The sequence below is a fragment of the Magallana gigas genome, chromosome 9 (genome assembly GCF_963853765.1).
Source record: "Magallana gigas chromosome 9, xbMagGiga1.1, whole genome shotgun sequence".
Classification (NCBI taxonomy): domain Eukaryota; kingdom Metazoa; phylum Mollusca; class Bivalvia; order Ostreida; family Ostreidae; genus Magallana; species Magallana gigas.
The window spans coordinates 19,387,433-19,452,952 of NC_088861.1; the positions used below are offsets into that span (position 1 = coordinate 19,387,433).

General features: G+C 33.7%; 3 protein-coding genes across 4 annotated transcripts; 2 read left to right on the top strand and 1 right to left on the bottom strand.

The window, feature by feature from the left end:
* The first annotated feature begins 1,106 nt into the window (after positions 1–1,106).
* LOC117691743 (methylosome protein WDR77) lies at positions 1,107–11,759 on the top strand. Of its 2 annotated transcripts, none has more exons than XM_034478399.2 (9): positions 1,107–1,421; positions 6,002–6,187; positions 8,725–8,866; positions 9,106–9,155; positions 9,321–9,391; positions 9,631–9,724; positions 10,131–10,311; positions 10,637–10,714; positions 11,135–11,759. In XM_034478399.2, the coding sequence occupies exons 1-9, from the start codon at positions 1,364–1,366 to the stop codon at positions 11,379–11,381; spliced, it is 1,107 nt and encodes a 368-aa protein (XP_034334290.2). In that variant the 5' UTR covers positions 1,107–1,363; the 3' UTR covers positions 11,382–11,759. The 2 variants fall into 2 exon arrangements, with proteins under 2 accessions (XP_034334290.2, XP_034334291.2); XM_034478400.2 differs by having other exon boundaries at positions 9,631–9,685.
* A 452-nt stretch (positions 11,760–12,211) lies between these two features.
* On the bottom strand, positions 12,212–15,641 carry LOC105336909 (transmembrane protein 216). The gene is made up of 6 exons (XM_034478402.2): positions 15,510–15,641; positions 15,236–15,252; positions 14,437–14,530; positions 14,045–14,137; positions 12,879–13,080; positions 12,212–12,521 (listed from the first exon to the last, which is right to left on the bottom strand). The coding sequence occupies exons 1-6, from the start codon at positions 15,544–15,546 to the stop codon at positions 12,506–12,508; spliced, it is 459 nt and encodes a 152-aa protein (XP_034334293.1). The 5' UTR covers positions 15,547–15,641; the 3' UTR covers positions 12,212–12,505.
* Positions 15,642–25,425: 9,784 nt separating this feature from the next.
* LOC117691950 (uncharacterized) lies at positions 25,426–25,964 on the top strand (the record flags this gene model as incomplete). Its single annotated transcript, XM_034478888.2, has 2 exons — positions 25,426–25,463; positions 25,559–25,964. Coding segments are annotated over exons 1-2 (411 nt in total), but the record flags the coding sequence as incomplete, so codon positions are not given.
* Between the last annotated feature and the right edge of the window lie 39,556 nt (positions 25,965–65,520).

Here is a 65,520-nt window from a genome sequence, read left to right on the forward strand (position 1 = left end):
GATGTGTGACTGAATTAATAAATTCGAATTTTCCGTGGGAGGGGGGGAGGGTTGTTTGAACGGAATTTTGTACACGTCTAATTTTACAATCGGTACCAAGGTTTTTAAGATTTTCCAATTTGTATTTATTCTAGAAAAAAAAATACATAAACGATATGAAAATAGATAATTGACGAATTCCTTTGCGATCACAAGATTTGGCGAAAAAATAACGAGAGAGGTGTCCTAGAATTTAATTTGAATGTAATTTTTTATGAAGTTTTATCATATTTTAATTTATATACATTAAATAGATTATATATCATTTTGATTCATTATCCAAATAGGCCTATATAATTTTACGGAAAATAATTCAGTAGACATACAGTGTATTGTATTATTTTTCGTTTTCATAGTTCATTATAATGGTTTTTGTCACAACTGACAATATCAATATTCAAAATTTAAAAAGTTTGCTGTTATATCGCAAAAGTTTTGCATTTAAAAGCGACAGTCGTGCGCTTATTCGCGAAATTTATATGTTTATAGTCCAATCCACACTTTGCAAAAGTTGTTCCCCTTTGCAGGGTCAACACAAAGGTCAAAAGGGAAAAAACAACTTTTCCCTTCTTTATGCAACCAAATATGTGGGCGTCCTGTGAAATAATCTTTTGGAATTTAATTTATTCCTTCGATGTGTGGGTTGCCCCAACTTAGGGCAATCAAAATTCACAGAGGAAACCGATTTTAAATGTCAAATGACGAAGTTACAACCCTCTAAACTACAAAGGCTACTGTGAGAAATATATGGGTTTTTCCCTAAAGATGGCGGCCAAGGGACATAACTTTTGTAAAGTGTGGATTGGTCTATTGGTTTTGTTTTGTTTTGCTTTTTTTTTGTGGCCTACGAAAATAAGCTAATTTGTTTATGTAGGAAAATAATTATATCACCTGATAAGAGAAATTTAGAACAAAATTGTACAATTTTCAAACATTATTTTGTCAACTGTGTTAAAGAGTACAGAGAGAGAGAGAGAGAGAGAGAGAGAGAGAGAGAGAGAGAGAGAGAGAGAGAGAGAGAGAGAGAGAGAGATGTGAAAAGGGGGGTAACTCCGATAACCTACAACATTCGGCAAGTCGTAAAACAAGTTTATCTTTCCTAATACAACTATAAAGCTTAATATTTCACCGTTTAAGAATATAAAGATATAACAAACAGTTTTATTTTTCGTGTTTTTACAAAAACAATAATCATATTGATTGAAAATTACAGCCCGATTTTGCTTTTTATTTCTTTGTCTTCGCGCGCATTTCCGGTAAGTCTTGCACATGGTTGACAGCCAAGTTTCTTTGCTAAGTACACACTGGTTTCGGTTGAGCAGTGATGGATCAAATCCCGGCCGCCATGGATCGGCACTTGGACGTGATTCAGTGTCATAAAGGTAAACTCTTCTTGTTTTTGTATGAAACCAACAGAATCTTGCACATTTTTCGTAAAATAAAAATCAAACTGAATTTACTCTGTCGCCCAGTCGATCATTCGTGATTGTCATCGATTAAATGCCAATGTGAAAACTGGATTTTAATTGCGGGTTTTAATTTGTTGTTTATTAAAATTTACCCACGTGGTTTTAAGAGACATGATGTGCCCTTGATTTGTTTGTTAGAGTATTTGAGTAATGAAGACCATTTTCTTGTGGGGTCATTTTTGTGGTGGATCTTAAATAAAAAAGAGTGGTGTAACAAATAACATATTTATGTATCTATATGATTGGAACTTTTAAGGTATGAGGATAAATTCTCTAATTTTATTTGCAGTTCATCATCATGTTGCTAATTGGTTTTAGGACTCTGATGAATTGCTGTAAACATAATCAAAATATCTTCATTAAAAATTAGGAAAAATTGGAAAAAAATTAAAAGCAAATGCCATATTTCTATACTCCTAAAAGTCAGGACCAGGGCTAGAAAAGTGTTGAGGATTACGATATTCTTAGTGTTTCTGAACTATTTATCGAAGAGAAATTGCACTCAACATGCTCAACAGCTTGAGTTACTGTAGGAGTTGAGATATCATTATTTACTATATACAAACCCTTTTGTATAATGTAGTTAATAGACCTATAGATAAGATATATGTAAAGGATGATAAAGAAAATTGTTGCACAAACAGGTCAGGATTCTGTATTTGATATTGTGGTTTGGTGAACTGAATTATAAGATATACAGATACATTTGCTGTCCTGTGTTGGTTTTATAGAAATTGAACTAGTCTTTAATATTAACATGCGATCTGTGAAGGCTAAGTCCCAATGCATTAGGCAAGGATTGTTTCAAAATATATTTGGAGGATTAATGGCAAAATACTTGATTTTTAAAAATTTACTCAAAGAACAAAACTTGAAGTTGTTTGAAAAATGAGTTTATTACCTAGGCCGATGGCAAGATTGATGAAAAATGTACCTTGCAAGAAAAGTTAATTTATATATATATTCAGAGAAGAGCTGTGAAAGAATAAGAAAGGAGGGGCTGCGTATATATGAAGTCTTATGTAATATGTATGCGTACATTTTATAATGCAAGAATGGCAAATAATGACATATGCAGGGTAATATATCTTCTGTGGTATGTGTCAATAATGATCCTTCCACAGAACATAAAAAAAATGTTTTAGATGTTTATTAAATTCATCTTTTGAATTGTTTGACCCAGATAGAATTTAAATAGCGCAAACATCTTTAAAAGACAAGATTTTTATCACTCATGAGAAAAAAAGCACCTCGAATCCCTTCATCTTTTTAAATAACCTCTCCTAACAATGTGAAGTTTAGTCTTTCAATATGGGTCGTGTTTGGCATGCCTTTGATTTTTCTAGATCGGTAGCGAGCAACAATTTACAATTAAAACGTTCTGAGTTCAACAACTCGATCAACCGATGTATCAGTTTGCGGAACAATTAAGTGCAGTATAAGAATATACGCCTATGGAATTTATGACCACACAGAGGATTAGAGGCCCAACAATGTACCAGTGTTGTTGTTCAAGCTACATGTACATGGTTTACTTAACCTTTGTGGAAAAAAAATTGTGTGCTTTGCTCAAGTGATTCTGGGGTGCAAAACGGACATACATTGAAATTGAGCAAATGACTCTGGTTATATACAATAAATGTTTGCAGAATGTTGTAAGTTTCATTATACTGACAACTTGTGCATGAATTGCAATCAACCATTTCTTTATAACATTATCCGGGAAATGACATTTTTCAATATTTCATTAAAATCAGATCAATATTTATTGCCCACTGAAAATATTTATATGGCTGTCTATAGGTAGATGGGTATGTGGGTTTAATAGTATTAAATGTGTGATTCATATGTATGGTAAATTTTAAGTCACATGACTAATCATAGCATCAATGAAATTCAATTATATTCATATTCAAAAGGGGGAAAATAATCATGAAATCACTAAAGAAAATTTACACCACCTGTAAAGAGGAGAGGAAACGGTAAAAGTTTGAGATTTTGATGGAAGGTTGGGGGGTGGGGGGGGGGGATGGTCCAACAGATTCTCAACATGGCCATTTTGGAGAATGTCTACCTCTTTTGGCACCAGAGGACAGGCTTTGTATCTGCCCACTGTTTGTGTCAATAAGTGATTAGCTTTGTGGCTGGATTTAGTCCATCACTTTCATGTGTTATCAGCCGTCCATTAAGAGGGAGAGAGGGGCTTTCTTATCACTGCTATTCAAACATGCTCACTTTCTTCTAGAGATTAATCAGAATTCACAGCAATGGTAAATTGAAACAGTACAGTCTTAATTTGTTTTCTGATTAAAAATACTCTCAGAGAAGTCTCATTAGATCGGAATTGAATGCTAAATATATACTTTGTACACTTGCTTTTGTCTTCACAGATGTGATAGTTTAAGATAATGGATTATATTCTTAGAATTCGTATTCTTAGAATCTTCTTTTACCGGCAACAATGTTGGTTTTTTATATCATGTTCAGAAAAATTGTATTCAAATCTTTTTTTGGATGGCCAGGTACATGTACATGTAAATTAATTCCAAATTACATGCATAATTCATGTCCTTTTATCATTATAATGCAATCGACTGAGTCGCAAATATTAATTTGGAGGCATACGTTTGATAACTGATTTGCAAGCCCTAATTATCAATTAATTCCAATCAGGTTGTTATGAAATAAGGGTTTTATTGAGGAAAGGGGGTGTGTTAATTTTTTTAAATTTCATTCTCTCTAACTGTGAGCATCAGTCTGCTACAGAAAGTCACAGGATGCATCAATCAGACTACTGTCTGGTTTTTTTCTTTCCAGTACTTCCCTCTCAATTTCTTTGGAATCTGTTTGCAATTTTGCAGTAAAAAAAGCATATCCTAAAAAAAAAAAATATAATGTGTGCAGGGAAACAATGTGTAAACACAGTTGGAGGAGGTTTTGCTCTCAGAGAAAATTGTCTCATTCATTCAGACTGCATAGAAGGCTTTCATTTCATTGCAAATTCAGTGCTTCGTTTAAGATATGAACTGCAGTGTTAAAAAGTTCCAAGAGGATATAAACTTGGTTGGTCATATATATGATCAAATCCTGTGAAGCCCAAAGGGCTTCTCAGGTGGTCTGAAGAGGGGAGATAATTTTTTGAAGGTTGCCTCATCTGCAAATTTATGTGTAGTTTGAATACTTTAAAACTATGATAGCCAGCCATATTGCTAGCTCCTGTAAGACACCAATTTTTGAGCTATTTACACTATGTCTTTAGCATTTACGAGTTCCAGAGCCCCAATTTTCAATTTCTTTGTACAGAGGCTAGTGCATATTTTTTATGGAAAAATAAAATAAAAAGAGAGACTTAACATTTTTCAAAATTATCTTCTATTTATAATTTGTTATTAATTTTTATTTCCAATGTGTGCTTTATCTGTTTATTCACCAGTACTTAAAAAAAAACAAAACAGGGTGATTTTGAAGTCGGTCTTGATATGATGCAGGAAGATTAAGTTGGTTATAACCTTTGTTCATTTGTTTCATATTGCACGCCCGCATGTGTCTTTTTTAAAAATATCTTTAAAATTCACATTCCTTTAGTTATTATTGATGTGAAATTCCTTGCGGACCTCAATTTGGCTGTTTAGATCGTACTAGAAAGGAAGCCTGAGGGCTGTATGTGTGTATTTCATAGTCTAGCTATTTCATATGTAGTGATTGAATGGCTACAGATTTCAAATGGAGACACACTGTGCTCTCCTTGTCAATTAAAAAAAAAAGGTTTAAATAAGAATTTTATCATAGTTGTACAATATTAAAGGTTCTTACACACAAAAAACTATCTCTTTTACTATGAAGTTTAAAGAAATCAAAGGTATTTCAATAAGTGAAAAAAGATCCGAGTAACTCAAACAGCAACAGTAAAGGACTTCAATTTTACTGTGGTACTGTACATGAAAACAAAACAAGGCAAAAGGACTGAGCAGAACATAGAGTTTTTTTTGTTTTTGACTATGGTGATCGAGCCCTTGATGCTGTTATCATGTCAAAAGCCTGGTATAAACTTGAAGAATAAAATTTTGTTACAGTAATGCTCATTCATGATGTACAAGATGTGATTGTGCTAATTTTGATAATTAACTTAAAAAAATAAAATCAAACATTGTTACTGACTGTACATGTAGTACAAGAAGTATATTTTTTAATAAAGCTTTAACCATGTCAACCTTATACTGTATCCAGGGTTATTTTCGCCCTTCTTCACTTGCAAGTGGTTTCGCCCCTTGTTGAATTCGCCCAGACATAGGTTTGGGAGATAATTTAAGACCTTGGAATTTGCTCAGTCTTAAATTTGCCCTCTGACAACGAGGGCGAAAGGAGCAAAAATAAAACAGAGGCGAATATTTCCCTGTATACAGTAATGTTTACAGTTTGGTGACGTTAGATGGAAATTTGTTTTTGTTTTTTTTAATCAGACATTTGACCTTTGATTTAACTGTTTCTTGTAGATGGTGGGATTCTACTTGGAGCCTCCGGACTGACTGGGAGATACTGGCTGGGATCCTTGTGGTACTATGCCAATCCGGATGCTGCTCCAGATGTAGAAAAGTGTACGGCTGGAGTACAGCTGGAGGCTGGATTTCAGGAGGCAGTGTGGCTTGACGACACAAAGGTCCTGGTGGGATTAGACACAGGTAATGCTCCGAACCGATACGGAAATATGTCTGGTAATGCTCCAAACCGATACAGATATATATCTCTGTAATCCGGATCTCTCTCAAGGCCATAAAGTACTACTCTCTGTGTTTTCATTGTAATAAAAACTTTACATTTGATTGTCAGACTTTAAGTATAGTAGACATTGCCACCAATACCCATGTCTTTATAAGCTTATCAGTGTTGTTTGAGGTAATGTGTGGTCAATTTAAAGCACTATGTAATACTTTTGCCTGTCAGTAGCTGTAACTTTTTAATTGTTACTGTATAAAATTATTGGCAAAGGTGTTGTTTGTGTAAGGTATGTGTGTATTTTAAGTATATCTTATGAGAGTTTCTTACGGAAGGAATGTGCTGTAAGTAGGGCTATGATATTCTTCAAGAGGACCACTTAACATTTTAGATTTCCACCATTGCCAAATCTGTTATCTGGACACTTAGCCGCAGAAGAAGTTCTGACTTCTGACATATCACAGTTTACCATGAGATACCCTATAGATAGTACTTGTATCTGTACAATTGTGTTTTAATCCCTTTACATCTGTTTACCAAATTTAATAATATCCCCTGTTTTTAGTTTCTACTCCTAATTGCTTTCCTCAGCATTTGGTACATGTACAGAATATATGGATTTAAAAAGGGTCCACAGACCTTTAATCTAATACTCTCTGGGCAACCAAAGGGAGTTAAAATCATGTACATGTTTGTTTAATGATTTTGTCTTGTTTATTGTCAGGAGTAAGTTAGACCACTGCAAATACTGCTGAGTGACTCTGTTCAGACAGTGAATTGTCCCCTGTAAAGTATATGTATATAGTTCTAAGGCCCCTCTACTGAGATCCTGAGGTAGATTGTACAAAAAGAGTTTTTTTTCTTTCTTTCTTTTTTTTAAATGTTGCGAAAAAAAACCCAAGCACAAACACAATTACAAAAGCAAGTTTAGGGGGAAAAAATCAGATTAGGTCCATTTAAAATTGAAAGGGAGGAGTTGTATTGAGAGCAACCAAAATACCTAGATTTAGTGTATTTGTATGGGGCTGCAGGTATAATAGGTGTGAAACAGGTTACAGTTGTTTAGTACAGTGACAGTTCTGGGTGGGTGCCAGTGGCCTTAATGAATGGGCCGGCACACTGAGAGAAACAGAGAAAGTGAGGGAGAGGGAAGGAAAATGCATGTGGCCAGGTGTCCCTGTTTTAATAGTAGGCATTATTAATTATAGCTGTTGGACATAGCTGGATCCTTGCTATTTTTGATGTATTCCAGCCAGAGAGATATATGCCAGTAAATTTATAAGCTCTAGATTAGATTCAGACAGATGATTCTGGCTATAAAGGTAGACTGGAGGTACCTTTAATCTGAGGATCAAGGATTTCTCACATCTGATTGTGTCCTATATTCCCAGGGGTGTAATTTTGTCCTGTGCTGTGATATATCTCAACTCTCAAGACACTGTGAAAAAAGCCCAAGACCTTTAAAATTTTTATTTTAATAAACAGACAGTACCGGTAGTTAATATATTCTTGTATGATATAATTATCCAAGTGAAATTTAGAGGGAGGAAGTTGAACCACATAATCTTAAGGGGACATTATGCAGATCTCAAATTTTACCTTTGATGTTTGGGTCAAAGGTAATGTTTTGGGCCATTATGCTAGTTAATATTATGCAAAGAAAAGGAAGAGTTACATTTTCCTCTCTTCATTGACCTAGAAAAATTAATATTTGCAGCTATAGTAATGTGCATTCCCATCTAAATCAATTAATTGATAATTAATGCATGTGTAATGAATTTAACCTACATTGTATAATTTGCATAGTATATCAACAATTAAAATGTATTTCTTACTGAGTGAAGTTCTGAATTATTAATATGACATACATATAAACAAGTAAAGAATAGTTATTTTATTTAACTTCAGACAATCATTCACAAAAACCAAAAAAAATTGAAGCTGAAATGCAACACAGTATGCGTATCAGGAAGTTGAATTCAATTTGAGGAGACTGTCTCTCTGCTTAATCAAAAAATATTTCAAAATAAAATTTTGAACTTGGGAAGAAGATTACCGGTACATAAACTGTGCATTCAATGCGACAAGAAGGAAATGGCACCGAGCCCTAACATTACGAAACCTTGCACATAAAAGCACAGCTTATTAAATAGAGGAATGTTGTCAGACAAAACAAAGAGAGAGTTTGATCTGTGTGTTATTCCTGGATGTCACTTTATCTCTTGGCTGATCCCAATCTCTGCTCAGTGTAATTCATTAGACATAACAAACACTAGCAGCATCTCGCACATGCTCTTTTTTCTTCTTCTTCAGGTTTTTGTTTTTCTTCTAAAACTTATCATAAAATTGTACAGGTGCATATCAGAAATTTCGAGTAAGTCACTGAGTAGAAATTGCACAGGTTTATGAGCCATATTGCCTGCCCCTCCCCCCCCCCCCCCCCAAAAAAAAATTTAAGAAAATGATTATTTTTAATTGTTGATGAATATTCATGTTTTAATAGGTGGCATAGCGTTATGGGACTTGGTGGATAATTTCCACACCTTTGTCCATGTGAGTGGGGTCGTGGAGCATGATGACCTTGTGACATCAGTGGGCGTGGTCAGTGGAGGAAAGTCAGCTGTCTCGTGTGGAGCCGACCGCTGGTAAGTGAGAGCCCAAGGCTTGGAAAAACATCTAAATTAGGGGTCAAGAAATGAAAAAAAATAAATAAGATAAAATTAGGGCCAAGAAATGCAACCCAAAAAAAAGGGGGGGGGGGGGTGGCAAGAAATGCGGAAAAAGAAAATAAACTAAATAAGTACCATAAAATTTTAAAAGAACTTTTCATTGTTTTTGAGTATTCAAAACAATTTTTCCTAAGTATATATTGAAAATATTTCAGTGTCAAAGTGTGGGATTTGGAAAATATGCATTCAACAAATACATATAGAGGTAAGAAATGTAACACTTTCTTGATATAAAATGGAATAAAGATGAAGAAATACATCATCATTGTTTAGTCCTTTCAATGATTTCTAATGAAATTTAACATCCTTGGTTAACTATTGAAGTTTTATAAATTTCTATATCCCCGGTTTGCTTTGGATTGTGTTTCAGCCCATCACGATGTCGTGGAGTGTATCAGCTGTCATCCAACAGAGCCAGCCTTATTTTTGTCTTGTTCAGCAGTTAGTAGAAGTTTTTTAAGTGTATTTATAATATTTCAAAATAATTTGAAAAAAAAAGAAGCACAATTACCTGTTACAAATAAAAAGAAAATGTTGATTTCTCTGACTCAAATTATGCTCAGGTATTTAATAACAGTTGATGATACAGTATCTGCCTAAATTTTTAATTTCATGTAAACTTGCTTGATATTCTCTGATTAAGAACTACTTTATATGGCGCATGAATTATTGTTTAACAGGATGGTAGAGTTTTCCTGTGGGACACACGGAAGTCTCGTCCGGTGACCGTTCTAGGTGGGTTTCCTCCCCCCATTGTCCCCATAGTCACAGTAGGTGGGTAGGAACTAGTGTTAAAGGATTTGACTGCAAGCCTTAATCCACTAGCAAGCACATTTTGTTGGATTTTTTACACTATTTTTGAAAACGTGACTCGATTTTGATTCAAAATGGTTTTTGAAAGCCGCAGCATTTTTTTTTTTAATTCTTAAGTTAGCACTTGTTTTATTAACCAGGTATTTTGTTTTTGTACACTACCCAACATTTTTTGAAATCTTATGTTGTCTTTTATGCAAACTTTCTATTCATGGTTTGTTAATATATTACATTTTTTTTCAACAACTAACTCAGTTTTTGGACAAAAATCATGACTTTACACTGTACTGATTTGCAGTCCCTTTGCTTAATGTTTATACTTCTGTATATACATGTCCAAGTCTATACTTGTAATTTCATTTTTCAGACACATCCCCTCTTCTACATTCCCCAAAACAAGTTGTGTGGCAACCAGGAACACACAATTTTGCTGTCGGAGGAGAGTGTGGACAGGTCGTCGTCAAGGATACCAGGAAGGCTGTAGGAGCTACATTGTCTTTCAGCTGCCATTCCCGGGCAGTCACAAAGTTATCATTTTGTCAAGAAAAGTAAGAAAGATATAAGGCTATGGAGGGGAACTAATCCATTTAACAAACTTAACTTTTCTTCTTTCCCTCTGAGACAAATGTTGATTTATTTAAAATGTATGTACATTCATGATTGAAAAGAGAATTGTAGGTCATTATTAAACATGAGGACTGAGGAATTGATATCTTTGTAAAATTGTTTAGTTAGAAGCGTACCTAGTAAATTTTAAAATCTCCTAATAATTATTCAGTTGTGCACTTTTAGAAATTATGATGAAAATATGTGGAATTAACCACTTGCTCTGTCTTCCATTTTTTATCTAGGTTCTTTGTCTTTCTGTTGTAGTCCCTGCCTGTTGGCCTCTGCGTCCGAGGACGGTACAGCTGTTGTCGTGTCTGTGGACAAGGAGGCAGGCCGCCAGATGTAAGTACACATGTACTCCGAGAGTAAAGTTGGGTAATTTGTGTTTTTCACAAACTTATATGTACCGGTATATCATGAGATGGACTTCACTCAATAGTAGGGCAATGATGGTAAGGTATCATTTTTTTGGTAGTGCTGAGGCATTTTGAGTTTATTTTAATGTTTAATCAGGTGCTTCAGATGTTAGAAATTATTTTGGCTCATAGTTTAATTTACCTGGAATATTTAGTCGTTAAATAGTCTTCTGAGTCTATTGTAAAAAAAATTATTTTTTTAAGAATTCCAAATTGATATAATTCCCTAATTTAAAATTTAAAGAATTATAAATATAGTTCATCAATCTCCTTATTTTCAGTTTGCTGACCAATGAATAACTTTATGAAAGTATGTTTTAATTTTTTTAAAATCTTTATTTTTCAGCTTCAAAGACACTTCCCATACAGACTTTGTTAGCAGTCTAAGTTGGCAAGGAAACGATAATCTCTTCACCTGTGGTTGGGACTCGAAAGTGAAAAATCACTGTGTATCAAAAAGTGAACAAACTTGTGAAGACTGTGTGACGGTTCAGATGGAAACAGACTGTATAGACAAGGAGACTGTTAAGAAGAAGATCGCCAACATTTCACTGGTCTGCAATGGGAACGGTGCTGGGTTGGAATCCACCTGATGTGCATCTACCTCGATTAGATACATACCTGATGTCCCTGTGTTCTGTGGCAGTTTATTGATTGTGTACAACTCCTCTCCTAGCCAAAATAAAGATCTCCAGTGGCCATCTGTAAAACTCAAAAAAGACCACTCTTGTTGTTGGTACTTTTTGTTGTTTTCAGACATTTTTTTTGCAAGAGTTGTGTCACCTTTGATTTTTTACTGTAGAGGGCATTTGCTAATAACAGAGATTGAAAGTAAAGGTTGTCGAGTCTTTACAATTTATTTAGTTTTTCATATTTCTTAAGATCACTTAAGAAGAAAGATCACCATGTTCGAACTTATAGTTGAAAAAAAAAATCATACAATCGTAAAAATAAATCATTTGGAAGTTGAACTTCTTTTGTTTTGTTTTATTGTTGAAATTCATTCTAAGGTAAATAATAAATTAAGAACTAAAAAATCTATTCTCTCTCTTTTAATCTGTAAAATTATACAAAATATTTCTCATTACGAATATCTTAATGGAAATAATTCACAACCACTGGCACTTTTTGCATGAAAGCATGCACATTCACACTACTGTGGAATCATTCCCTATTTGTGGGGGCTCAAATTTCATGGATTAAGTGGTACCCATTACCCAAGTATTAATGTCCCCCATGTAAAGACAAAACAGTCTTTGTTTATGATATACACAAGTGGATCTATGAATTTACATCAGACACCAGAAAACCTCTTATGAAAAATTGAAAATCCAGGAAAAGTTGGCCCAACTGATTTTAAATGATATTTTACAGTATACTTTACACAACTACAAAGAGGGTAAATTGGCTTTTTTAACTAAAATTGCATGCATGTGCGACCCCATGGGTAGTAAACCACAATCAATACCACTAAACAAGTAAAGATACAGGTAAAAAGACAGGTTTTGCCACACTAAGCCATGCATTGTTGGCAGTACAGTTTACTTAAATACATGTATATCAGTAATTTTAAAAATTTGCCATTTTAATTGGCTATCACAAAAAGCAGATAAGGTACAAGTTAACTTCAAATAAATTTGTTAGAATGTCTTGTCATTCTTTTAGCTAGAAACCCTGAAGAGGAAAGACCCACTTTCTAAGACAGCACTGATATCAATTAGTATGGCGTGGCTCTGAAAAAAAAAAAATTAAAAATAAATTCATACATAGCTTAATAATAAAAGTAGTTATACATCATATACAGCCTTTTCTTTAAAAAAGAAAACAAACATTGATATTTAAATAATTAAAGAAAATATGAATCCACAGAAATTTTTTTAAATTTATTTATTTTAAATATATTTTACACAAAATAGACAATATTTGACTTTTCAACCTTCAATCTTTAATGTTTCTAAGTTAGTTCATCCCTTAAAATTAGTAAGATTAAACTCCAATTAATCTCTTAAGTAATTTTTTTTAATACAGCAACATAATGATATATTAAGGAACAAATAACACTTGGTATATACCAAATAAAAGGTTTTTACCTTGCAAAATTGATCATGCTGACAATTCCAAAAACAAGTTCCAGTCCTATGAAAGCTGCCTGTATGGCAGCAAGAATGACATCCACTCGTAACACATAGGTCTGCCACAAGATGAGATAAAGGGCCCCTAGGACCGCAGGAATACTCAGCAATATCGATATCACTACCCCCACTATCCGCTCCGTCAGGTTCCCCTTTTGTGCTGAAAAAGAAAGCATACAGTTATGTAAGAAGATGATTTTTAATACATGAAATCTAACTGAAATGAGATGTTCAATATCTGAACCCACTGCTACCTCTCACGAATTCAGATCTTTTCGTTTTACTAAATTAGACTTACAGTAATCATGATGTGTACGTATATGATAGATTATATTATATAATATTTATTTTCAAGATTTTCCATTTTTTTATTCTACGTAAATATGGTATATTTATTAAGAGGGTATAAGAACTGCCTAAAAAAAAAAAGACCAGTTTATTTAAGCATTGAATGATTATTTATTGGTGTCGTCAGTCCTATGACACACCAAGCGGTGCGGACAAATTGAATACCATGCTAATGCGCGGTATGATAATTTGTCTGCACCGCTTGGTGTGTCATTGGACCAGCGACGTCCAAAAATAAGCATTCAATGCTTATACATGTATTTATATTTTCATACTGATGTCTGCTTGTATGAAATATTATGTATCGCCCCTATAAAGCCAATTATTTCCGCTCTTAGTCAGGGATATGAAATATACATGGAACAGCCATTTTAAAATGTTATTTAGATAGCTTCCCCGACAAATAAAGTGCCAGAAACTTTGTGGAGAAAAATCTTTTTTATTAAGGAGTAGATATAAATTAATGATTGTTTTTCAAAAGTACATATCAAATTGGTTATGTAAGATTCAAAGTTTCATTTAATCTTACAAAAATAAATATACTCAAAACATGTGGAGACGTTTATATTTGTACTCATGGCGCATGAATTAGTAAAGTGTATTCATAGAAAGTTGAATGTCGCAGATTTACAATGCAAGCATAAGGGGAAATATACACTGAATGTAAATATAAAACTTTATGAATTCTCATACATTTTTCAAGTGCATTTAACATTTTTTAAGATACATTTCAAACAAACCAACCTTTTCTGCATTTCTACCTTTAATGTACTTACCGAAAAATAATCGTAAAGCTTCTATGCCTGCTAAAATGAACACCAGTATGACTTCTGCTGGGAGAACGTTGTCAGCATAGGGAAGGGTTTCATCTACAAGTTCATCAATAAATTTAGAAGTAACACCAGACTTGGGGAAATTATTCTATTTTACTGAATTTGTAATTCATTTTTTATTTCACATTTATTCAAAGCTCATGATTAATACACATTTTCTTTTATTTATTGTTAATTGTCATTTATTACATTACTTCCACAACATATACATGTACTACTTAAAAAAATTATTTTCCACTGAATTTTTTTTCACTCAAAAATTAAAAAAAAAAATCTTAACTTTTCGGGATTTACTTGTAACAATATAGGAATGTAAAATTAGAAGACATACTCACTTTTGTACACATAGATGAGAATTTCACACAAGAAAAAGAATGCAAAGTACCACCCATTAAGGTAGAGGAGGACTTGATATGGCAAAGAGGATCTCTATCATTTAATTAAGGAAATATCTTTTGTTAAAAAGTAAACTGATTCCCTTTGAACTTGCATCATAAAATCATGACAATACATGAATCAGTATTGAAACTCAAAAAAAAAAAAAAAAAAAAAATTAAAATAAAGATTTTGACAAGTGGAAAATTTCCAGACCTTAATAATGACTGGCAATGTTACTCAGTTTAATGTATTATCAACAGTTCGTTATTGTTAATAGTAAATAATAGCACTGTATTAATAAAAACACATGTGCCTGACTTATGGTCTTAACATATTTATATAAATTAAATGCGTTGCTGACTTGTTGCACTTCTCAACAGTAATTTTTTTTTTTTCGTTTATTGCATGCCTGGAGGTCATCACTTTATTGACTACCCATGATGAATGAAATAATCAGTTCTTACCGGTAGTTAACATGGTTTATAAAACATGAAAAATCAAAACAGTGCTGTCTTGATACTAAACTTAAATGCTGTGATCGTCATAACAGTTGCATCACTTACAATGATGTATAAAATGTCAGTTAAAATAATTTTTAAACAATGAGTCTTCAAATTCATGCTCTCTTTATGTTTTTTCTTTGTTTGTTTTTTTTTTTAATAATTAGCCCCCCCCCCCCCCCCCCCCCCACTACTTTCAGCAGTGGTGTTTTCTTCACTAGAAGCACGGTATGCACAGATAAACTAAAAAGGATACCACAACTTGTACTCTGCCTGAAAAATAAATCAACATGAATAATAAAAACAAATAAAGAATTCAAATTTCATACTGAAATCAGTTACAGGGTGTAATGTTTTTACCTGCATTCAAGTTTTTACATGAAAGTGAAGCAATGCCAGTAAATTTACGTTATATCAACTATATTTCCTTAATAAACAAGTTTGAATATTTAAATTTACATTATTTCTTTCATAATTATAGAGAAAAAATCTTATATTAATTGATAATCATTAAGATATCCGAATTTTACCTTTGTTTTGGCGCTGTGGTTGACCCGTCGTCGCCATATTGAAACAACTTTGTTTTCATGTAGCTACTTCCGGCTTCAAATTGCTTTGACCGGATTTAAACGGATTGTACAGTGGACTACACATCGATTTCCCTTAAAAATAAAAACAAAAAAAGGGGGCTAGAGCGTCCAACGTTTGACAAACTTTATTCATTTGAAAGTATGCACCAGTACATGTAACGCTATGATATAGAACTTCATTCTCCGACACATCGACAAATATATATTCATTTTATACTTAATTAGAATTACCCGGTATATAGTTATCTTCTTTGTTTATTAGTTTATTTTCTAAACATACTGACATGATTTCAAATCCGTGCTAGCGCTATTTTTATGTGACATTATGTGTACATAACATGCACATGAAGACAATCCTTAAAAGAATTATAAATAAATAAAAAATAAAATAAGTAACTAAAAAAAAGAAAATCAACTTAAGAAAAAAAAATATAAAAATAAAACGCCGACTTCTGAAAAACATATTTAAAGTTAAACCCTGTCAGATAACGACAAAAATTCGAAATATTCTACATGTAATTATTAAGAAAAAAACTTTCCCTATTGAATAGTAAATGTAACGTTTCTGGGTTCAGGTATTCGGCTGCTCTGCCTGAGCAATTTAAGAAATATGTAAAGAAACTATAAATTTCTCAATCAAATATTTTTTAAAATCAATAATATTTACAATATCCCACTCTATTATGGAGCGCGCGCGCTTTCTATTAACCCTAACAGCTATCACAAGCTAATATAATAACAACTCAAGTCTCGAAAGCCTTATTCAGGCACATAAGACTTATCCTAATACCAAGGGTTTGTCCTCACCTATTACGAAGTGAACACCTTCAGCTTCGGACTGCAACTGCCTTACAACCTCCGTTGTAGCCGCTTATATACTATCACAACCCACGTGATCAACGAGGATCGAAAGGGAGTGATAAACCGGAAGCGCTTATTACTCAGCTCCAGTAAACAGAATGGGAAAAATGATCTCGATTCCGACATTTGTTTCAGTAAAGAAAAGAAATACATTATCCCATCATATGTTTTTGGTCCTTTTTTGCAACAATCGCTTCCTTTATAAACCACTAAAGAGAGAGCATTATAAAAAATTTTGTTACCTTACAATTTTCATGCAATTTTTTTAAAAGTACTAAATAATTAGAACCATTTTAACAAGACCTTGGACTTTCGGTTGGACGTAGCTTTCTATTTCTTGCGTCATTTTGAAACAAGTTAAAAATGACGCGGTTTCAAGCGCAATATTGCGTAGTCTTAAAAAAAGTAGCTCAAAAGTCAGACAAATGTTGTTGACTTCAAAGAGCCATGGTTGAGTGGCCAGGAATGAAAGAGAAGGTTATATAGACGGAACAGCCAAAACAAATCCGCGTTGTTTTTCTATCCGATCAAATCATTTAAGCTAAAAGTACATTTGTACTATTTGCGCACCCTTTTTCCACGTGTTATGTATTCACATGTTGATATAATACAGTCTGTATCTCCTTGTGGCCACACAGAGCGACACGTGCAAATTAAAATTTTAATCACCGAAAAGTCAAAGCCTGCTTTTACAATTGTAATTAATGTCAAAACAATGTAAATCTAAATATCAATTCTGAAAAAAAATTAACAATACTATTTGTTAATACTTGTAACAAGGTATTCATTTATATATACTTTAATAAGATAAAAGTGACTGAGAATGTTTAATGAAAAGTAATAATTTGCTCCTTATGGAGAGCTTTTAATATTTCCTATACACGTGCCTGTATTGAGATAATAAGTATAATCTAAAAAATGTTCAATCTAAAGAGAGAAAAGATGCCTGATAATTTTTCTCCAAACTGACAGCTTACACGAACCTGTATATTAGTACAAGTAGAGGAGTTGGTAGCATATGACCGAAAGATGACCGAAAGCTGCACATATTATAATGGCCAAGAATGAGAGCGCAGCATTCATGATTGTAATGATACTCCGGTCTAAGCTATATCTCAATTTATATTTTATGTTGGGTGCATTATTTTTTCTTATGTCCACTCCCCTACTGAACATTGCAAATTTGTATTTTAATCAATAATATTTACAATATCCCACTCTATTATGGAGCGCGCGCGCTTTCTATTAACCCTAACAGCTATCACAAGCTAATATAATAACAACTCAAGTCTCGAAAGCCTTATTCAGGCACATAAGACTTATCCTAATACCAAGGGTTTGTCCTCACCTATTACGAAGTGAACACCTTCAGCTTCGGACCGCAACTGCCTTACAACCTCCGTTGTAGCCGCTTATATACTATCACAACCCACGTGATCAACGAGGATCGAAAGGGAGTGATAAACCGGAAGCGCTTATTACTCAGCTCCAGTAAACAGAATGGGATAAATGATCTCGATTCCGACATTTGTTTCATTACCCACGCCTCCAGGAAATGCGTCTCGCATTTAAATCATTAACCTGGTCTAACTTTCACGCTAGGGACATGAAAACAATAGTAATGACAACAACAAAAGACTAAATTTACGACTTTCAATTATTCTGATAAATCAACAAATGATTAATAGAGTATGAACAAATAAAATCAGCAAAAAGAGTCATTGTCGTAAAAAGAATCCATCATAATACAAATCAGCCGATGATTTATGAATGGCGCAAGCGCCGCTGTTTTATGATCACAAAAAAAATTGTTATGATTTCAAAAGATTTCAGTCAACAATTGCCAAAACGCTTTCTTTAAAACCAATTCTCGTCCTCGTGAATTTCAACAACTGTTTTTCCGTCTCTTTGATACGTCTCCTGCACTCGATCCAGTTTCCGCCGTTTGTGTCCTTCAGTCTGGGTACCCACATCTTCGAACTGCCCATCGGTCTTAGTACTGGCATCGAGAAGTTGACGCTGTGTCTGTGTATTTGCATCACGAGACGACAATACAGGCACTGGAGATAAATCTGCATCAATGGATGAGCGTTTTATTGGAGTGGTCATCGGGTGTCGAAACGGGGAAGTAGCGCGTGGCGTCAGAAGATCCTTAGAAACCTTCGACTTTGTTGTTGGCGCGCAAACAGGAGTCGGTCTTGTCGGCTTTTTTGGACAACTTCTTCAACCAGGGGCTGCTGTGGTGTACTCCCAACTACATCCGACATATTCCCTGGGTCCAGTTGCTCCCAATCATCCGTGCCGCTATCAGCCGTAACTGAAACAGTTTCATTATGTCGAGTGCGGCGATGTCTCCCCATGTCACTTTTCTTGTTCGTGGCATAGTCACAATCGGCGCATTCAAATTTCTTCTGCCTGCGCTTTCTTCCACATTCCACTACATGCTTTTCCCACTCGGGCACCGTTTCACTGCCTTTAACCAATGTCCTTCCTACGAAAGCACGCCCCTTCTCAAGAAATCTCTCTTCTGGCTCGACAATATAATCTGAGGCTCCAAATGTATTCTGTCCTGGGATTTTAGCCTCTACAATCATTTCACTCCTAGGAGGGATACAAATATCGTCGGCCGCAACAACACGAAAACAACCCAGGGTCCCCTCACAAGAAATGCGATATTCCTCATTGTTAAGTCGTATTGTATTAGAGTTGAGATCTATAATACCCTTGCCTTACTTCAGAAAATCTAGACCAAGGATTCCATCGACCGTAACATCTGTAACCATTGCTGGGATATATGCTTCAGTCTTCCCAATTTTGATATGATATTCTGCTTTTTCATACAGAAAAAGTGGGTTTCCACTTGCGTTCAAAACTTTCTGTCCACTCTCCTCTAGTGCTGGGCGTTTTTCTGCTGAAATTATATCATGCACCCTTTTTGAGATCAACGTCAATGATGCACCTGTATCAATCAACATTTTTGACCGTATTCCATTTATATCAGCTTCTACAAAAATACCAGATTCGTTAATCATGGTGCTTCCACCAACATGTCCATACGCACTGCGCTGCTTCCTCCTGCGCTCAGAACGAATCCGCAGCGCATTGCCACCTTTCTTCGCTGATGCATTACTGTTTCTATTTGTTTCATTATCTTTAAGTTTCGGACAATATTTACGAATGTGTCCCTTTTCCTTGCAATAATAGCAAGTCACCCCATTATCTGTGTTTCTGACTGGCAACTGAAAGGTTCGTCCCCTCACGTTCCTTACCCTCAATCATCCGCAAATCACCTCGCCTTTCTGTTCTATAGTATGCATCTAGTTCTACAGCGAGTCGGATCGCATCATTTAAGTTTTCAGGCCTATCTGTTTAATGCGCAAGCGCATATCCGAATTTACTAGTGCATCAATGAATGCGTCCTTACCAAGCGTCTCCCTTAATTCCGCTGTCGCCGTAGGATAAGCAAGGCACGTTAATCTACGGATGGCCTGTCCTAGTTCGGACAGGGTCTCAAACGCTCTTTGTTTTCTCTCCTTTAACTGCGCCCGGTAAAGTTCGGTCTGATTGGGTGGCGCAAATCGTTCTTCAAGAGCTTTTACCAACAAGTCATAATGCTGCCCTGTTTCTTTCGAAACATTTCCCAGTACGCCCTGAGCCGTCCCTCTTAGTGATACAGCTAAATACAGGCCTTTCTCTTTTTCCGACCAATTGTTTATAGTAGCGCATGCATCAAAATGGGACTTGTAGTCAAGCCAAGAATTACTTCCATCAAATGTCGCTGGTTTGATGTTACACCTTGAACCTTTATTACCGTGGTCAAATTCCTCTCGTAGTCGATTTTCATTTATCAAATTTCTGGTTCCAGCTCCCAGGCTATGCGTCTGTACGCTGTTATGAAAATCTCTTTGTCTATCATTTGGCGCATTCGCTAATAAAGTAGAAGCATTCACAATCGACGGCGCTCGCGCTCTCCGCTGTGCGCTCACCATAACTGGATGTTCATCATTCCTTAAGCTGTAATTATACAAGGCATCCGCAAGTTCTGTTTCACTTCTGCCATTTCTGTTTTGCGCTCTCGCTGGTCGCAATGTAACATGTTCATTGGATACTCCTTCAACAATGTTTCCACTCTGCTCATTTCCCTGCAGTACCACTGTATCATCAGTTGCATGACTCTGGTCCCCGATCGCACCAACCAAAGTCGCTATGCCCGAATCGCGCGCTTGCGCTCGTCTATCTAACGGTCTTGAGTATCTCTCTATCTCCTTGCGCAATCGCTCGCAACTACTCTCCAAAAATGAGATTTCTTCATCTACTATTTCCTCCATTGTAATTATTGATTTAAAATTATTAATATAAATTATATCTCTTGCCGATTCCCGACGCGGCCACCAAATTTATGTAACGTTTCTGGGTTCAGGTATTCGGCTGCTCTGCCTGAGCAATTTAAGAAATATGTAAAGAAACTATAAATTTCTCAATCAAATATTTTAATCAATAATATTTACAATATCCCACTCTATTATGGAGCGCGCGCGCTTTCTATTAACCCTAACAGCTATCACAAGCTAATATAATAACAACTCAAGTCTCAAAAGCCTTATTCAGGCACATAAGACTTATCCTAATACCAAGGGTTTGTCCTCACCTATTACGAAGTGAACACCTTCAGCTGCGGACTGCAACTGCCTTACAACCTCCGTTGTAGCCGCTTATATACTATCACAACCCACGTGATCAACGAGGATCGAAAGGGAGTGATAAACCGGAAGCGCTTATTACTCAGCTCCAGTAAACAGAATGGGATAAATGATCTCGATTCCGACATTTGTTTCAGTAAAGAAAAGAAATACATTATCCCATCATATGTTTTTGGTCCTTTTTTGCAACAATCGCTTCCTTTATAAACCACTAAAGAGAGAACATTATAAAAATGTTTGTTACCTTACAATTTTCATGCAATTTTTTAAAAGTACTAAATAATTAGAACCATTTTAACAAGACCTTGGACTTTCGGTTGGACGTAGCTTTCTATTTCTTGCGTCATTTTGAAACAAGTTAAAAATGACGCGGTTTCAAGCGCAATATTGCGTAGTCTTAAAAAAAGTAGCTCAAAAGTCAGACAAATGTTGTTGACTTCAAAGAGCCATGGTTGAGTGGCCAGGAATGAAAGAGAAGGTTATATAGACGGAACAGCCAAAACAAATCCGCGTTGTTTTTCTATCCCATCAAATCATTTAAGCTAAAAGTACATTTGTACTATTTGCGCACCCTTTTTCCACGTGTTATGTATTCACATGTTGATATAATACAGTCTGTATCTCCTTGTGGCCACACAGAGCGACACGTGCAAATTAAAATTTTAATCACCGAAAAGTCAAAGCCTGCTTTTGTAATTGTAATTAATGTCAAAACAATGTAAATCTAAATATCAATTCTGAAAAAAAATTAACAATACTATTTGTTAATACTTGTAACAAGGTATTCATTTATATATACTTTAATAAGATAAAAGTGACTGAGAATGTTTAATGAAAAGTAATAATTTGCTCCTTATGGAGAGCTTTTAATATTTCCTATACACGTGCCTGTATTGAGATAATAAGTATAATCTAAAAAATGTTCAATCTAAAGAGAGAAAAGATGCCTGATAATTTTTCTCCAAACTGACAGCTTACACGAACCTGTATATTAGTACAAGTAGAGGAGTTGGTAGCATATGACCGAAAGATGACCGAAAGCTGCACATATTATAATGGCCAAGAATGAGAGCGCAGCATTCATGATTGTAATGATACTCCGGTCTAAGCTATATCTCAATTTATATTTTATGTTGGGTGCATTATTTTTTCTTATGTCCACTCCCCTACTGAACATTGCAAATCTGTATACAATGTTTGTAATTTTATATGTATTATACTTTGCATTCTGATGAGTTGTAAAGGTTAAGGACAATAAATTGAATTGAATTGTGTGACAGTTATATATACGCATGCTGTAATAGTGTGTAAGTTTGCCATTAAAGATTGCCCCCCCCCCCCCAAAAAAAAAAGAAAGAAAAAAAAAGAAAGGCGTTCAATGTTTAAGAATTTAATTTGTTTGGTATAAGTATTTAATAAACTGTTTTGAAAAAAGTAATTAAAACATGGAAGGTTGTTTTTGTTGTTGTTGTTTTTTTTGGGGGGGGGGGGGGCGGGGGGCGGGGTGGGGTCTTGGTGATTCAGTCTACATTGTTCATGTGCGTTTAATTCGTCACTGGTTTGGGGGTTGTTTTTTTTTTTTTACTATAGACTAATTTTTATAAATTTTTTGTTACCGAGTATACGTAATTCCTACCGTAAATCTAACGAAATTCAATGGTAGCAGTTTTTAATAAATCCGAATTTTAGTAAGTATATTAGGACGGAAACTTAGTCAAAGAAAAAAAAAGGACACTGTTTTAAAACAATGAATTAAATAAATGTAATTGAATGTAATTTTGCTTCATCCAGGGACTCTAGATAGCCTTTCCCACAAAATTGGACTAAAGGACGTTTAAAAACAATTCAATAAACTTATCAAATGTTAATAACTTCACATTAAAAAATATATCGGCATAAAAATCGAAGCTTTCATTGCTCTAAATGTAGTCACAAATTAATGAAACTCTATTTTTACCATAAAATAATGGGCTTTAAAATTGCAGCTCATGTAACTTTAATAAAGTAAACGTTTTTCTTAACTCTAAATGTACATGCGCTTGATAAAGATGAGGACTATTGCTGAGACGCCTTGCTATAATACCAACAGACATTCATTAGCGGAATCTTCCTTCTCCTGTCCAACGTCTATAGCTGCTTACTGGAACTAGCAATATGTGCCTTATACAGAAGGTTAAATTCCGGTATATATATTGTTGACTATACAATTTTGAAAAGACGAAGAGCCAGGAAAATGTTATGTTCATACTGTCTCGATTGCAATTTCTGAACACAGGGAAAGAATCATTTTAACAAGAGCTTGGACTTTAGATAGTTGTATCAAGCAGCATTGTGACGTAGGCCTGTCTATTTCATTGTTGGCCACTCAGCCATGGCTCTTCGAAATCAACACGATTTGTCTGGCTTTGAGCTAAGACTACGCAATCGGTGCATATTTCGCTTGAATCCAGCGTCATTTTAAACTTGTTTTGACGAAAGACAGAGAAAGCTACGTCCTACCGAAAGTCTTGTTAAATTGGTTCTAAATGTATTTTTACCAAAAGTTATGATATTAAAAATTAACATATTTTATAGATACAAGCTGGAACTAAGGACTTTTGAGCCAGAAAGGTATACCTTATGTGAAGACTGGAAAAAAGTGCCCATTTTGCGCATACATATTAAAATTTGTAATAAGAAATAAAGATGTTCACCGCTGCATTATATTAACAAAGACACCGAGAGAGAGAGAGAGAGAGAGAGAGAGAGAGAGAGAGAGAGAGAGAGAGAGAGAGAGAGAGAGAGATTTCAACTCACTTTTTCTACAATCCAGAACTGACTTTTGTTTGTTATGGTGTATTCGCGTTTTTAATACACAATAAATATGCCATTAAAGTTGAAAGAAAAATAAAACGTTCAATGATTAGGAATTTAAAAAAAAATTGTTTGTTAATATAAGCAATAAAATTCAATGTTTTGAAACAAGTAATTAAAACGTAGGAGATTATTTTTTTTTGACGTGTTCACCTGAGATTCGGCTAGCTCGGCTTTATTTATGGACTGACGCCTTCCCCCGCTTTATCCTTCAACGAATCTCCAGAAAGTTATTAATGTTTCATGCAGATGTCAGAAGACGAAAGCTCGAATATGCACATAAAGTTTATATATTTTTTTTCAGATATATCTAGATGCAAATTTGTAATTAAGAATCGGCAACGATTATACTAATGTGTATTCGTAATTAAACGCGCGGAATTAAGTACTCGCGTAATATAAGGAATTTACAATATACTAAAGGATAATTTACTGAGCATAATTTATGGCCTTGCTAAATTTAAATTCTGTACACTACGAACAAAAAATCGACATAATTACTTCGGGTGTTTTAAATTTGTTTGTAACATATGGTTATATTAATTTAAAAGCTTGAAAGATTTCAAAAATTTACATGTAAGGAAAACATAATAATATGAAAAAATAAAACTGGCCCTATACTTTACAAACATTACTCGTCAATATCCTCATATGGAAGAGATTGTAGAAAACGCAATACAATCAAAATTAAAAGAAACCCCCAGAGAAACTATGTAAGTATATTAACGATTTTCACTCGTGCAATAAAAACAAAGCTTTTATATAAATTCTAGCACCTTGTAATTGAGATAAATTAAAATGGCTGTGATTTCAAATTGTGCATGCATCTACTAATCTATTTGTAATTTTCACTGTTCTAGAGTTTTTGTTATCATTTCTTACCATTTAAATCACTTACCGTAGCAAATATAATTCTTGGAAAAAATAACTCTTTTTAGAGGAATCGGAAATAACGGGGTTTTTTTTCAAAACGCAAAAAATGTATTTTTGCTTTAAATGATGATGTACTTTAGTCGTGCAATTTGATATAATTATTTTTTTTTCAAACATTAAAAAAAATCAAGCTAGAATTTTTCTTCAAAAATCCTCAATCATAAATCTTATTATTAATTTCTTTAAGAAAGTAAAAAAATGATTGTATTTGATTTCAGAATTTTTTTTACGTCGGTTTTGACATATAGTAACAGTCAAAATGCCGTCAATAATTCTTAATTTTTAAACGAGTTACAGCAGTGGTCTCGTATTTTCAAGGAAAATTCATTGGCTTTCCACCATATTTTTCTGGCGTCCTCTGAAATACCGTTCGTTGGTCATTTATCAGGATACAAATAAAAGATTCTCTCTATTTATAGATAATTCTTGTACAAACAACTTGTCATGTGACAGGATGTTTATTGTCTTACTTAAAATAAAAGCCAAATATATTCAAAAACCAAACAGGTATATATCAAACACGATATCAACTGAGCCTCAATATGGCGTAAATTTCTCTCTTTTTCTAACTTTAAATATCATTTTTTTTCTATCACGATGATGTTTATCATGCCGTTTAGTAAATATGATTTTTTTATCTAGTTTTTTCAAAGGTAAAGGTAAAGGTAGAAAGGCAAGTGTAGAAAGTGATAGCGCCTCTGAGCAGGAACAACCGCAACATCAACAGCAACAGCAACATCATCAGCAACAGCAACAACACCAGCCGCAACAACACCATCAGCCGCAACAACATCACCAGCCGCAACAACATCACCAGCAACAGCAACATCACCAGCAACAACAACATCACCAGCAACAGCAACATCACCAGCAACAGCAACACCACCAGCCGCAACAACACCACCAGCAACAACAACACCACCAGCAACAACAACACCACCAGCCACAACAACAACAACACCAACAGCAACAGCACCAGCAGCAACAGCAACAACAACCACAACAACACCAGCAACAGCAACATCACCAGCAACATCAACACCAGCAGCATCAGCAACAACAACACCAGCAGCAACAGCATCAACCACATGCCCAGCAGCAACCACATGCCCAGCAGCATCAACACCAGCAGCATCAGCAACAACAACACCAGCAGCAACAGCATCAAGCACAGCCACCGCAGCAGCAACAACAGCACCAGCATCAACAAAATGACCCATCTAGATCTAAATCTCATGGGTAAAATCAACAAAATTAGCCATTCCAAGTATTGAGGATAAGATCTAGTAAATAATTCCAGAGTGTGTGTCTTTTTGGTGCTAGAACCATTATGACATCATTATTTGATTAATCATTTCCCCGTATTTTACGGCTTTTAAGGAATTATGCAGAAAATGAAACAAATTCTAGACATTCTATATTAAATCATGGGAAAAGTAATCCCGATACCTATACTAGTATTCAATTTGACACCAAGTTAACGTGGAAGCCAAGAGCTTGTTTAATACCGTTTTTGAGGAAATTGTAGGCATTTTAAATATATTTCGTTAATCAAAATAGAATAGAAAAGAAAAGATTTGTTTCTTATTTCAGAATCTCTTATATTCCACTGAAAAAGACAGTGGAAAACATGATTTTTCATTTTTGTTTCCCCAAAACTTAAGCCCTGATACAACATATCAAACAAAGTTATTATTAAGAAGCATCATTAACAGAATTTATGTCTTGATTTTTATTAACATTTAGCTACCTTTCATTTACTAGATCTTAACCATAAGTAGTAATGGAACACACCTTCAAGTCTTACTTCTTGTTCTTATTACTCGTTAAAGATATTTATCTTCGTCATTTAATACCGATGATTTTAAAAATTAACACCCTAATCTCATTTAAATGCAGACATTCCGGGGAATATGTGTTTGATCCTGAGATGCGCAGACAATACAGGTAAAAAAAAGTATAAAATGGAAAAGGGGTATTTTATTTTGACTGTATCATTTTTTTTTAAATAGATTTTTTTTATTTTTTATATTGTACACATTTATTAAAATATTGTCTCTCTCTACAGCTCTTCATCTGACCACTGACAGTCAACACTGCACCCACACGGTCCGCCTCTATAAAGTACGTTAACTTAGCTCTTATAGTTCAATCTGAACAATGAAACGGTCCAACATCTGTAACCTCATGTTAATATACTGTAAATTCCTTATTTTACGCGGATAATACTTAATTCCGTGATTCCGCTGTGTAGAATCAAATCGCAAGATTTCAAAATAGCGAGCACCAATATTTTGTTATAGTTCTCTATAGTTTAAAACTGTCTGGAAAAAAAAATAAAAGCGAGATTTCAAAATCCGCGAGGACTGCTTTTCACGATTTTACGCGGATATTAATTCTTCGCGTTTAATAAGGAATCTACAGTATTCAAAGCTGACGTAACTTACAACCACAACAAAACATTAAATCACGCTGCTTGATATTTAGAAAAACTTTGATACGCATATATCGATGCAGACAAATTTAGCTTATACAAAGATCTTTTCTTACGTTTCAGGATAACCCAGACTAAACCAAAATGTTCTTCAAATTCTGTCTCCTATATTACATATCCTACAACATGTTACCTTTGTATTCTAAATTTTGCCCTATTTTGTATTGATATTTACCAACTGTATGGTTCTGTTTATCAAGATATTCATAAATGTAATCTGACCATTGGTTGAGAATTAAAAACCACGACTCTCAAATCATAATATACGCACTGTTCTATCTTTGATTACTGCATGAGATAATAAACATTCCTCTTGGCATGCATGTTTTTATTTAAACATTTTGAACTATTGATTATCTTATTTTGTCGACTTTGTCCTTAACAACATATTTAAAAATGTTAATTAAATGTAAATTGCAATAGCACTTGCTTTTTGTGGGATTTTTTTTTCTTGGGTGCGTATAAATGCGTTGTTAAAGAAGGGTTACGGAAATGTGGCACTATACACACAACAAGTTTCCTTATGCATGTATTATACTACTAAAATCAGCAAACTTTAAACCTGCCGATACATGTATGTGAGATAAGGATGTCAAATTTACTCGGAGGGACTAGTCGATTGATCGGGAGCTTCAATCGAGGGATTGTCGAATTCGTTTTATGGATATAACGAATAACGAATATAACAAAGACAATTTATTGGTCCCCTTGACTTCACAATAACGAGTTTTGCTGTACTGGTGGATTCTGTGCGTCCTTTTCAGAATCAAATAGTGCTACTGTCACACATACGTCACGTGTTTTTAAATTTAAAAAAAAAATCTAAAACTTATTGTTAAATGTAATAAATGAATTTGAATTTAAAATGAATTAAAAATTATTTAAGATCTATTTCCGATAGTGAATAAGTAAGTAAATAAGTAAGAAAGTAAGTAAGTAACTAAGTATAACATGCCAATATTACAGGTAAATTTTCACATAGATACAATGCATAAGATATTGGCACACGGCCTCAAAAGACATATAAGACACTAAAAATAGAACAGGTTATGCCCCTTTGCATTAAAAAGTACACATAATCTATCTGCACGTTTCCTTCTTTTATATTGCGAATGTCCTCGGCTGTCATTTCGTTTTTCTTGTGACGCCGATACATAGAATATAGCTGAGCTACCTACCTGATTGTATCATCAAAGTTATCAAATGCAACTCAAAGGTATCTTGATCCATGATAAGGCATTGCCTCGTTCCTTACGAACAGTTTAAAAAATATTAATGATTATGAAAACAAACATCTTAATGAATAAATAAGATATTTAAAATTCTCTTCACTTTATAACGAGTAATCGACTAATAGAATTTTAGTCGATGATTGTTGTTACCCAGTCGAGTACTCGAGTCTTCGTTAACATCCCTAATATGAGAGCTAGTTGCATAAAATACCGGTATATTCTTTGATTGCGCATTGCAGCTATCAGTTCATCAACGCCGCATTTCCAGGCAATTAAATCTCGAAGAACCGTGTTTTATCTGATATAATAGTACCTATTATGATATATATATGATACCTAAAATTATTATTATATTATCTAAAATGAAGTATCGTACATCCAAAGATAGGGTGATTTTTTTGTAAACAAGACAAAATTAGTTAAGACCACCATTACCACCAACAACAACCACAACAACAACAACAACGACGACCACAACAACGACAATTACAACAACGAAGATCACAACAACAACGACAACAATTACAACAACGACGATCACAACAACAACAACGACGACAACAATTACAACAACGAAGATCACAACAACAACGACAACAATTACAACAACGACTATCACAACAACAACAACGACGACAACAATTACAACAACGACGACGACAAACGACGACAACAATTACAACAACGACGACCACAACAACAACAACGACCACAACAACAACAATTACAACAACGAAGATCACAACAACAACGACAACAATTACAACAACGACGACCACAACAACAACAATGACCACAACTATTACGACAACTACGACCACAACAACAATAACAATTACAACAACGACGACCACAACAACAACAACGACGACAATAACAACAACAATTACAACAACGATGACGACGACAACAACAACAATTACAATTACCACAACAAAGACAACAAGAACACCACCAACAACAACGAACACAGTATTCACGAGTTCGAATTATAAAATTGTTCTAGGGAATTGAATAGTTTACATTGTTATATTCAGTAGTATATTCTCCCTATATCACTCTATGTAGACAAATAGTTAATAATTGTAATATAAGCTCGTCCGAAAAATATTAACCGGTCAATATTTTTTTAATATACAAAATACGGAATACAAATTAAATACATATAAAATTATATACAAATGTGCAATGTTCAGTAAGTGAGTAGACATATTAAGACAATTTAATCATGTACATATCTTAAAATATGAACGGACATAAATGTATGATAAGTAGCTTAAACTATAGTATTATTATTAATGCTGCGCTCTCATTTTAAAAGCACTAGGCAAATATTTTCCTAGATTATTGAGTAAAAAATTCCTTTGTATTGTTAACACTTAAAAGTTTAGCTAGCTTAAAACACTTGGTTTTTTGTAATAACAACTCTTTTATATATTTCTTTCGTAATTCAGCGTAAAAAGGGCATATGAGTATAAAGTGGAACTCATCTTCTAAATCTTTTTTATTACAATGATTGCAAAATCTTTCATTTCTTGGCACCTTGTTGTGTCAACTTTTTTCAATATTTAAAGAGTGTGATGAAGTTCGAAAAATACTTACAAATTTTTTTGAAATATAATTAATATAACTAATATAGGATATTCATGTAATATAAAGACTTCCATTAATGTTCTCTCCTGTCTTAACTCCGCCTTACTACGATTCACATTTGATTGGACAAAGGTCAGTCAAAACATTACGTTGAAACTTTTTTGGAGTTATCGCCTAGTAAAATCTTTTATGTAGTTCGCTATAAGAATTTTTTTTTTTTTGAAAATTTAACATCTTAATCTTTCCCCCTTGAAAAAAAACCCACAAAACATGTTTAGCATTAAAAGGGGTGCTTAGAAAATATCTTAATTGTAAATAGAACCATTTTAAAAAGGCTTTGGACTTTCCATAGGACGTAACTATCTATTTCTTGTAAAAAAAAAAAATGTTAAAAATGACACTAGTCCAAGCGAAATACATGTATACACAGATTGCGTGGTCTTAGCTCAAAAGCCAGATTAAATAAATCTTGTTAATTGATATCAGAGAGCTATGCCTGAATGACTAGCAATTAATTAAATAGACAGGCCTACGTGGCGTAAACGTAAATCATAAAAGATTAAATCATTAAGAATTGAAATAAATATAAAAATGTTCTAATGCTTCAAATAACTTAAAAGATTAAGAATATATGAAATAGAATGCACTCAGTGATAACTGCCTCCCAAATTTCACATGTGTTCATCAAAACGAATGCAACAGTATTTAGAGAAAGTCATGCAAAACAGTCCACAAGCATGGTTGATGTACAGGCATGTAGCATCAGGGGGGGGGCCAGGGGGGGCCTGGCCCCCCCACTTTTTCTCGCAGCAGCAATTTTTTTAAAATTTACATATAAAAAAATGAATTATAATGGAGTTGGCCCCCCCACGTTTTTGGAAGTTAGTAAAAAATTGGTATGAAAAATAGGAAATGAGTAGTCAAAGTAAAGTTACAAAGTAAAAGGCATGTTACTAAAAATAGAACAAGGGTCAAAAATGGGAACAAATATCATGAAATCTACACATATTTCAGGACCTCTCAATAGCGTATGATCTATCACTTTGAATGTCTTTTTGTTATAATTCCTATACACAACTTCGTGAGGTTGTATAGCTTAATAATTTGATAATGATTTTGGTGAATCTTGCCGTTTTTTCTCATGAATTGTAACATTCTTAATAAAATTCATATAAAGTATGTAGTGGTTGAATATAACAATATTATTGTATCATCAAAATGAATTTCAAAAATTTCAGATGAAAGAATTATGATAGATATTTCAGATGATAAAATATGTCCAATTAAGACACATGTACATAACACCCCTGGCATATGATACTCAAGTGAGGTCGTCATAACTTTTACGTACTTTTGCATGATTATTAAATGCATTTGAAAAATGCGATGAAATCTCTGGTGAAAAACAGACTACATGTATAATTATTATCTAACTTGTAAACATTATTCACATCGATTGTTCTGTACTTTATTATCGAATATATGCAAAAAGGGAACACACCGCCTGCACACTCGGCAACCCCTACCCCATCCCCACCACTAGCAAACCTAAATATCCTTTGGACCCCCGCCCCACCCCCCCCCCCCCTGGAAAAATTCTGGATCCGCGCATGAAAACCTCCCCTCAGTCAAAGGCACGTTTTCTACAGGGCACTATTTTACCTGGTACCATTTGCACTCCATCTAGCGTTAATTCAGTGAATGACCGTTGATTTTGCATCGGTGTCTGCTGATTTATGTATGTGGATTTTGTTTTAAGCTGGTCTGTTTCGAATTTCAGTACGATTTTAAAAATTAGTTGTTCCTTTTGCATTAACGTCTTTTTGACTCTTTCCGCCGCCCATATTTAGTTTAACACAATTAAAGTATCAACTCAATAATTGCCCTTTAAATGAATGCAATATTCATGTTACGATTATTTTCTCCAAGTTGTCTTCATCTAACAATTTAGTAGCTGTTTTACCAACAAGTCATTGAAACGATTTATTAGAATAGATGTTGCATATATAAATACGCGAGTTTTATCATTTGCATTGCATACTGCATCGGTTCGGATTTTACTTTTGACAAGAAAACCATAATTAAGCCGAAATTTCAGGTACACAACGCTTCAAAATTAGAATAACGCATGTCAACATTATACAAACATACTCTCGGTTAAACGGTTTTTAATAAGGGTTTGCTCAACACTTTAATTTTGTTTTGTTTTAGTTGTTAGATTCGAATCCAATACATGTTGTAAAGTTTGTATTTACTGTCACCCGGTAAATTCAAAATTTACAACATGATAATTTATTCAGCAAGTCAAACCAAATTAAACCTTAGTTAGGTATATATTGATGCATACCTGTAGCTCTACAGGAAAATTGGTCTGTAACCCGATTTTTCCCGAAAAGCTACATTGTAGAGATCTGCATTTCAAATTGATCTAACTCTACCATAAACAAGCATTCTGAGAGTATTGCATAAGCAATACACGTCCCCTACCGGTTTGTGGAAATTGTGAAAACAATGCACTGTTATGCAAAATATCAAACCCGAACATTAAAAAATTGGAATATAAAAAAATATTTTTCTCGAAAATATGTCAACCAGACGCTACAAAAGTGTAAACTTGATCTGTAGATTGACATTTTGAAGCTGTTCAGCAAATTTCATATTATTCCTCAAACGCATAAAGAAAAAAAGTGTGGAAAACTGAAGTGGGACAGACAGACGGACGGACTGATGGACGAACAGACGGACTGACGGACGCAGAGGAAAGCTTTAGTCCCCTCCGGTGAAAACCGGTAGGGGACTAATAAATTAGCACGGTTTATATTATAAAGTAATTATTGACACGTTACTCTAAATGTACATTTTCTTTATTGATTCAAAGAAAATTTGTTAACAACCAACCCATCGGTACCTTTAGAGAAGAATTTTTCTATCTTCAGCAACGTTGCGGGAGTACTCGACACCCAACCATAGTGTATCGTGATGGCTCCTAGAACGGCATGACACGATGTCCGCTAGGTATCTAAACGAGCCGTCTTTTATGGAAATGTTACAGAACTACGTCATCGTCGGATAATGTCTCTAGCCAAATATAGGAAAGTCGTTATGTGCAAAATTAGAAACATGTCGGATATGTCAAAAATCTTTATCTCTTTTGTCTTAAAAAACATTTTCCGCCTGTCATGTTTTTCTGCATATAGTATCAGACAAAGAATGAGTGAAAAGTTGTCATTTACAGGAAAAAAAATGAAAAAAAAAATCTGTTGATCTGTAACTGTAAAATCAAGTTTCCCCACATGTACACGTATAAACAATGTAAGATATAGCAGTGCGAAATTAATTATGTCATGTAGAAATATTTACTCTATAAAACACTACTCAACAACAATTTACCTTAAAACCTTAAAGGTAAAACCCTTAAAACCCAAAATCCTTAACCGCTAAAATCAATATACATACTGAATTACATTTTCAGTGTATTATTTTCCCGTAGGATTTTATTGCTTCACCCGACAGATAATTTACACGAATAACAAAAGTGGTTATAAAACAACTTAGGTGATGGTTTTTTTATATGGCATATTTGACATTTTCCGAAAATGCACATTGAACATTTGCAAACAATGCCGCATTGGCACTGGCATAATTATCTGGCACAATGACATACTTAATATATAGCTCTGTTTCTTTCACTATGGACCTTAGGATGTTATCAGTCTCGAGAAATCTAGCTCCAATGTATAAGTACATGCACAAAACTATTAAACCCCCCCCTCTCTCTCTCTCTCTCTCTCTCTCTCTCTCTCTCTCTCTCTCTCTCTCATCATATAACTTAACCAAAGTCATTTAAACAATAAAATGCTTTCTTTGGTGATTCATTTGGGATATGAAGACGATTATATGAACCCGCGTTAATGGGTTATGTAAATTTTTTCTACACTGATCGCTGCCTTCATAACCCAGATGAATCATCAAAGAAAGCCTTTATTGTTTATATAAACATATTTCTTTTAACTAATTAATAAACTGATTATAAAAAGTAAGTAAAATTCACTAAATTACTGTTAATGTACATAAGTACTATCCTTTCTGATATCTTTCATTTTATCAAATAAAATATACAACATGACCACTTAGTCATGTTGTATATTTTATTAAGTAGTCATGTATATTTTATTTGATAAAATGAAAGATATCAGAAAGGATGGTACGTTAGCTAAAAGAAACAGCCAAATCGTCTCCTGTGAGACTTTGAGTTTGACATCGCCATGATTATTTCGTGCAGTCCGTGATTTTTCCTAGGTCGCTGTAGGTTTTGACCAATCGATAAACAGGGCGTGTCAATTTCAGACATGTCAATTAATTTCTTCTCACTTTCAGCCGCTGTAGATTTCGACCAATCGATGCACGGGGCGTGTAGATTTCAATCTGGCCGTTTCTATTGCGCTATGAATGAACTATAAGTTTTCGTAAGAAATAGAGGGAATAATTCTTGGTAGTTGTAAATATATGCTAGCTACTCTTAGTAATGTATGATACTGAAAATGCATGTAGGCTGTAATAACATACAACAAGTTAAGGCTTTTAAGAAAATTTTAAACATTATACACATAGGACATAACCAAGTTTTAAAGTATTATATTAAAATGTAAAAGTTGAAAAGATTATTCATAATAAACAATTATGCCCATTTGATATTGGTTCAGCTTGTAATCATCGTTCGATCAACTCTTATAGAGGGGGTTAATATTGTACTTGAAACCATAAAACAATCTTCAATGGGCTGATATCATTTTTAAAATTATCTTTATGCTATCTTGCTATTGCATATACTGTGAATACTCAGTATGAATAAGTTTGAAAGATTTTGATAACTGTCATAGCATACTGTTTGTTTAAAAAGGCAAGATAATTCGCCAATTACATAAATTACTTCTTATTGCGAGCACGATTGAGAAAAAAGGGAAGATAATTCGCCAATATTTACAAACTATTTAAGTAAATTATTTCTTATTGCAAGCAAGATTTTGCTTTTTAAAAATAATGTTCTTTTGTTTAAACCGGAAGCAAAGCTTGTAAATGTTTCTTTGGCGCACGCGGTGTGACGTACGTACATGTAGCTCCCATATCTGTATAAATAGCCGTCTGTCGAATCACTCGGCGGACCATGTGTCCATCGCTCGCCATTGTATGATCGAAAAGTTATAGTCTCTAGTTTTGTCCCATAATCCCCCTGTACTTCAAAGTGCACGGGAATTATGCGCCAAGACTGAATTACTGCGTAAGAAATGAGGACAGTCACTCAGATCAGCATAAATAGTTGTCTGTCGACTTACTCAGCGGACTCTGTGTCCATCGCTCGCCATTGTACAAATCAAAGTTTATAGCTATAGTTTTGTCTCATAATCCCTCTGTACTTCAAAGAGAACGCACACGGGAATTATGCGCCAAGACTGAATTATCCCTTATATGTAGAATATGCCGGGGGTCCGTCGGTCGTCCGAATCTGTAAAACCGAACCGCATAGTGTCTACTAACGTCCGTTCTATTCGTTTTTCAGATCATGTATTCACTTCTATGAATATGATGGTTTGACAGTTCTCTGTATTCGTGCAGCTTTTTGCTTTTTAAAAATATTTTTGCACACTTTGTTTTGTTTTTACTTTGCATGTTTTACATGATATCTCAAAGATGTCATCGGTATTATAACGTATCGTAAGGTTTGTATTTAGTTCGTTACCGTAGAAAGGTAGTGTATTAAGTTACAAATTAGCAACTATTTACGTTTATTTTGCATTTAATTTGAATGTAGATTTGAATAAGATTCTAGAACCGTTTAAATTTGTGTCATGAATCACATTGTACTAACTTTAAATTCCGTTTAGCTATTCATTTTAAGGTACATCGTTCTGATGAATGTTACATTATTTTGCAACAGAGTCGATGTAAGGATATTGTTGCAAAGGTATATTTTATAATCAGGGGTAAATATGCCGACAACATTGAAAGTTATCTGGGGTTTTTTAAATATGCCGACAACAGAAAAACCGTATTTCGCTAGTTTGTAAGCTAGTATTGAAATTTATCTGTTTTTTGAAATATACCGACAACAGAAAAACTGTATTTCGCTAGTTTGTAAGCCAGTATTGAAAGTTATCTGTTTTTTGAAATGTTTTGACAAGTCGGAATATAGGAGATACTAAGAAGTCATTATGGCGTATAAGAAAATAATTCATATTTAGAACGTCGCCTATGTAAGTTTTGTTTCTACGTTGCAGACAAAAAAAGGTACATATAAATAGTACGTATAGTACTGTATTTGATTTAATAGAGCTCAGAAAAGCTATGGTTACACTAATTACGATTCAAATCTAATTCTTAAAATGTTCTCACTTCTTTTGACGTACATGACATGCGTGACACAGTGGAGCTCAGATCTGTTAAATAGTTGTCTATCGAATCACTCAGCGCTCGCCATTGTACAAATCAAAGTTTATAGTCTCAAGACTAGTGTTGTCTCATAATCTCTCTGTACTTCAAAGTGAACGTACACGGGAATTATGCATCAAGACTGAATTATCCCTCACATGAAGAAATTGCCTGGGGTAGGAGTCCATCGGTCGTCCGAATCTTGAAAACCGAACCGCGTGGTGTCTATAAAACATCCGCCTTATTCAATTTCAGACCATGTATTCACTTCATCTGTATCCGTGTAGTTTTTTGCTTTTTAAATATTGTTTTGCACGCTTTGTTTTTTTTTGTTTGCTTCGCATGATTTACACGATATTTTAAGAGATTTTAGTCGTATATTGTATTTAGTTAGTATTTCATATGTAGTTAGGTCTATACATGTATTTAGTTCGTTATTGTAGAGTAGAATTCATTAGGTTACAAAATAGATATAGAATATTTTATTGTTATTATTTGCAACCATTTACGTTATTTTTGCATTAAGTTTGAATATATATTTGAATACGATTCTAAAACCGTTTAAATTTGTGATATGAATCACATTGTACTAACTTTAAATTCCGTTTAGCTATTCATTTTTAGGTACATCGTTCTGATGAATGTTACATTATTTTGCAACAGAGTCGATGTAAGGATATTGTTGCAAAGGTATATTTTATAATCAGGGGTAAATATGCCGACAACAGAAAAACCGTATTTCAGCTAGTTCGTAAGCTAGTATTGAAAGTTATCTGTATTTTGAAATGCTTTGACAAGTCAGAATAAAGGAGATACTTAAGGTGTCGTGCATATCAGAAAAAGAATATTTTTTTTTAGAACGACGCCTATGTATGTTTGATTTCTTCGTTGCAGACTACAAAAGGTACATATATGTAGTACATGTAAGTAGTACTCCATTTGAATTAATAGAGCCAAGACAAGTTGTGCTTACAATTTAACATCAAATCATTGACAAATTCTTAAAACTTTTCCTAGTGTGGACACACTTCCGTGCTTAAAAATTTCTTATGATTAATCGGAAACGAGGCTTGTAAAATGTTCCGACTTCTTTTGACTTACATGACCTGCGTGACATTGTGGGGCTCAGATCTGTGTAAAAATTCGTCTGTCGAATCACTCAGCGGACTCAATGTCCATCGCTCGCCATTGTACAAATCAAAGTTTATTCAAAGTGAACATATACAGACATTTTGCGCCAAGACTGAATTACTAGTATCCCTTATATGTAGAAATTGCCTGGGGTAGGAGTCCGTCGGTCGTCCGAATCTTGAAAACCGAACTGCGTAGTGTCTACAAAACATCTTATTTATTTATTTTTCAGATTATGTATTCACTTCTATGAAAATAATGGTTTAACAATTATCTATATCCGTGCACTTTTAAAATTGTTTTGCACGCTTTGTTTTGTTGGCTTCGTTTTGTTGGCTTCGCATATTTTACATGATAAATTAAAGATTTCATTTATATTTTGTATTTAGTTAGTATTCTATATGTAGTTAGATTTATATTTAGTTCGTTATTGTAGAATAGTATTTCATTAGGTTACAAAATAGTTATAGATTATTTTAATTGTTATTAATTGCATCCATTTACGTTAATTTTGCATTTAATTTGAATATATATTTGAATTAGATTTTAAACACTAGCGCATTGAAATATATATTATATTTATTCCATTTAGTTAGTTATTTGAAGTATGTCTTTTTAATGAGTGTTACAGTTTTTTGCAACAGAGTATAAGTGTTGCAAAGGTATATTCTTAGGGCATTGTTGCCGAAAACAAAACTAATATAACATAGTTAGTATGTATTCTAACACTTCAAGATAGTAGACTTTGTAGCCTATACATGTTTTAAAAAGTCATGTAGAAAACATGGGATCCTCATAATGGCATTGTGGCATATGAGAATGCATTTTGTGGTTTTGTATGCTGCGTATGTTTCTTCCCCTCAGTACAGACAACAAAAGGAGCAGATAGTTCGGTAAATGATTGTATCATGCCTTGAATATTTTTGTCACTATAATGCAAAATTAAACCCTATTAACTTTTCCTAGTGTAAGCTCATTTTGACAAACAAAATCTTTTGTTAAAATGAGAAACGAGGCTTGCAAGACGTTCCTACGTTGACATACGTAGTGGCTCTCGGGTGTGTATAAATAATCGTCTGTCAAACCACTCGGTGTTCGTCGTTCGCCATTGTACGAATGAATAATTATTAACAGTGTTAATGTAATGATATAGTTGCAATTAAGGTTATATTTAATGGGTAATTAAGCCGACATCAGAAAACACCTATCACTCATCTTGTTTGAATCTACAAATAAATGTGCTTTAAAGCAACATATATTTTTGAAAGTTTCAACATGTCATGTAGAAAAAAAATTAATCGAAATGGCGTAATTGCGCAAAAAAGAACGCTGTGTTGTTGAGAACACCACGCAAGATTTTTTCCCCTCTATATGTTACGGACTACAGTACAAGACAGACATGTAGCAGGTGGTTTTGTAAAAGATTTGACCATGCCTGCATGGCATTAATACATGCATCTGCATGTAATTCAAATCAAAACTCGGTGTGTATGAGGAAGATATATGATAAAAGGTTTTTTTTTATTTTTATTAAATATATGCATAACTGTATTATGAGTTTTACCGTTAATTTGAAAGAAGCTGCAGAAGTTCAGAGTTTATCTCCAAACATAGATAGTTTGGATGGTGTCAGATCACCTAGAGGGAAGTGCTGCACACAGGGACTAAGCCCGTTTTGACATTAATTTCAATGTAACCATAAATAGTTACATTGAAATGAATGTCAAAACGGGCTTGGCCCCTGTGGTGCTGCATTGAGAAGCCTCGATTGTTAAATAAAATGCGTTCATTGCTTTGAATGATTTCGACCACTAACAAAAATGAAGTTTTAGATTCAATATATAAGATGGTAAAATCTTAATTCGTGTAAAACAATCAACAAATAAGTCGAGTCGGATTTGTTTGATAAGTTGGTTTTGTTTCTTGTCCTAGAAAAAGAGTTGCATTATTTCTTGCCGTCAATTTAAATAAATAACGAATGACTGTTTCACAGTTGTATTTTCCCCATTTTTCCCCTGACTTTCTTTTTTTCTAAGCCTTAATTTAAGTTCTTTTGGTACTAAGGAACTATTTTTTAAAAATTAACATTGATATACTTTCAGAAATTTAAACACTTAGTTCTTCTCTCTTTAAATGTCTTTTTGCGTAACACTTTTTTTTTTAAAATAAAAACATTTCTTCCATTTTGAATGTTACAAAAAAGTTTAAAAGATATACACCCTTGTTTATATAACATACATTGCGGTTTTATAGTGGATTTCATATTTATATTTCATCGGACACGGTGTGTATGTAGACTAGCAGGCGTGTTTCCGTTTCAAATGTCAGAGGAAAACCTTTAAGTCAAAGGGATGATGTAAATAAAAGTTGGACCAAAAACATACGTACATCACATGATTATTCGTAGCGCAACGGGTAACTGGCCATTATTTTGATACTTGACTTTGAAAGTATTGAGCTGTAAGCCATGTTACACTATAATTCATTTATTTAATAATTAATTTAATTTATTAAACTGATACTGACAAATTTTATTATTGTTGATTTTCCCCTAGGATAGCCCACTTCAAAAGCTTAAGTTCGTTAACTTCAAGTTCTTCAAGTGGACTGTGAGTTTATCGGTCTTCATTGCTACACATTAAAAATCTTGGTTCTGCAATGCTATTATAATGTTTTTGACACAGAACCGGTTTTATCTACAATACCTAGCATATTGATTTCCTTATTTCAACACTACACTCAATGACAATATTATTAACCACTCGGTAATTAAAATTATATACAATTGTAAAAGAGTGTTTTAGAAGCTTCAAAAGTCATCTCTTAGTCCAATCGCCAATACAATTAGTACATTGCTGCATAAAATGATTTGTCATAGCGTTGCGTTTCAGCAGTATTGTATGGTGGTATGACAATAATTCAATTTGAATAGTAATAACTCTTTTAGGGTTTCCTTTTTTTAAATTCAGTGTTGGAAAATTCATATTAACCATATTGTGTTTTATTGGTTATAAAATACACCTTTACTGACCTAATTAGATGCTGTGGCCTTTAGCGGAGGGCGGCAGACCGGAGGCATAAGAGTGTTACCAACATCAGTTTTTAATGTCAAATACAATATCTTTATATTTATTCAAAATCTGGTGTGCTGCTAAATGAGATTTTAATGACATCTTGGTTTGCGTTAATATTAAGTAATAAGTTTGTTAGGCTAGCTAGTCGTTCAAGGATTTATTTATAATCATACATGCTTTTAATGTTGCCCCAGTATTTAAGCTGAAAAATACCAACGTAGCGACTCTTAACAAGAATAAAAGTCAAATGTAGTTTCAAAGGTTATAGAAACCTAATATAATCATCTTTTCTAGGTAACATAAAACCTTATATATTAGGGTTAAGTAATAAATATCAGTGTGTACCATATTAAGTTATTTTCGTCGTTAAAAAAACAGTTTTTTTCTTTTAAAATGTCTTTTAAAAAAATAAAACTTATTCCATTGTCAGGGCATGACTCTGATTTAACAGAGCCAAGACAAGTTGTGCTCACAATTAAACATCAAATCAAATTCTTAAAACTTGTCCTAGGGTAGGCACACTTCCGTGCTTAAAAAATTCTTATGATTAATCGGAAACGAGCTTGTAAAATGTTCCGACTTCTTTTGACGTACATGACCTGCGTGACATAGTGGGACTCAGATCTGTGTAAAAATTCGTCTGTCGAATCACTCAGCGGACTCTGTGTCCATCGCTCGCCATTGTACAAATAAAAGTTAATAGCTTTAATTTTGTCTCATAATCCATCTGAACTTCAAAGTGAACATGTACACGGACATTTTGCGCCAAAACTGAATTATCCCCCACATGTAGAGGATGCTGGGGGTATGAGTTCGTCGGTCGCCCGAATCTGTAAAACCGAACAGCGTAGTGTCTACAAAACATCTTGCTTATTCATTTATGTGATCGGCTTCGGCCGATCACAGTTGTGTCCATATAAGGCATCCGGCGAATTTAACTATTTGTGCACGCATTGCGCCTTGCACTATTTTATTTACTATACAATGACAACCTTATTTCAATCTATAATTAGACGTAGATTACTATAAACGTTACTCTTATCATTTTACCCTGAAAATAAAACATTTATAGGGTTACATATATAATGATTCAAATCACGGGGTTTTTTTTCACGTATGCGTAAGAATATTAGCTGGAAGTATGATTCGCCTACTAAGTGTAAAGTTCATTCATGCCTTGCCATTTCGAAAATCATTAAAACGGTGTGATAGATATTTTGATTGCCCCAAGTTGGGGCAACCCACACATCGAAGGAATAAATTAAATTCCGAGAGATTTCTTCACAGGGCGCCCAAATATTTGGTTGCATAAAGAAGGGAAAAGATGTGTTTTTCCCCTTTGACCTTTTGGTTGACCCCGCAAAGGGGAACAACTTTTGCAAAGTGTGGATTGGACTATAGAACAATTTAAACCAGACCTTGTACTTCCGGTAGGACGTTTACATCTATTTCTTGCGTCAAAACAAGTTAAAAATGACGCGGTTCTAAGCGAAATATGCACCGATTGCGTAGTCTTAGCTCAAAAGCCAGACAAGTCTTGTTGATTTCAAAGAGCCATGGCTTATTGGTCAGCAATGAAATAGACAGGCGTAGGTCACATTGTTTGACGCAACTACCCAAAGTCCAAGCTCTTGTTAAAATGATAGAACTACATGTCAGAAGGTTATATAGACGGAACAGCCAAAACAAATCCGTGTTGTTTTTCTATCCCATCAAATCATTTAAGCTAAAAGTACATTTGTACTATTTGCGCATCATTTTTTCATGTGTTACTTATCTACATGTTGATATAACAGTCTGTATCTCCTCGTGACCACGCAGAGCGACACGTGCAAATTAAAACTTTTCTCACCGAAAAGTCAAAGCCTGCTTTTGTAATAGTAATTAATGTAAAAAACAATGTTTTTTCGCTTCGCCCCCTGAACCCCCTACTAGGGCGCTGCCCTGGACCCGCTGGGGGCCTTGAGCGGCCCCCAGACCCCTCGCCTTAATTTGTGCAGGCCTATGCTTCATTCTAGCTCTAGCTACGCCACTGCTTTAAGTGTCATTTAAAAAAAAGCGTTTTTATGATTTTCATATAGAATTTTTTTGAAAAATGTTCAATCAATTTGTTCAAAATTTTATTAGAAACTTTAACTTTAAAATTACCGTCAATAATGAAGTGTTTTTGGAAAGATTAATAATTTAATTGCTTTATGTCAGTGGTATATATATCTTCTTTTTATATATATAAATACCGTCAGTTTCATTATTGGCTAATATAGGGTAGCGGTGACGCGTTGGGATTCAAGCTGGGGTGATTTTAGCGTCGCGAATTTTAAACCCACTGTTGGCACTTGTAAGATTTTCGTTGAAAACATTGGCCGTGCTCTATTTGGCATAGTATGCTTACGCTCTATAAATCCTTTATATACTATGCGAAAATAGATGAGTATTGAATATATAGCGACAAACTGACAAGAGCCATAATAATGGCAATTAGATATGAATATATTGAACGCAATGACACTCCCCCTACTTCACACATGGATGTATATTTCGCTGAAACAGCGTCAATTTCACACAGTAGTGCAGATCTTGGCAAACAATAATCTGTATCCGTGCAGCTTTTTGCACTTTTAAAATTGTTTTGCACGCTTTGTTTTGTTGGCTTCGTTTTGTTGGCTTCGCATGCTTTACATGATATACTTGAATTAAAGATTTCATTTATATACTATAGTCTGTCCCAAGTTATTGCTTCCATCAATTTTTGATGATTTTTAATAAAAATACACATACCTATGAAAAAAATACAATTGAAATCGATGAAAGGGAATATATCCAAGATATCTTCATTGAACAATTATTCCTTTTCACTCATAATATTTCATAATATTACGGAGGCATAAGAGTGTTACCAACATCAGTTTTTAATGTCAAATACAATATCTTTATATTTATTCAAAATCTGGTGTGCTGCTAAATGAGATTTTAATGACATCTTGGTTTGCGTTAATATTAAGTAATAAGTTTGTTAGGCTAGCTAGTCGTTCAAGGATTTATTTATAATCATACATGCTTTTAATGTTGCCCCAGCATTTAAGCTGAAAAATACCAACGTAGCGACTCTTAACAAGAATAAAAGTCAAATGTAGTTTCAAAGGTTATAGAAACCTAATATAATCATCTTTTCTAGGTAACATAAAACCTTATATATTAGGGTTAAGTAATAAATATCAGTGTGTACCATATTAAGTTATTTTCGTCGTTAAAAAAACAGTTTTTTTCTTTTAAAATGTCTTTTAAAAAAATAAAACTTATTCCATTGTCAGGGCATGACTCTGATTTAACAGAGCCAAGACAAGTTGTGCTCACAATTAAACATCAAATCAAATTCTTAAAACTTGTCCTAGGGTAGGCACACTTCCGTGCTTAAAAAATTCTTATGATTAATCGGAAACGAGCTTGTAAAATGTTCCGACTTCTTTTGACGTACATGACCTGCGTGACATAGTGGGACTCAGATCTGTGTAAAAATTCGTCTGTCGAATCACTCAGCGGACTCTGTGTCCATCGCTCGCCATTGTACAAATAAAAGTTAATAGCTTTAATTTTGTCTCATAATCCATCTGAACTTCAAAGTGAACATGTACACGGACATTTTGCGCCAAAACTGAATTATCCCCCACATGTAGAGGATGCTGGGGGTATGAGTTCGTCGGTCGCCCGAATCTGTAAAACCGAACAGCGTAGTGTCTACAAAACATCTTGCTTATTCATTTATGTGATCGGCTTCGGCCGATCACAGTTGTGTCCATATAAGGCATCCGGCGAATTTAACTATTTGTGCACGCATTGCGCCTTGCACTATTTTATTTACTATACAATGACAACCTTATTTCAATCTATAATTAGACGTAGATTACTATAAACGTTACTCTTATCATTTTACCCTGAAAATAAAACATTTATAGGGTTACATATATAATGATTCAAATCACGGGGTTTTTTTTCACGTATGCGTAAGAATATTAGCCGGAAGAATGATTCGCCTACTAAGTGTAAAGTTCATTCATGCCTTGCCATTTCGAAAGTCATTTAAACGGCGTTATAGATATTTTGATTGCCCCAAGTTGGGGCACATCGAAGGAATAAATTAAATTCCGAGATTTCTTCACAGGGCGCCCAAATATTTGGTTGCATAAAGAAGGGAAAAGATGTGTTTTTCCCCTTTGACCTTTTGGTTGACCCCGCAAAGGGGAACAACTTTTGCAAAGTGTGGATTGGACTATAGAACAATTTAAACCAGACCTTGTACTTCCGGTAGGACGTTTACATCTATTTCTTGCGTCAAAACAAGTTAAAAATGACGCGGTTCTAAGCGAAATATGCACCGATTGCGTAGTCTTAGCTCAAAAGCCAGACAAGTCTTGTTGATTTCAAAGAGCCATGGCTTATTGGTCAGCAATGAAATAGACAGGCGTAGGTCACATTGTTTGACGCAACTACCCAAAGTCCAAGCTCTTGTTAAAATGATAGAACTACATGTCAGAAGGTTATATAGACGGAACAGCCAAAACAAATCCGTGTTGTTTTTCTATCCCATCAAATCATTTAAGCTAAAAGTACATTTGTACTATTTGCACACCTTTTTTTCACGTGTTATGTATTTACATGTTGATATTATTCAGTATCTCCTCGTGGCCACGCAGAACGACACGTGCAAATTAAAACTTTTCTCGCCGAAAAGTCAAAGCCTGCTTTTGTAATTGTAATTAATGTAAAAAACAATGTTTTTTCGCTTCGCCCCCTGACCCCCTACTAGGGCGTTGCCCTAGACCCGCTGGGGGTCTTGAGCGGCCCCAGACCCCTCGCCTTATTTGGTGCAGTCCTATGCCTCATTCTAGCTCTAGCTACGCCACTGCTTTAAGTGTCAATTAAAAAAAAGGGTTTTTATGATTCTCATAAGAATTTCTTTGAAAAATGTTCAATCAATTTGTTCAAAAGTTTATCAGAAACTTTAACTTTAAAATTACCGTCAATAATGAAGTGTTTTTTGAAAGATTAATAATTTTGATTGCTTGAAGTCAGTCGTATATATCTACGTTTTATATATATATAAATGCCGTCAGTTTCATTATTGGCTAATATAGCGTACCGGTGACGTGTTGGGCTTCAAGCTGGCATGATTTTAGCGTCGCGAGTTCGAAACCCACTGTCGGCGCTTGTAAGATTTTCGTTGAAAACATTGGCCGTGCTTTTTTTCGGCATAATATGCTTACGCTCTATAAATCCTTTATATACTATGCGAAAATAGATGAGTATTGAAAATATAGCGACAAACTGACCGGAGCCATACTAATGGCTAATAGATATGAATATATTGAACGCAATGACACTCGCCCGACTTCACACAGGGATGTATATTTCGCTGAAACAGCGTCAATTTCACACAGCAGTGCAGATCTTCCAGTTTGCCAAAACTGAATTATCCCCCACATGTAGAGGATGCTGGGGGTATGAGGTCGTCGGTCGTCCGAATCTGTAAAACCGAACCGCGTAGTGTCTACAAAACATCTTGCTTATTAGTCCCCTACCGGTTTCACCGGAGGGGACTATAGCTTTCCTCTGCGTCCGTCAGTCCGTCCGTCCGTCCGTCCGTCCGTCCGTCTGTCCGTCCGTCCGTCTGTCTGTCTCACTTCAGTTTTCCACACTTTTTTTCTTAATGCATCTGAGGAATAATATGAAACTTGCTGAACAGCTTCAAAATGTCAAACTACAGATCAAGTTTACACTTTTGTAGCGTCTGATTGACATATTTTCGAGAAAATAAATTTTTCATATTCCAATTTTTAATGTTCGGGTTCGTTATCGGGTTCGGTGTGTACTGAATAAACGAGGCCAGTATGTAGTCAGTAATAATATCGTGCGTTACTTGTACCATTCCTTTTATCATTTCTAACAAACAAATAAATTCTGTAAAATAGTGTCAAACATTGTGTTGTAAATTTAATCGACAGGGGTTTTTTTTTGTATTATTACAATCGGGTTCGTTTTCGGGTTGGGCTGTTTAACTGTTTGGTTTGATTCGGGGTACAGAAGACGGTAAGAAATGATATTGTGCATAACAGTGAATTGTTTTCACAAATTTTTACCAGCGAATACAGAATAGACTTGGCGAAATTACAGGAGATGAAATAAAGAGTATTATTTTACCTTTTTTGTATATAATTTCTATATCAGCTATATAGTTTTAATTTCCTCTGTTCTTTATCTCTGATTAAAGCATGACATCTCGTTTACAAAAGCTCTGAAATAGTTGTGTGCTTGGAAGCTTTCATAGAATAATACAAACCAGTAGGGGACGTGTATTGCTTATGCAATACTCTCAGAATGCTTGTTCATTTTTGTGATCGGCTTCGGCCGTTCACAGTTGTGTCCATATTAGGCATCCGGCAAATTTAACTATTTGCGCACGCATTGCGCCTTGCACTATTTTATTTACTATACAATAACAACCTTATTTAAATCTATAATTAGACGTAGATTACTATAAACGTTACTCTTATCATTTTACCCTGAAAATAAAACATTTATAGGGTTACATACATAATGATTCAAATCACGTTTTTTGCACATATGCGTAAAAATGTTAGCAGGAAGTATGATTCGCCTACTAAGTGTAAAGTTCATTCATGCCTTGCCATTTCGAAAATCATTAAAACGGCGTTATAGATATTTTGATTGCCCCAAGTTGGGGCACATCGAAGGAATAAATTAAATTCCGAGATTTCTTCACAGGGCGCCCAAATATTTGGTTGCATTCAGAAAGGAAAAGTTGTGTTTTTCCCCTTTGACCTTTTGGTTGACCCCGCAAAGGGGAACAACTTTTACAAAGTGTGGATTGGACTATAGAACCATTTTAACCAGACCTTGCACTTCCGGTAGGACATTACCATCTATTTCTTGCGTCAAAACAAGTTAAAATGACGCGGTTCCAAGCGAAATATGCATCGATTGCGTAGTCTTAGCTCAAAAACCAGACAAGTCTTGTTGATTTCAAAGAGCCATGGCTTATTGCTCAGCAATGAAATAGACAGGCCTAGGTCACATTGCTGTTTGACACAACTACCCAAAGTCCAAGATCTTGTTAAAATGATAGAACTACATGTCAGAAGGTTATATAGACGGAACAGCCAAAACAAATCCGTGTTGTTTTTCTATCCCATCAAATCATTTAAGCTAAAAGTACATTTGTACTATTTGCGCCCCATTTTTTCACGTGTTAATCTTTTTGTATTTACATGTTGATATTATTCAGTATCTCCTCGTGGCCACGCAGAGCGACACGTGCAAATTAAAACTTTTCTCGCCGAAAAGTCAAAGCCTGCTTTTGTAATTGTAATTAATGTAAAAAACAATGTGTTTTCGCTTCGCCCTCTGAACCCCCTACTTGGGCGCTGCCCTGGACCCAGATCCCTCGCCTAATTTGGTGCAGGCCTATGCTTCGTTCTAGATCTAGCTACGCCACTGGATTTCATTATTTCAATACTACACCCAATGACAATATTATTGACCCCACAGTAATTAAAATTATATACAATTGTAAAAGAGTGTTTTAGAAGCTTCAAAAGTCATCTCTTTTAGTCCCATCACCAATACAATTAGTACATTGCTGCTTAAAATGATTTGTCATAGCGTTGCGTTTCAGCAGTATTGTACGGTGGTATGACAATAATACAATGCCGACAATAATTTGAATAGTAATAACTTTTTTTAGGGTTTAATTTTTTTTAATTCAGTGTTGGAAAATTCATATTAACCATATTGTGTTTTATTGGTTATAAAATACACCTTTACTGACCTAATTAGATGCTGTGGGCGGCAGACCGGAGGCATAAGAGTGTTACCAACGTCGGTTTTTAATGTCAAATACAATATCTTGATATTTATTCAAAATCTGGTGTGCTGCTAAATGGGATTTTAATGATATGTTGGTTTGCGTTAATATTAAGTAATAAGTTTGTTAGGCTAGCTAGTCGTTCAATGATTTATTTTTATTAACATGCTTTTAATGTTGCCCCAGCATTTAAGCTGAAAAATACCAACGCAGCGACTCTTAATAAGAATAAATGTCAAATGTAGTTTCAAAGGTTATAGAAACCTAATATAATCATCTTTTCTAGGTAACATAAAACCTTATATATTAGGGTTAAGTAATAAATATCAGTGTGTACCATATTTAGTTATTTTCGTCAAGTTAAAAAAAGTTTTTTCTTTTAAAATGTCTTTAAAAAAAAAAAAAAAACTTTTTCCATTGTCAGGGCATTTTTTTTTTAAATAGATAGCATATACCTTAATTTTTGGAGAAAAACAACCTAACTAAACATATTTGTGCTAGTACATTTTACATTTGTTTTCAATAATGATGTACAACTAAGTTAAGGATCTTGCTTATACGAGGAACACGAGATCACCTCAGTTAAATACAAGGAAATTGCATGTACTTTAAACACTGACATTTCTGTTACACGATCACGGAAACGCAAAGATACATTTGTGTGTATGTATAGGTTCTGTAGCATACCATTAAAGTTAAGTAAGAGGTAGGTCCCAAGTGATATGGTTTATTCCCTGTTTTTATGTATCTATAAAATTTCTAATTATATATAATCAGAAGACCTGAAACGTTAATTCTTTTCGAGATGTTATCATTCTCATTTGTTTAGACGGAAATTGCAACGGTTACCAAAAAAACAGTTTTTATAAGGAATATGTATAAAAACTTTATTTGAAAGGTAAAAGGACATAACCACATTTATATATACAAAACACATTTATGATGGCTTTCAATAGTATATCTCATCAATATTAATATGAAAAGTCAAAAAATTATGAAGTTACTATTGCATTTTTACCACATGTAGTTCTTTTTTGACCAGTAAGAGTCTTTATCTATCTACCCGTGCTTATCATATTATATGTATTTCTTTTTGCAAATACTTGTTCCAGACTCATTCAGTCATGCGAACGATGAGGCCGATGGACGACTAAGTTGTAAATAGGCTTGCGAGCGTAGCGTTGACTCTGGCCCTTTTGCACTTTTATATAGTCATAGTAAATAAATGATTAATTTAAGTAAAATAAATTTGTTAAATCGTTTATTTAATTTTCGACATAAAGTGTAGCATATGCTTTCAAAAATCAGCTTAGCATTCCGATACCCAGAAGAGATGTTTTCCAAGAGGCGTGGGAATTTGGCCTGTCACTGGACAAATGATTTCAAATTTATATATCTTTGAAGCAGCCAAAATCACAAAACTCGTGGCAGAATCTTCATCATTTTAGATTTCTGTATCTGCATATATTGACCCTTTTGCAGCCCCATTTTGTGTCAGCACTGCTGCCGTTTATTTGTATGCACCACTGGAACCAGCGTGATAGGAACTCCCGCGGCGTGAATGGTCCAAAAAAAATAAATACACACTTTTTGATGGGCGGTGACAATGCCAGTTTTTCTGTTGTATCCATTAGGAAAATTTGTTTCAACACTGGCATCGAATATAAAATGTTTACGTGCAGAAAGTGCTTTAAACGTGTGCGTAAAAACGCTACTGGTACAACGAATCGCACCTCGTCTTTTTGTACACATTCGAAGATCTAGTAGGAATCTGTAATATATAATATGGAATTAGGAAGCATTTAATTACATATCACAGATAGAATTATAAAAATACCTCTGTAAAATTAGTGCAATGAATTAATTAAACACTTTTAACGCAATTGATATTATAATAGCATGGTCATTTCATCTTCATTTATTTATTAATTTATTACTTCGATGCTTTATTTCTTGGTCAAATTTGTCATTTGATGAACATGGTAAATTGCTTTACATATTCACATAGAATTTTACAAGATTTAAAAAGTGTAGATAAGATCAAAATAGAAAATATCTGCAAACAGACAAAGTGTACATTTTGTTTGCCGACGATATGCTTATCACGGGGAGTGAATAAAATATTTCACTAAGTCATGTAAAGAAACTACTATATATCCAAAAAAAAAAATAAAAAAAAAAAAAATAGAGAAAAAGAAAGTAATTTAATAAAACAATCATTCACATTGAACATCTGTTGTCATATGCCATCATTTGCAAAGTCACTCAATTTACATGTACTTCCTTTAACTCAAAGGACATCCTGACACAGTAAGAAATATTTGCATTTTCTAACATTATTGATTTCAATTCATATTACACTAAAGGGAAAGGTCAGGTATAACACATCTCTAGTGAAATAGATAAACAATAGTTTGTTTAAAACATCCACCATATACTTTATCTCATGATCTCATCTTAAGCCATAAAACTTGGTTTAATTATTTGGTCATTAATAAATCTCCTGCAAGCGCATAGAGGCTGCCATGATAGCATCTCTGTGACGTCAGCATTACACTTCGATAAACTGACCCACTTATTGTATAACATAACTCTGCAAGAATCGCGCAAGAAAATATATTTGGGATAGTACCTGATGCATTTAAACCTGAATATTCTAAAGAAGTTGAAAATCTCCCTGCTGATAATAAATCATTAAGTCCAATTATTCCAACATTAGAGGAATGGTGTTCCTGTTGACAGTTTGAGGTCATGCCCACTGCCGAGGAATGCATGTGTTGTAAACACTGCGATTATACAATAGAAAATATCAGAGAGATAGGTTGTATAACTGACCATGACCAATTTGATCTTCTAATTCTTAATCCAGATGTTCTTTCCATTACTGTTATTCAATTTATGATGTTTAAGAAACAACAAGGATGTATAACTTCTCTAGACACTGACCACACATGTGAACTGTTAAGAACTGTGAATGGGGTATGCTGACATCACAGAACATTTGGAAGTTATCGGGATGCTGCGATAAAACCCGATGACAAGCCAGAACATATTTAACTCTAAACAGTGGAGAGCATCAAAATGGCAGCTCACATGACTTTGTCAAACTTTGATATTCAATCAGTGATTGTTGCTGAATTATGATCATGTTAAGAAGAATTTAGTGGTTGACATTATTTTTATGGTAAATATAAAAATTTCAACTCTTCTTTACTTTTGCTTGACCTTTCCCTTTAAGTTCAAATTTACCTTACTCTCAATTCTCTCAAAATTCAACTTACTTTAATGACAACTACCAAACTGTCCTCGTCGAAGTAATAAATATAATGTATTATAAAGTAAATACAGGTGTATCAAAATAAAAAATCAAACATCATTCATCAATATGAAGATGTATAGTTTATATGTATACAAAAAGAAAAAATGAAAATAACCCCCAAAATTACAAACAAAAGGAATTACAAATATTTACGAAATAAGGAGATAAAGAAATTGCCTTAAGGAAGGAGTCTTCTCGTTATCAAACATACTTTTTATAATAAAAAATTCATGAAATTTTGACACAGTCAAACATATCATATTACCAAATGATTCTATCGGTTTAATCATATTTGATCTTTTTGTTTTCGCATAAAGGTCAGGTCAAGGTCACTATCATTTTCCACAACTTAAAGGATGATAAAAATAAATGTAGCTCTTTGCGTTAGGTAGACATCTGTTTAAGATTTGAAGATTCTATTCTTCAATGAAATGATAGAATATCAGAATATCTATCAGCATATACTACTTAATTGGAATAAATATTTACACTAAAATTGATATTGCTAGCCCGCATTTCCTCTAATTTTCTTAAATTTTGAAGAAATTTTGATTATTTGTTTATGCTTCCAATGAAAAAATATTTCTGATTTTTTTGTATAATGAAGACTTGAAATAAAGATATAAATTGACAGAAGAGCTATTTTGAATTGAACAAAAGCATATGTTCAGATAAAAACAGTCACTATTTACTTTATTGGACATGTTTACTATTTAAAAAAAAAATCATATCGCTTAAATATGATATTTATTACATATTTCACACTCAAAATTTATATCAAAATAGTTGATTAAACATAGGTTTAAATACGAATGAAAAAAAATTTGTTGATGCAAACTTCTCATAATAATTATATCCAGCACGCGAAAGTGACATTTTGTATTGTGTGTCTGTACCTCTAGAATACATGAATAAGTATTCGAAATATATATATATATGTTACAATGAACGTGTAGCATGTAATCATTAGTTTAAGATCATGAAGAGAAGCATAATTCTTGCTGATTTTGTCCTGCTCTGTCAATGCACATGTAAGGTCATTTGCTTAAGGAAGGGGTCTTTTCTGGTTTTCGACTTTTCACACGTAAAATTAATTTGATTAATTGTTCATTAAATCAAGATGAAAGGAAATTAAAATAGTATATTTTTCTTTCTTTTTTACTATCAAACAACAAGCATAGAAAAGGTAATCAATGTTTAGAATCTAACAAGGACTATATTTTTGGCGGAATATTGGCGTAGGAAAAATTCACGTGTTCCGTAATTCAGAATTGCTGCATATTAATGAGTCTGAAAAACGGATGCAGATTTTTACTACTTAAGTACATCTTGCAACTTAACTAACACACATTACTTTAAAGAATTTATTTAGAAGAATGTCATTCAATTGCGCCCTTCAAATCCTACATGTTTAACGTTATAATGTATATGCAAATTTATTGTTTACTTCTTTTCAAGTATCTTATTTCTGAATTTAAAATTGTTCAGATTCACACAATCGCTATCAATATGTGCTTGGATCATGTTTTCTGTTAAATGATCTTAGTATACTAGTGTCTGAATTTTGCCTTCAAGATTTCTGAAGAATTTACTCCGGATACGTACGAAAATAATTACAATGCTTCGTATTATCATGCGTCTATGCGTCATAATCTCTCACAGTGTATAGTCAGATATCATTATGTTCTTATACACCAAAGACAGTGATGGAAACCGACAACGAAGCAAAATCGCTGAACCAGGACTCAATACAATCGGATAGATTCAAGAGAAGTTGCGAAAAATTACATTGTTTCTTATGAAACAGTGTATATATTCAAAGAGAACATTGCTGACGAGTAGATTCCCTTCTCCACCCCAGAAAAAAGAATGAAATAACCAAGGGTCCCATAGTACAAGTTTCTAGAGAACAAGCTCGATTTCCAAAGGCTCAGCAAGAAAACCAGAAATTGGGACATCATAATATAACAACCAAAACGCAGTCTTATGTGAATCAAGAGAAGACCCGGGGGACTGAAAGCAGCCATACATATCAAACAGTCATGGGCACGAAGGGAGGACATAAAGAATAACTTAGTTCGCAGTATTTTTTGACAAGCGTAATTTTTTTAAACGTTAATAACCCCCCCCCCCCTTTAAAGATAGCAATAAAACCAACCGTTGCAACTGGATTTTATTTACCTTTCTTTTTACTAAAAAATATGTCCTACTGTATATAACTGTATTGCAAGGTCGTCTATTTCTTTGAGGAATTACTAGATTATTTGGAAGTAGAAAAATAAAATGCGATACAGTGCAATCTTTGTAATAGAGATCTTCATTATGTCTTTTATACGTTTTTGTATAAAATGCAATTAAATGCACCTTCCCAACAAAGAAACATTTTCTAAAGATTTTTAAAAAAAAACTGTACTTTACATTTACATTATATCGCATAATTCGTCGGAATTGTTAAACTATCAGATAGTTCAATTTTTGTTGATTTATTTCCTGTCCTCCCATTAAATAAATCCCTAACGAATGATTAAAACGCAGTAAATGTATTTAGTCAGACATAATTTTACATGTAGCTTAATCCCATATCTCCAAAAAATACAAAATATTTACAATTTACGAAATTTAATCCAAGAAATCTATACTACTATATTAAAAGAATAGATTCGAATATTTGGTCTTTAATACCGAGAAATCGGAAGAATACTGTCTTTTGTTTTATATATTTTAAACATCATTGGTAATTGAAGATTTGAAGATACCAACTTGTTTTATTTATTGTCAGTTAAGCTTCGCTTATTAATAATCAACGAAAATTCCTCGAAAAATCCCGGAAATTACCTGTATTTTTTGGATTTTACAATCTTGCGCTTGTGCAATACATTAACGCTAACGGGATCTTTAGTTTATGTTTCCACAATATCACATCTGCATGAATAAACTCAGAAATAATAATACAAACACGGGTAAATTTTCATTGGATTTTTGCTATATATTCTGTTCATATATATTAATGATTTCTTATGAGAGAAAGTATAGAATAACAAATATACATTTCAACAAAGTACTTACTTTTGTCTTCGTGATGACAAAAAATATTTGATTACATGCAAAAAAAGTTACATTATATTTGTTAGGAGAGTGAAGATAGAATATGTTTTATCGTAAAAATGAATAATGTCCTACGGACCCAGTTTTACAAAGAAAATACGTGTACGTTGGTGAAAAGGTGTTGAATTCTTCCACTCTATGGATTAAAATTTTTACTTGAAAGGTATTTGCAGTCTCAAAAAGGTTTGTTGTAATGAATTTGACTGTTATTTTCAAGGCAACTTCATTAACTTTCTCCAAAATCGTTCCGGAGCAATTCAGCAATTGTCTGCTACATTACGGGTATAAGGGAGGCATTCTAACTGTGGTGAGACTCAGTTAGATTATTCAAACTAAGGAAAGTGTAGTGAAATTAATAGCATTAGTGTAGACTTATAGCTTTATTATGTAAATATCGATAATAAGGTGTGTCGATGTACCTATTTCGTAAATTTCCGATATGCAATGTAACACACATAAGTGTGTTACGCTATTTCACAAATCTGATTGATTGATTTGACTATTGTGATTTTCGAAATTTCGAGAAAAAATCAACTTGTTATAATGTACAGTAACAGAAATCACTCTGCAGTCCAAAAACTCCAAAACTAACATGTACTTTAAGAACACATCAACGTGAGTAGATTTAGTCCTCAAACGAAAGATATGCTCATGATAACACCTTATCTTTTACAAAAAATAATTGAATCAAGGAATCATAGTACACACATTGTATAATCGTCATCATCCAGATACTTAAGTTTATATTCCCAAGAATGAAGTATTCTGAGTCAACCCATCAATTATATCGTAAAATTAAAGGTTTTGTGTTTTAGCCATAAACTATATTCAGGGAAGAAAAAACTCGAATTTAAAAAAAAATGAATACTTCCTACATCTTAGGATACACATATTTTATATACTGCAGTATAATGTTTAGAATAAGCAAGTGTCCAATGTTTTCCAGTTTCTTTCTCAACTTGTTTAGATATCTATCTAGATCCACTGTCGTAAACTATTATCTATCTACAATCATGAAAAAAATTATGATTCTATGTCTTCTCTCACTGCATTCATCTCATTTGTTAAAAGTGAGATCGTAAATTTTTCAGACTTCTACACGTAATAAAGGCATTTATATTTTCTCCATGTTTTTTTTTTATATCTTAATCATGTACTGAGTAAAGGTCTCACATTTCCGTAAAATCATGTTCTACATAGATGTAACATTTTTCATACCCCCTCCTAATAAAAAGCAGTGTTTTTTTAAATCAATTTGAAAAAAAAAATATTTGTTCAAATAAATAAGTACCAGATCGTATTGGCTTGTATTTCATTTTGCAGCTACTTGAATCAGATATAAATAAGAGAAAAATTTTCTTGTGTGAAAGATGTGTCCAATTGGACTCTTGCTTGGAAATCAGCATGCGAGAACTTACTCTATTCCTTTCGATATATATTTTCATTTGCAAATAAAGAAATAAATAAATTAGTAAGAGATTCGACTCTTGTTGTATCTTTTATTCAATATGCGACATAATTTGTCGCATTTACATATCAAATAGATGTTGCCATTACATATCCGCAATGCGATATCCCGAAAAAGATGTCCTCCCATTGTTATTGGAGCTGTAAAAAGCACCCTGGCCTGTCGCTGGACATATTATTTGAAATTTATCCCCCTTCCAAGCAGCCAGAATCACGAACCCTGTGGCAGAAGCGTCATCCCATCTTTTTTCTGTATCTGCATACACCGACCCTTTTACGACCCCGTTTTGTGTCAGTACTGCCGCCATTTCCCCATACTGTCCACTGGAACCAGCGTGATGTGTACCCGCGGCGTGAATGGTCCACGAAAATGCATACAATCCATTTGATGGGGCGGTGAAAATGCCAGTTTTTCTGTCATATCCATTTCCAAAATTTGTATCCACAGCATCGAATATAAAAGGTTTATTGCTCGAAAGGGCTTTAAACGTGTTTGAAACGTGCGCGTAAAAGGCGACTGGAAAAACGGATGGCGCCTTGCCTTTTTGTACACATTCGAAGGTCTTGTAGGAATCTGTAGTTTGACAGAATAAGGAATTTAGAAGCATAAAATAACAAATAACATATTTTTAAAATACTTTAAAGGAGTTAATACATTAATTAAACACTTTAGAACTGAATAATTTATAGCATTCTCTCGTTTCTATGTTATATTTGTGACAGGCTTCATTTCTAACTCTGGTGTTCATTTTTTTTGTTAAAATGTGTCCTTCGATAAATATATTCTACTGCTTTACATTCAATAAAGAGCAAATATGCCAATGAAGTGACAATTATCTGTAACCAGATGAAATGTACATTTTGGTTGTTGAGTAAAGAGTCAATGACAAAGAGCCAAGTTCTCGTAAAAATGCCTAATTAAACCAATTTATATATTACCAAAATTAATAAAATCAATGACCAAATGAAAGGGAAAGGACGGCTCGAATGCTGATGTACAGCTATAACAAATTTATCATAGCAAGTATAGGCTTCGTATTGCCGTTGCTAGTGCTATTGGTACACGTTTGTTGGTATTTGCAAAGCCACTTAATTTATTCTTTCTTATAACAAAAGACATCCCGAAAAAGTAAAAAGTATTTGCATTTTTTTAAATTATTGATCTTATTTCATATGACATTGAGTTATTCTCGATTGTTCGAAGATTGAACATACTTTATAATGGTAACGACCAAATAGTCCTCTTGCAAATAGAAGTTACACATATAAAGTGATTAAATGTATTAGAAATCAAACATTATCAATTGATATAAAAATAAATATTATTGGCATGTTAACAAAGAGAAAATTAAAAAAAACCCCAAATTACCAACTTGGTAGAGGGATAAAATATAAAATGAATTGCCTTCAAAAAATGATCTTACCTGAGCTTTGACAGAGCAGGACAAAAACAGCAAAAATAATGATACTCTTCATTCTCTTAAACTAGTGATTACAAGCTACACATTTTCGTATTGAATGCATATGGAATATATATATACTATAGGTAAGGACACTCTATACACAAGGTCGCCGTCGCGTGCTGGGTGTAATTATCATAAAACGTTTTGCGTCAGCAAATTATTTCAATCGAATTTGAACCAGCAGGTTTGACCAAATATTTTTATTTCAGTTTTAAATGCAGAATAGGTGATAAACACTATTTTTTGTGATTGAATCATTTTACGATTTTTGAATAAACGTACATATGTACCAGTAAATAATAGCAATTCTTATTTGAACATGTTTTTTTGTAAATTGCAAACAAGAGAATTGCGACTTAAAATCATTTATATTTTTTTTCACAGTACATATACTTTTTAAAAGATTTCCATGCAAATACGCGTTTAAAATCCCATCAGTGTTATATAATTAAATTAGATATTAAATTAATGTATATAAAATATATATGTAGTTTATATACAGATCTGCAGATTTCTGATAAAAATATGTTGTTCTCATATGTTCATGAGTTATTCAATGTGAAACAGCGATTATCGCTAATCATATTCAGTCAAATGTCGCCGGTCGTGAAAAGTTTTTTTGCATGCTACGTCATTATCAAAAAGCAAAAGAAAAAAAATAACAAGAGGCCATCAAACCTTAAGGTCACCAGAGTATCGTTGCTCATACACAGACTCGAAAGGAATTTCATATGCATTTATTTAAGCTAGCGCTTCTTTCTGGAGTATATTCTAAAAAAGGGTTATGGCCTATCCCCTCTCCTACCTAAAATCTTGCAACAAGGACTATGAAATCTGTAATGTTTGTGAAAACTTGTGAAAAGAGTGGATATTATCTTACTTAATTTGAATTCATTCATATGTAAATATTAATATTTTTTAAAGAGTTTACTCAACAAAGAACAAAATAACAAGATTTATCAGCGTTAGCAGAAGTAGAGAAGATTTTTTTTAGACATAATATACATTTACACTATATGACCATTTTGGCTCAGCCCTAGAGTCAAAACACCTACCCTGGGGATCGTGAAATTTTGGTAAAGGGCTTTGAGTCCTTTCTAAATAGGCGGTCAGTTTCAATTTAGAATCCATAAAAGCAAACGAAGATTTTTAAACATGTTAAACATTAACACTTTATGATCATTTTGGCCCCAAAGTCAAAAATCCTACACCGAGGGACATAGAATTTACAACTTGGTAGAGAATTCCCTGAACTTTATAATTATAGTTTCAATTTTTCTTTTGGTGTTGCAAGTTCTTATGCATATTTCCCTAAAGTTGTTGCAGATTAGAAAGAAACAATTAAAGTCAGAGGATTAGTAAACTATGAATGCATCAATCAATAAAATTGCTATATGTTGTTATCTAAAACATGCCTTATAACATATATAAAGATACAATATTTTACAGGTAGTAATACAAAACATCAAGCAATTTAATTTGTACGGATAAGTTTATTATACGTGTTAATCTACATGAAGTCTAAGTTTTTATCTTGATAATATTGAAAACCACAATCAAGAGAAAACTAATGTTTATGAATAGGCAGAATCAGATTTAATTTATTCATGTAGCTCCAAAGAATGATATAAAATTGTATGCATACTGACAATTAGAATTAAAATAGTTTATGCTGATATCAAAATACAAAAAATATAGTAATCCATTAGAGATTGATTGGCAATTGACTTGCTCAATAAAAAATGCGCAAAAATTGTTGTGTATTTTGTTTTCATGCAGGGCATACCCGGAATGTTAATATAGTCGTCTTCGTAGCCGAGTGTACATGTATACATGTATTTTAAATGTCCTTCCCACGTTTAGGGGAAAATCCCGCCTTTCTGCAGCACCTTCTTTCATGAATCCAATGGACACTAGAGGCAGGACAAAAATTTATTAAAATACGTTTTTTTTTGCATTTTGGCCCTGCTTTTAAAACACCGGGGGGGGGGGGGGGGCATAAAATTTATATTTGAGAAGTATTGGCTGTGTTGTTTTCTAAAAGAAATTTTCATTTAATAATGCATGACGTTTCATGTTTGTAAAAACTAGCCTTTGATTGATTCAATGAAAAAAATTATAACACTGTAAATGAAGTATTTGGACCATGTTCCTTCTGAAGAAATACAGCTGGTTTGGGATTTGGATTACGTCACTGGTATGCGGCGGCAATCCTTACCTCACGAGAGAGAGAGAGAGAGAGAGAGAGAGAGAGAGAGAGAGAGAGAGAGAGAGAGAGAGAGTTTAGTTACATTCTGCGCCGTAATTTTTAATTTGATATACAATTTGCACATTAAAACAGTCAAAACAATTACGGAATGAACATGCGAGAAAGGCACACCTGTACCTGATGTTTAAATGGTAAATGATACGTTGTTACACCTTTTATCACGCAATCGTAGCTAAACATGTATTTGATATCCATGCAAACAATAAAGCATTTCATTTACTAGTAGTTGTACTGATGTACAGGCATGTATACACCGTTTTTGAAATTGGGGGGAGCAGACTCATTCAAAAATTCTTGACCAGCAAGAAAAAACAAATGAAAAGTTCCCAAAATCATGAGTTACATCTTACTGAAAGTCCAAGGCCTTGTTAAAATGGTTCTAATACTAAACAAAATCTATAGAAAAGCTGAATATGAAAATAAGAAAACGAGACTTAACTTTGCTGTAGTATTTAGAGTGGGACGCTTATGTTGGCTAATAAATATGTATGAAACTGGGGTTTTTTGTGTGATGTATGACTAGTGAAATTACTGTACTACTGAGAGTAAACAAACATACAACAAAAACAAATACAAATACCATCTAATTCACTGACAACTGTGAAATAAGGTAATACTAAGTAGTATGAAAAATCTCTGACGACACAAGGTAAAACCTGATTTTACACAAAACTAAGTCATGTCAGTAACGATCAAACGTCAATAGGTATTCTTAGATAATTAGTACCTTATAAGGATAAAAAGATATGTAGAATTGCGTTAGTAGTAAGTTCTAACACATAACATTCTCATCGTTATAAAAATTATCAAACAATAAAAAATGTAAAAAAAAAAAAAAAAAAAAAAAAAAAAAAAAAATACATGTAAACCATGTCGAAAATAAAAAAGTGAACATGGTTCGTAAGTAAATAATAAAATAAAAATTTGCGCATGCAATATACCTCAGACAACAAATTTAACATTCAAAGCTTCCCAACTTATCTAAACTGCAAGTTACAAGTAAATCAATATGCAATCAAGCCTTTAGTGGCTCATCAACTCACCAAAACTGTAAGTATTGTACAAGTCAGCTGATTCACGCGAGGGTATTTTGTATTTCATTTTGATTTCATTGACTTGAATCACTGGTATTGTCGTATCGATACGCGAATCGAGTGCGAGCCTTAGTTAATGGCATACTCACAGAACACAAAAATCGAATTCATCACTGATCGGGGCGGATCCAACATCTAACAGGCCGTCTCCGCGGAAATTTACAAATCTGCTTCAGCTGGCGTTGTCTCTAGCTCCCTTTTATCACTGTGTTCCAACGTGGACGCCAATTTGTAACAGGTTTTACTTAGGTGTTAAATAGAAATAGAGGATTTAATCATTAAAATTATTGCGGACACTGAGAAAGTTACGTACTGGCCATTGCGTACTTTCTATTGTTATATAAATATTATGGGAAGAGATCTGCTATTATATTATATACAACTATATTAAAAAGAAAAATAGTCTGCTCATAAACTGTATTTTGTGTAGGTCATGTCATACTCATGCTAGCCTCTAGATAACCAATCAATGATTGACCAAACTTGGCGGTAAAATATCCTAACTAAAATAACCAAATCAAAACAAGCTTAACAGAGATCTGTCCAATACAGCTCATGCACACGTACAGTTGTTTACCTAGTCACTGCCCCTGGAGGTGTGTGTGTGTGTGTAGGGTGGGGGGGGGGTATATACATGAACAGGTGTGTAAAGGTAAATGATGAATCTACATGTGTGGGTTGTATTTAAAATGTACATGTATGTCAGATCTGGTTGGTTGTACTGTAAAATCTATATACATAATACATATTATCAATAAAATATACATACTATTACAGTAAGGTGAAGCGAGTTGTTGTTTACACCTATACATGTTCATGACCACATGACATAGGTATAGTAGTAATACCCATTTTTCCGATGATGATGAGGGTATCTGAGATTATTTAAGAGATGTTGGGAAATTAAAGGGGCACACGATTTTGATCAAACCCTATTTCTCGATTCTTATTACCCACAATGTTTTAGAAATGCATAACAATAAAATATAAAATATACATTTTGACTAAAATCGTGGCCATACCCCTTTAAGTAATGAAAATAAGCAACCTTTGCTAAGTTTTCTTTTGCTTGTACGGTACATATTGTAGTCTGTCAACGCGACAAAAATGTTGTTCTGAATATTCTTTTCTACCTTAATTGCGTTGTAACTAAAAGATTTGTTATCAAAACACTAAACGGTTACTACTGTATATAATATTTTTTTTGTTATAACATCAGAAACAGTCTTTTTAGGTAATATTCTCACATATCCTATAAAAGTTATGCAATACGATATCCCGTAAAAGATGTTTTCCCATTGAGTCGGGTGCTATAAAACGCGCCTTGGCCTGCCATGGGACAAATAATTTGGAACTTCTCTCCCTTCTCTGAAGCCAATATTACAAATCCAGTAGCCGAGGCGTCGTCAGATGCTTTTTCAGTATCAGCATAAATAGACCCTTTTACAACGCCATTTTGTGTCAGTACTGCCGCCATCTCTCCATACTGACCTCTGGATCCGGCATGGTGCGAGCCCGCGGCGTGTATGGTCCACGAAAATGCATACACACCTTTGGATGGGGCGGTAAAAATTCCAGTTTTTCTGTCGTATCCATTTCCAATGTTAGTTTCCACAGCATCGAAAAGGAACGGTTGCCCTATCGAAAGAGCCTTAAATGTGCGTGACATATAAACATAAAAAGCAATATTTGGTGGCCCCTTGTTTTTCTCTACACACTGTAAAGTCTTGTAAGAATCTGCAAATGGAAAGGCGGTCGTTAATGATACATGTAATTTCGATGACAGAAAATAATTTCAAAAGAGATATACATTAATAACAAAACGTTTGAAAAATGTGATAGTTTTTGTTATTCAACAATTTTACCTCCGCTCTTGTATAAAAGGCCAACAAACAAAAAAATAAAAGCCTTCATTGTCCGTAGCATAAAAATGTTTGTGTAAGTTCGGTATTGGAGTACCAAATTATATACTGTTACTTATCAGTCAAGTAGCAATTAGTTTAAGACGATTGAGACGTGTTATATATTTGTTTGAGTCGTTTGGCTGTAACATCTTGCTTGCGAGTAGTTTGCATGCACACTGTAACATACTTTACAAAACTACTTACCAATATAAGAGTTTAGACAAGTACTATTGAACTATTGTGCAAACCTTTATACTCTACTAGATATTTTCACAGCGTGTTGTTCATTTTATATAACAAAAGGGAAACACACTTACTCAAAATTTACACCCATCAATGTCGTGACTTTTGAGTTTCAACAGATGTGTTAATGTGTTGATGCAATAAGACCAAACGATTAGAGACAATGATACGTGCAAAAACAAGCGACAATTTTAATGCATTAAAATAAAGTAATTTTTTGGTTTATCTGGTGTACGTCACAATACGGAAGTACTGTGGACTGATTTGAATTCGGGGTGGGAGGCAATTTTCGGGGACAGTGTTTTTTAAAAATTTGTTGGGATATCATTTTATAAATGTGTCGGTTTTCAGTTTCAGTAATAAACCAACTATTTCGAAATTTGTTTTTGTCGAGGTTGTAAATATCTGGGGGTTGGTTATCTACGAATACCACGAATATTGAGCATTCACGAATTATAATGGTTCCACAGTATCTAATATGTTTTTTCCCATACAGTTTAATATATTTAAGCATACGTACATGTAACTATGTGTTTAACTTATTGTTCGTAACTTCGATGATTTAAGGTGTAATGCTACACCAAAATTTTATTTTATAGATCGTTAGAGTATCATTTCTGAAGCAAGATTGCGTTGTTCAAAGAAGGATATATGCTCTTAATTTTTTTTTATACGATTCTTTTTTTTTTGTATTGTTAACGAAAAGGTGGAAAATCTGTTTTGGTTGCCAGTAACTCACTGTAGAGTTTCAAATTTGATGTGATGTGTCATGCATACGTGATGTATATAATCAATATATTTACATTCCAAATACTTTTTGCATGTAAAGTGTGTGAAAAGATACTGCAGTTATAAGACCGTAACACACACAGGGTACTTAAAAGGTTAGAATGACTAGTTTTATTATGACATCACAAACGTTGAACTCTGTAAAATGCAACGTCACAAGTAAGAATCAAAGTTCAAGTTTGTGGCTGTTACAGTGGCTCTTCCATTAATTTGAACTTACCCTTAGGATAAAACAGAAATTTTGACCTATAAATCACATTTGCAGACAAGGCAAGAGTTAAAAAAAAATGTAAATATAAGCATTAAATCATTATTTTTTGAAAGAGATAGTCTCATAACTGCAGCGGTGTGTGCAAACAAATTGAGTAACACGCGCGTATATTATCAATTTATATTGTTTTTCATGCATGGCTGTTCAGAGTTAGATTTTGGAAGGTTACTTGATTCTGTCCTATCGATGCAGTGTGTGTGGCTGCAAAATTTGAGGTCAGTGAATATCTTTTGTCATACAGAAAAGATTATCTTATTGTGTGTTTAAATATGTCACTTTATTTCAAGGTGCTTCATAATGAAATAAAGAGGGCAACTTTTGGCAATATTTTGTCAGCTTAGTTAATATTATTTTAAAATTAATTTTGTTCGTAAATGGTTGCTAATTAGTGACATATGTTTTAATAACTATTTTAGTGTTTATTGTTTAAATTTTTATATGTTTGGATTACTCGCAATTTAATTAAGGTTGTAGGTTTTTTACTGAAGTATTTTTATGTCCACTATATTTCTTATTTTCGAAATGTGTGCAGCTTTGTTAATTTTTTCTCATTTAAAACACTTCAAGTCATGATTTGATGAATATTATCATTTATTAATGACGAAGATCAACTAACTACAAATAAACTACCTTTACTACTACAGAGATCCCAGATAAACATAAAGATACTTATTGAGCACCTAATTCCAGACAGGCAGCGGGATCCCCCTAAAGACTAAGTAAGGCATAATCATCATTGATGAATACACATTCAGAAGAATGGAGATCCCAAGGTAACATATACACAAACTAGTCTATAGCATTGGCAGGGGGATCTCCCTGTCATATGAAAAACCAAAACAACGTAAAAA

Bases quoted from the DNA above. Each gene is read 5' to 3' on its own strand.
- LOC117691743 (XM_034478399.2), top strand. From the start codon at position 1,364: ATGGATCAAATCCCGGCCGCCATGGATCGGCACTTGGACGTGATTCAG. The intron at 6,188-8,724 runs GTAATGCTCCGA...ATGTTTTAATAG, and splicing joins CCTGGTGGGATTAGACACAG to GTGGCATAGCGTTATGGGAC. The intron at 9,156-9,320 runs GTAAGAAATGTA...ATTGTGTTTCAG, and splicing joins TTCAACAAATACATATAGAG to CCCATCACGATGTCGTGGAG.
- LOC105336909 (XM_034478402.2), bottom strand. From the start codon at position 15,546: ATGGCGACGACGGGTCAACCACAGCGCCAAAACAAAG. The intron at 14,138-14,436 runs GTGAGTATGTCT...ATGAACTTGTAG, and splicing joins TCTCATCTATGTGTACAAAA to ATGAAACCCTTCCCTATGCT. The intron at 13,081-14,044 runs GTAAGTACATTA...TTTCTTTTTCAG, and splicing joins AGCTTTACGATTATTTTTCG to CACAAAAGGGGAACCTGACG.